General features: G+C 30.8%; 3 protein-coding genes and 1 pseudogene across 4 annotated transcripts; 3 read left to right on the forward strand and 1 right to left on the reverse strand.

The window, feature by feature from the left end:
* Positions 11097 to 21706, forward strand: LOC109344648. Its single transcript, XM_019583404.1, has 9 exons — positions 11097 to 11381; positions 11466 to 11544; positions 12112 to 12197; positions 12755 to 12869; positions 12944 to 13051; positions 15118 to 15203; positions 15761 to 15875; positions 15950 to 16057; positions 21485 to 21706. The coding sequence occupies exons 1-9, from the start codon at positions 11097 to 11099 to the stop codon at positions 21607 to 21609; spliced, it is 1107 nt and encodes a 368-aa protein (XP_019438949.1). The 3' UTR covers positions 21610 to 21706.
* On the forward strand, positions 37203 to 42730 carry LOC109345973 (RNA-binding protein BRN1-like). Of its 2 annotated transcripts, none has more exons than XM_019585294.1 (9): positions 37203 to 37578; positions 37680 to 37762; positions 39868 to 39919; positions 40039 to 40164; positions 40258 to 40340; positions 41430 to 41609; positions 41794 to 42118; positions 42255 to 42398; positions 42476 to 42730. In XM_019585294.1, exons 1-9 carry the CDS (start codon positions 37410 to 37412, stop codon positions 42601 to 42603), a joined length of 1290 nt encoding a protein of 429 aa, XP_019440839.1. In that variant the 5' UTR covers positions 37203 to 37409; the 3' UTR covers positions 42604 to 42730. The 2 variants fall into 2 exon arrangements, with proteins under 2 accessions (XP_019440839.1, XP_019440840.1); XM_019585295.1 differs by having other exon boundaries at positions 40261 to 40340.
* On the forward strand, positions 46717 to 48804 carry LOC109345975 (zerumbone synthase-like). The gene is made up of 3 exons (XM_019585296.1): positions 46717 to 46840; positions 47125 to 47196; positions 47923 to 48804. The coding sequence occupies exons 1-3, from the start codon at positions 46821 to 46823 to the stop codon at positions 48725 to 48727; spliced, it is 897 nt and encodes a 298-aa protein (XP_019440841.1). The 5' UTR covers positions 46717 to 46820; the 3' UTR covers positions 48728 to 48804.
* On the reverse strand, positions 50584 to 59895 carry LOC109345974 (annotated as a pseudogene).

Below are 65752 nucleotides of genomic sequence, written 5' to 3' on the forward strand. Positions count from 1 at the left end.
TAATTAATCATAGTAAATGTGATCATCATATCAGTCATAACCACCAAAGACAATTTAATTTCATTTATATTCTACTATATAAGTAATAAATTTATGGAATATTAATATTTAATTCCATTTATATTCTGTTTTGTTTGAATTTATGAATGAATTACAAAAATATAATATAAATTTGCATAATTATAGCTAATAAATTTGTTGAATGCTAATTGAGTAATAATTACTCATTAATGTCTTTGAATGTATTAATTGAGTAATATTAATTGGTAGTTACACTTTAGAAACTGAAATTATTAAGCATGATTGTCTTTGAATATATTTTGATCTGTTATCTAAAAACTAAATAATTGTCCTCCACAATTATTTTTATTATTTGATTTTTTATCGTGTTTTTTGATTGAATTTCTTTTTAATAAGATGTAATAATGAAAATATTGAAGAAATTTCATTTGATTATGATAATTAATTGATCTGATTTATATTTAGATTAAATTATTTATGATTCGCTAATTTTAAGCAATGCTCATTATGAATACTAATTGAGAAATAATTACTCATTAGTGTCTTTGAATGTATGAATTGAGTAATATTAATTGGTAGTTACACTTTAGAAACTTAAATTATTAGACATGATTGTCTTTGAATGTATTTTTCTCTATTATCTAAAAACTAAATATTTGTCCTCCAAATAACACAATAAAAAATCAAATAACAAAAATAATTGTGGAGGAAACATTGAAAATTTAATGCATATTTATAATTATACTGATAAAAAATAATTAAATAATAATGTCATAAAGAAACATAAAAGTTCAACATTTTCAGTCAGTTATAAAAATGATAATGTACACAATTAATCAATTGTTAATTACATTTTAGAAGTCAATATCTTTATTCCGTCATCTAAAAATCAAATAATTGTTCTCAAAATTAGTTTTGTGATTTGATTTTTCATTGCGTTTTTGGATTAATTTCTATATAATCTTTAATAGGATTTGACAATCAAAATATTAAAGCAATTTGATTTGATTGTGATAATTAATTTGTTTGATTAAATTATTTATAATTCCTTAATTTTAAGCAATGTTTATTATTGATATCAATTTTCCGAATCGTAAATAATAAATTTTCAGAATATTAATATTTAATTCAATTTGTTGTTTGAATTTATGGATCAGTTATAAAAATGAAATATAAATTTGCAGTATTATAAGTAATGAATTTATGAAATATTAATTGAGTAATATCTATTCATTAATGTTTTACATCATTTCCAATAATTTGTTTATATTTGGATTCATTAATCTATAATTTATTCTGATTTATTGAATTGCATAACGTGCATGATTAATTGAGCATATTACACAATTATTTAACATTAGAAACTTAATGCATAATTATAATTATATTTTTAATGTCATAAATAAATATTTATATTTTTAATGTCATAAATAAATATAAAAACTCAAATTTTATGGATCAATTACAAAAATGACATTATACACAATTTATCAATTAAGTTAAGCGATCAAATATAATAAGATGATGATACAACAAATTAACTCTATAATGTATGTGATTTATTTAAAAATAAAATGAATATAATTACCTATGCAATATTAAAATATAATGTTACTATTAAAATAATAATAATATGAATCATAACATATTGTTTGTAGTTATTTTAGAGTGAAATAATAATATTTATTTTTATACTAATCTTATTTTAGAATCAAATAATAATGAAATTATAAATTTATTGATGATTTTATTAATAGGATACTACTAACTATATCATGTTATGTATGTGTAAAAAATAATGTTGGGAAAGTCGAGCAAGATGTTAAACCACAAGAGGTCCCGTATTAAGTTTATCCGATTTAAACAGTTAAACCGTATGGTCTGACCGTATGATTTTATATATAATTAATAATTTTTAACAATATAAATGTACTAGTAACATATATGTTTTTAACCATGCGAATGCACGAGCAACATACATATTTTTAATCATAAATGCACATGTAATATGTATTTTTAATCATGCGTAAAAAAAAAAAAATACCGTCTCGTGCAAATGTACGGGTAACTTACTAGTTTCCAAAAAAAACTCATTCATGTCACATGTTATTACTATGTACCTTCCCACACTATCCTTACTTTTTATATATTTTATATGTTAATAATTTAATATTAATTAGCGATTGGTCTATTCTTAATAATGTGAATGTATAAGTAAATGTGTGTTTTAACTATACGAATGCATGAGTACCATGTGTTTTCTTAGTAATGCGAATGTACAAGTAACATGTGCGTTTTTAGTCATGCGAATGCACGGGTCACATGTGTGTTCTTAACAATACGAATGCACAAGTAACATATGTTTCTTAATCATATAAATGTACATATAATATGTGTTATTAATCTTGCAGCAAAGAAGTATTGCTCCGTGCATCGCTGATGCACGAGTCTTGCTAGTCTATATTTAATAGTCATATTTATGTTTACCGTATTTTCTTCAACATTCACTATATGGCAATAACATATTTATTTTAAAAATTGGGGAGAACTCGTAAGGGATCAAATGAATAATAGACATGTTTTTTTTTATCGGCAATAGACATGTTTTTTTAAAAGCAAATCTCTCCTATTATTATTTTGGAGAGGAATGTGGAAAATATTATTTCTCCTAATCAAATTCAGATTTCCTTTTGTTTTCACCCCATCAACATTATTTTAAATAAAAATTAAAAATTGATTATTTCCTTAATTAGGCAAATTCAAGTGAGATGTTTTTGGGTCACCAAACACCATAGAAAATGCCCTTATTATTTAAAAAAAAACCAACATTTTTTATTGAGCCAAAGATGATTTGTAATACCCTTAAGTGATTAAAAAATAATTATTTGACTCTTAAAATATAGTAGCAGGTGAAAACCATTTTTGGGTAAAAATACTATAATAACTCTAAAAACTTAAGGTTATTGCATTACCTTTAAATAGACAATTAACAATTAATTAATTTTCATAAAATTGTAAAAGATATTTTAAACCCAACTTTTATTTTTATTTAATTTGGGAAACAAAAATTATAAAATATTAGCATGTCATTTTTAAAAAGTGAAATTTCTCTTAATAAAAAGGCTAATAAGGGACTTTTAATTCACATAAACCATTTTCTAATTTAATGTAAGTGTAAAAACGAAAATTGGATTGATTTTGTGTCAGTATAGAGCCATAAGTACCTACTAAGCCATATTTTGATGATCTTTTTGATTTTACTCAAAAATAAAACTGAGAAATCTTTATTTAAGAATGATATCACCATCAATGCTCAATTAAGAGATTTTTTCATTGAATACCCTTAGATTAATACTAAAATCTCCAAATCAACGACTCTCTTTAATTATTTATTTTGATTTTATATAAAAAATATTTATTTTATTTTTATTTATTATTTATTATTTTTAAACAAATATTTTGGATTAGATAAAATTGGGTGTTGATACCATATTACTCTAGAAAATTACATCAAACAAATTATCACTTGTTTGAAACCTTCTCAGCCACCCATCTTAATTATATTCATAAAAAATAAAACAAACTATTCATATTCCCTAACATCAAAAGTTTCAGTTAACAACAATTAAGGTTAATTAGCATCAATTTAACATTCGCAAGTGTACATTGTTAGAAGTAAGAATTGCCTTAATTCATAAGGCTAATTTAACACATTTTAATTATAAATATTAACTTTATGCATTCATATATGAAAATTTGATGAATTATTGCACTAATCCTATGAGTTGAGTTTCCATAACATTTCAGGACTTAAAATGAGTAAAAATAAGCAATGATTGGTGCCAAATGAGAAAAAAATGATCAATGCCCCGATCAGTTGACTTGCGCCCATCATAGTCATGTTGAGCTTAGAAGGTGTGCAAAGCGCTACTTAACCAGGTGAAGAATCAGGTCAAACAAAGAGGTTACGCTCAACATGCTGCCCCTACACCTAGCGCCTGTGTAAATACTCATATTAATAAAAGGGATTGAAAAATCTGAAAAATGATCTTAATTTTACTTCTCATAATATTCTTCGTGATATTAGAATGTTTTTAAATTCTCTTAGTCCTTATGGTAGTATAGGCTGGAAATAAGATGTAAAGGTGAGGGAGTATGATTGATGGAGTTTAGTATGATCATAGATGAGATATTACTTCTCTTTGAGTTGTAATTTTTCTACTTCTTTGCTTAGTTTTATATGAAAATGTAGCTAAGATTCTCCTTTATTGAGATTGTTTATGTTTGTTCATTTGAGGTATACTTTTGGAAATGATTTATATCAATTATAAGGTATTGATTTTTATGAGTTGTATTTATTATGCTTAATGCTTATTTGGTGAATGATGGTTCTTTGTATATGACTTTGGAAGTGAACTCATCTTTTTATTAACTCATCTTTCTAGTGTAATGCTAGACATAGTTTTATGCTTAATTGTCACATGTGTGCCTATGTTAATATTATTGCTAGACATAGATCATATGAACATTAAATAACTCTCAAGCTTATTAACATAGACTACTAGACATAATGATATGTTTAACAATTCACATAGTTTAATCTTATTAATCTAGTTGCTAGACATAGAACTAGTTTAATAAGCTACTAGTATGACCAAAACATTAGTGATTAGTAGAATTAAGGTTGTTTGCACTTAGCTCAACTACACTTGCATGGACGACTAGATATGAAGGTATGTTATGTGTGTCACAATTCATAATCTTGTGTGTAAATTTATTAAACATAGAGTTTTATTGCATAAGTTGTTAAATTGACTAAGACATTAACTTTTAGTGATTTTGAGACTCATTGTTGTGTAAGAATCATTTCTACATTATTTGTGTTATCAATTCCAAAGTATATGGACAGTGAATAGGAGATCAATCCCATATCTAGATTCTAGCACTTTTATATTATAGTGAGTTCTCAATTCATTGATGATAAGCCAAACTTAAACCTTTGAAAATAACTTAGGATAATATTTTATTTGTTGAAAGGCTAGATTTAGCAAATCTTGGTGGATACGATAACCTCATTTCTCTATACTTATTTGTGACACTGATTGATTGTTTCTATACCAATTTGTCGGTTATAAAAATGTGTGAAGATAAAATAGCTAATGGCAATTTTGGGTCTTAATATTGAGTTTGCCACAATTTTTGTAAGTGTGACAAAAAGATCGTGTGTATATCCCTTTTGTTTTTAGTGAGACTTGCATCTACATATTTAGCATAACATCAACTTTTGTTATTTTAAGTTTTTAATTTATGTTTTAAATCTGACATGCACTTGTAGTTTGTTATCTTTGATTATGTGAGGTAGGACTCTAGAGGATAAACTCTTTTTTTATTTGGAGATTGAATGCACCGCAAGGAGAAACAACAGCCACACAAGGAAGCAGCAACATCTTGCTAGACAAACAGAGTAAATAAAAGGAAGTTATAGTCCATACTAGAGGAGCAATATACAAAGGAAGTTATAGACAAAGAGAAACGAAACCCAAATCTCGTATGTGGTTTTGGAGGTATGAAATTTAACCATGTTAATGTTAATAATAATAAATGATGGGAATAAAAATTTAAGGTGTGCTTCTCATGTCCTAAGTGGGATACACTTACTATAGTGTGCTCATTACGAGCTTGTAGACTTCTATAAGACCCCCAAAATGCATCCAATAATAAAGAAAGTATACCCATAAGTTAGAAACATGGCCAATCTTGGCATGTCTAAGGCTTAGTATAGATAAAAAATAACGGTCATAAACTTATTAAAACAAATTTTATCGACAAATTTTCACGGGGATAGGGAAATTGTAACAAAAAGTTCTAACACTTTATGTGTCGCAATTTTACCAACAAAAATGATTTTTTGGAAACTATTTAAAACTTCACACCAAAGCTTGAACAAAGTATTGATTTATAAATTTCTAACTTCCATGGATTTTAAAGTTTCAATCATCTTGTCTCTCTTATCATGTGTATCAATGAACTTAAAGTAGAATTAAGGAATATAATAAGAGTATTATATTATTTATAAAAATAAACATATCAATAAAATCAAATAGAAAAATAAAAATATTTAATTAAAATTACTTTAAAAAGGGGAGGAGACCCACTTACTCCATAAGTAGGTTAAAACAATTACTTCACATATTAGTCATTCATTGTATGAAAATCTTATATTTCAGATTTATTGATTCGCACGAACAATTAGATTTTCATTGAATTGATGGTTAAAATATGAATTATGTTTTTTTTTAAGTTACTACTATAGTAAGTGAGTTCCTATCATTTAAAAATGAACCCTTATCATCATGGACTCTGGGCAATCGCAGCTACCCAAGGTCGGCCCTGGTTAGAAACAATGGGTCTTTATCACAAGTGCCTAACTCATAGTACTTGGTGACGATCTGAGTGGGATCTGAATAGTCTATCGTACTAATATAAGTGAGATCCAAAGAAGATGTCCCTCATAAATCTAAAATATATATAATGACCATATATAAGGCATGGGTGTACAAAATGCAAGAGTAATATATTATGTGTTGGAAATATGCAAGCTTTATTTTTTTTAATAAAAGCAAGTGAATATATACAAATGAACAAATACAATTAAGTTAACTAAAAAATCAAATAAGATGAAAGGGTATTATGATACATGCACTAGCAATCAATTTGTAAAAATCGGTTCGTACTAGCTAGTTAAACTGGTATTTCAGTCAATTAGTCTTAATGTCGGTACAATACAATATTTATATTGATCATATGATCAAAATCAGTCATACCGGCTAGTTTTAAATTAAATTGTATCGATTATACCGATCAATTTTTATTTAAAAATAATTTTTTAATGAAAATAAAAAATTTATTGGTTTTTTATTGATTTTTCAAAATTAATGTAATATATTATTTATGTATATCTAATTTCGCTGATATACGGTTTAGTTAGTGAACCACCACTTGAATCGATATATCACTATACCAGTATATTGATCAGTTTAATAAACAGTACAATATTAATAACACTACTAGCAATTCTAGACCTGATTCTCTTTAAAATATCTCAATAGAGTTGTCTGTTCTTCACGTAAGTGATGTTCAAACAAAATTGGGTGCCACAAATACAATAGACATTCTTAGAACTTTATTTTTTTTTGTATAACTAATGATATTCCCTCACCTATGAGTAAAGAACTAATTTTTTTTAGGATGTGTGCATGTATCTCTCAACAAATGTAACTCCCAGAAGTTATAACACTATGAGTGAATTATTAATTCATTTGAGGACCTTATATCATTAGTCTAGCATCCTTTTGATTTATTGTCCGTGTTAATGAAACCCACGGTGGATTAAAGAACCTCGGTAATTCAATGTTGTGGTGAAGAGCTAAAGCTAGCTTTCTGGGTTTGTCCCAACAAATGCAACAACAACTCATTTTTCCACTAGCTTTTTTCTACCTATTTTTGCACCACGTGAAGATATTAACTTTGATTTGTGTCTGAGTTTTGCATGCCTATGCATTTGCATCTAACTATTTTATCACTTAGACTCTCCAGAAATTTATTATATATGTTAGTGTACTCACAAATCAATGAGCCATTAATTGCATAGCAAATTAGAATGTAGATGTTCATCTAATTAACTTTTCCACTCATGTGTATGTACACAAACACATCTAAGACATGATAGTAGGGTGTGTAATATATATTAAAATAAAAATAATAAATATCATCATATATAAAAAGATGAAAATATGAATGTCAAGATCACAAGATTTAAAGATAGCTAATAAAATAAAATACACATTTCATAATTGATTTCTACCTGACTTCACATTTTGAAGTTATTGAATGATCAACTTATTGTCAATTTTGTTAAACACTTCTCGTTCAATATAATAGTCATTCATCAATTCATCTCCTATTCGATTACGCAACCAATTTTTTACAATTTTCATAGCTGAAAATGCCCTTTCTATGATTATAGTGACAACAAGTGAAATCTTTACTAACTTCAAAAGAATATAAACTAATGGGTAAACAATGTGTCTTTCACTTTCAACCAACTTTTGTAAAAGATTATTGATTCCTTTCAAAGAAACAAATTGATGTGAGCCAATGGGGGGTGCCTTACAATTTTGGAGGACAAGCACCAACTCAAAGACAATTATTGGAGGCACACTTAAAGAATAAGAGGCTATTCCAAATCCAAGCCCAAAAATAATATGATGAGGAGATTTAGTTCAAGCCAATTCATCAAGTTACATTCAACAAAGTGAAGATATGTGTAAGTGGGACTCGTGCATTTTGGGCAGCCACCTACACCTATTCTCACATGTGTTTTTCAATTGAATAAAGAATAATTTTTGTGTATAACTCATATGTAAACATAACATTAAAGGTGCAAGGAAAGAGAGTGGTATGATAATTTTCCTTTATTGGAGAATGTCATGTGATATGAATTGTTTTCTTCTTGGAATAGGCGTGTGGAATGGATTGTTTCCTCTTTTGGAGGATGAATATGTCAACTTAAGAAGAAATGATTTATTTCCTTTTGGTGGCTGTGTGACTCAATGAAGAGATGATGATATGATTATTTGTTTCATTTTTTAGAGGATTGCAATGCAATTTAAGAATGAATGATTTGTTTTCTTTTGTGGCTGTGTGATTCAAGGAGAAAAGGTGATATGATTTGTTTCCTTGTTGGGGTTACCATGTGAATTATGATTATAGTTAATAATGTTTTTATTTGTTTCATTTTTAATCTTTTTGATCTCAAAATAATAACATTTTTGAATGAGAAATTCGTGTGGAATTGAGGGTTGATTACAATCAGTCATTAGTTGATCTTTATTGTCATAATTAAGTCATTCAAATGTGATTCATAGTGTTAATTTCATGGAGTCAAGTGGTTAGTCACACAATTATTTGTAGCTGAGTTTGATATGAGAAATACAAGTTCAATTTTGTTGGAAATTATCCACCTTAGTGAGAATTGTTCTCTGAAGTTCTTGGGTGAACCAAGACACTCTTGTTCTTATCAAAAACCTCAAAGTTCTTGTGGCGAACTACACTCTGGTTTATCAAATAATTCATCATTGTTTGTGTCGCCTTTGTTCTTATCAAGATTCCTTTCTTGTGGCGAACTTCATTTGACTTATCAAACTCTTGTTTGTGGCACCATCCTACTTCATATCTTAACCACATTCTTTTATCCAATATACACAAAATATATATACAATTCCGCTGCCTTATGTTAATTATGTGGCATAATACATAACAAGTACATCAACCAAGAAACGATCGTACAGAAAGAAACCACTCCAATGAGGTTGCTATCACAAATTCAACATTATTATACATATCAATTATATAAATCTTAAGTTGATTATCAAGTATCACCAAATCAGTTGAACAAAATCATATAGATAGAACCTTGCAAATTCAATCAGATTTGTTTTATCAAAACTAGAAAACAAATTGGTTGAACTCAAACTAGACACATAAAAAAACAGGTGAATATTTGTCTCACAAAAACGATCATGAAGTTTCTTAAGTTGCATATCCACAATGATATAAAATATTTAACACAATAATGATGGTATATTGTGATAGCATGTACTCTACTTCCACTTCTTGATTTACCATAAAACAAAGTCGTCATAAATATTAAGAATATCAATGTCGTGAATATTATAAAATAAGCTTGCAATAAAGATTCCCAGATAAAGAATGTCAATAAAGATTAAAGATTTTGCCCCTTATATAGAAACTTCACCAAATTTTTTCATTTGTGCATATTTTGCCTATATAAACTTCTTATTGTGGGGTTTAAAAACTGTAAGTAATATATTAAAAAAATTAAAAGTTAATGAAAATTGAAAATGAATGATAAATAATATAATAGTAGTGTAGAAAAATTTTACACTATAAATACATACATATTTTTTTAATAATTAATATATAATTAGGGAATAATATGTTGATAATGTCTTACTATGTATATATTACTTTCTCACACATTATTATTAGTAACTAAAATAAGGAAAAAGTAATGTGAATTTCCATCGGTTATATTATATATTATTAGTATGTGTATAATATATATCTATGTACTACTTGCATAAAAAATTATATACAATTAGCATATTATTTACCTTTTATATTTTTTGTAAGTAAACAATTATATATATATATAAACGGTGGACAATATAATGACAATGTATATAATAATAATATAGTGATAATGTATAATGTAATAACGAAATTTTAGAAAAATGTTATTTTGGTCTTAATATAATAGGCCCACCCAAGTGAAAATGAGAAGGGAAGGAAAATATGGAAAGAAAGTGAGACACCCATTACTTTATTAGGGTTTTTACTTGGAATTCGTCTTGTTTTGTGATCTTCACGTCATCCACGACCACTTCAATTCAATTCAATGGTATTAAGCTCTATTTACCTTTTCTCATTTCTACTTTACTTCAGTTTTCCACATTTTTAAGCGTATATAAATAGATAGGGAACTCAAAATGTACATATATTATTTGCTTTACTTTTCCCACTAACAAATAGAGTCAATCAACAACAACTTTGGTCTAGTGGTATTCGTATGAGTGACACTTGTTTGGATGAGCAGTCATGCACTTCGAAATGAATTAGTTCTTTACTAAAAGGTGAGGGGATGCCCTTGATAGTACAAAAAAATAGAGTCAATCAATGTTTTAAATTGCACTGGCAATGCCACTAGGGATATTCTAAAACTGTGATATTGCGGTTGTAGAGTGCATTTTAAAACATCGGAGTGAATACTGAACTTCTTTTAGTCACTTTAAACTGAAAAGTCATGAAATTTTTCAATTTAGTCCTCAAGAATCTCAAGTATAGATCAAATTAGTCATTTTCATGGCAAAACTCACGACACTACACTCTATTGGTGACTATTTTGAGCTTCATTTGAGATTCTTAAAGACCAAATTGAGATATTTTATTTCTTATGGACTGGGCTAAATTAAGGGTCATGTTTTTGCTTAGAAATGAACTTAAACAACCAAGATTCAGTCATTGAAAATGCAATTGAACTGGGTGGGACAACTTTCGTTGAGGACACTGTCAAAAATTGTGTTGGTACTTCTCAAAAGTCTGTGGAGGATAATTCGGGGGAACCTGGGTTTGATGCTAATATTGACACAGATGAATCTCATTTTGACATGGATGTGGATGTGGATATTGGCGGTAGTGATAAGGATAACAGGGTTGTGGATGACATAAAAAGAAGACCTGATTTCGATGGAAATGGACCTTGTGAACTTGAGGGCATAGTATGCTTTCATTGAGTCTCTAATTTTCACATCTTAATTTGTTGTCAATGTTTTAACTATTAATGAACTTTTCTGTCATGATAGACACAGGCAGAAAATATGCATGCACCTGCTGCTTCTGTGCTAATGGATGATTTGAATTTCAACTTGGTGAATCCAATAGGTATTTTCGTATGCTTCTTAAAATATATCCTAATCACAAGTAAATTATAGCTGAATGCTTAAACACTACACTGATGGCTGTCTAATTCTTGACCGACCTTGAGTCGTCTCTTTAAGATGTTTCCCTATTATAATTTTATGCTAGGCATATTATGCGATGAACAATGGTTGAAATCAACACTAGAATTTCATGAGCATGGAGCATGATAATAGGAAAACACATTACTCTAAATGCTTTTATTGAAAATTTGGACACCAGCTCATTACTTCAACTAATCCCCGTGTTGTTTGAATTGCTAACTTGTTATAAGAATGTAGTGAGCTCCCCATATAAGTTATCTTTTCATTAATATTTATGCATTGTCCATGTAAAGTTTTTTACACAATCGGTGTTCATCCACCATTAATGTTTATTACTTTTACTTAAGAGTTAACGATGATTAACACATAAATGATGGATGGATGCGCTGATAGTATAAAAAGCAATTACGCTGTCCTTGTATAGACTATTTTCTATGAAGTTAATGTTTATGTACCTTTCATGGTACTAACTCGATTGTGGTAACAGATCAATCAAATCCTTCTGGGTGTGAAGCCATTGTTACCTATAAATACACCAAAATATCAGATGATGGTCCAGAACAATGTGTAGAGGTTACTAACTTTCTCTCTCAATTTTTTTTCTTATTTCCCTTTTCTGAGGTTTTCCTCTTATGTGATTGTTTTCTTAAATCAAATTGACCCTAACTATGTATTCATCAGGCTTGTGAAATTAATAAAAATTGCTAGGTAGTGACCATTTCATGTTTCCAAAGGCTCAAATCTTAGGATGCAAAATAATTACACTTCTTAAATTTAAATGGTGGAATAGATTTAGCAAGCAAGGCATTTTTGACATGTGTTTGATAAATCACTTGGTGGAAGGCAACCAGATTCAATTAGTAATCCCATAACTTTCATGCCATTTCACTCTTTATCTGATTTAAAACACTACAAAACTTTACTGTACAATTCATGTTAGAAATAGATGTTTGAACTTTGAACTATGATTACAATTGGTCTTGGTTTAAATTAGTTTCTATATTAAGATGTTATGAAAACAAGTTTGTATAAGCCTTGGCACATTATCTCACATTTTGGTCCTATGATTAATCACAATCTTTATTTTTCTGGCTAGCTGCTTTTAGATTTGGTTCCTCATATGTTTTCAGGTACCGGAAGAGAAAGATGGTTCTTCAGTGCCTGTTAATGAACAAAGGAGAGCTACATTGCGTTCACAGCAACAATCTAAGCATGAAAGACTTTCTCGGAGGCAAAGCCTTGCAGGTTTTTACTTCTCATTGACCTTATGCATTCATTTTCAAGAATTATAGTTGTTAAGTTACTTTTAATCTTCCCAGCTTCTGGTACATCATGTAAAGCTGGATTAAGGAAAAGCACAAGGAAAAGAACAAGGCCTTTGGAATACTGGAAAGGGGAAAGAATGGTGTATGGCCGTGTACATGACAGTAAGTGCAATCATAATGCTATATCGTGGGCACACACACATGGTGAATTTAGAAATTCAGAATTCTGTCCTAATCCTTTGAGGGGGAGGTTTCACTAGAATAACTCATTGGTTACACCATGATTGCTACACATACACGATTATCTGCTTTACTCACATCACTTACATGCCTCTCTGCATGTTTAGAGCCACTATTATACTATGTAATTAAGTTTTAAACACATTAGTTACTAAAATTCTGTTGATTTGAAGTTATCGACAGAGAGTACACTCCATACTAGATCTTACCATCTGCCCATCCTACCTCCTCTACATTTCTGACAGCCCACCTTTGTCTCGATATAGTCTTTCAAAGCGAGCCATCGGTTATCAGGTACAAGATACTATAATTACTGTCTGGATAATTAAACATTCAATCTGTAATTGCAATGACCCAATTGCAAGAGCGGAGCTGTATCAACTGAGTAATATCCTCCGAGCCAAGTGGAACATGCATGAAGGAGTCAATCTTCTAGTTTTTTCCTTGGCACAATTGGACCATCCTGGATTTGAACTAGAGACCTCGTCCGTGAAGTAAATCATCACACCTACAATCCAACGAATTGGGAGACAAACAATAGTTTCCTTTTTGTGAGCGATTCATCCTTTCTAAATGCAACACACAACTATTCATTGTTCTATGCTCTCCAAGTGTGCTTGTTCCCCTTCTTCCTTACCATGGCAAATCTTTGTTAAATACTTTGATTAGAAGAAAAATGAAGTCGGTAAGAGACCTATTAGAGAACACGTGTTAAATTGAAACTTAGTTTCAATTAACACGTGATTTGTTAAGCTCTAACTGTCAAACAATTAAAGGCTTTGTTTCTGTTACTGATTATGTGCAATAACTGTTTTTGGTTAGTTAGAGGAGGTGAGTGGTTGTTCACGTCACCTCCCTTTGCTTCTAGTGTGGTTCCTATATATATAGGGATACTCTTTGTTCATAAATCTCGATAAAAAAATTACATTATAGAATATCAATTATGTTGAAGCATAGCTTCCTTATCTTCTTTCTTTTATCTTTTTACGTGGTATCAATCGCTTCATTGACCACTATCTCCGATCCTTCCTCTCCTCCTCCATCACATGCTTTTGCTCCTCCTATTACGGCTCTTTCCCCCTCTCTATCTCTTCCCATCCCACAAACCAAACACAGTGAGAAGAACTACCTCACCTAGAGTCAATTCATGATTGCCGTCCTCAAATCCAACAAAGCAATCAGGTTCATTCATCCTCCCCCCCAGATTTCTCTCAGAATACGACAGAACTCAACACCACATCAACCCAAGCTTCCTTAGTTGGGAAGAACAAGACCAAACAGTCTTTTCTTGGATCCTCAATTCTATTTCAGAATCTTTACAACCACGTGTCATTGGTTGCACATCTTCTTGTCAAATCTGGGATGAATTACATGTTTTCTGCAATGCTCACACCAAAGTAAGAAGCAGACAACTAAGAGCCCAACTGCGTACTATCTCTCAAGGGTCTCACACTATCTCTTATTACATTTCTAGAATCAAGGTTATCACTGATTCTCTTGCCTCTACAAGCACCCTTATTTTCATAGCTTAACACATAGATTGCATTCTTGATGGCTTTGGATAAGAATTTCAATATGTGATTATAGCTGTTGAAAGCCAGATTGAGCCTCCATCTATCAATGACCTAGAACAGTTCTTACTCACCTTTGAATCAAGACTCCTCAAGAATAAAAACAAGGCCATTACTTCAACTAATCCCCGTGTTGTTTGAATTGCTAACTTGTTATAAGAATGTAGTGAGCTCCCCATATAAGTTGTCTTTTTATTAATATTTATGCATTGTCCCTGTAATTTTTTTTACACAATCACTATTCATCCACCATTAATGTTTATTACTTTTACTTAAGAGTTAACGATGATTAACACATAAATGATGGATGGATGCGCTGATAGTGTAAAAAGCAATTCCGCTGTCCTTGTATAGACTATTTTCTATGAAGTTAATGTTTATGCACCTTTCATGATACTAACTCGATTGTGGTAACAGATAAATCAAATCCTTCTGGGTGTGAAGCCATTGTTACCAATAAATACACCAAAATATCAGATGATGGTCCAGAACTGTGTTTAGAGGTTACTAACTTTCTCTCTCAATCTTTTTTCTTATTTCCCTTTTCTGAGGTTTTCCTCTTATGTGATTGTTTTCTTAAATCAAATTGACCTTAACTATGTATTCATTAGGCTTGTGAAATTAATAAAAATTGCTAGGTAGTGACCATTTCATGTTTCCAAAGGCTCAAATCTTAGGATGCAAAATAATTACACTTCTTAAATTTAAATGGTGGAATAGATTTAGCAAGCAAGGCATTTTTGACATGTGTTTGATAAATCACTTGGTGGAAGGCAACCAGATTCAATTAGTAATCCCATAACTGTCATGTCATTTCACTCGTTATCTGATTTAAAACACTACAAAACTTTACTGTACAATTCATGTTAGAAATAGATGTTTGAACTTTGAACTATGATTACAATTGGTCTTGCTTTATATTGGTTTCTATATTAAGATGTTATGAAAACAAGTTTGTATAAGCCTTGGCACATTATCTCACATTTTGGTCCTATGATTAATCACAATCTTTATTTTTCTGGCTAGCTGCTTTTAGATTTGGTTCCTCATATGTTTTCAGGTATCGGAAGAGAAAGATGGTTCTTCGGTGCCTGTTAATGAACAAAGGAGAGCTAAATTGCTTTCACAGGAACAATCTAAGCATGAAAGACTTTCTCGGAGGCAAAGCCTTGCAGGTTTTTACTTCTCATTGACCTTATGCATTCATTTTCAAGAATTATAGTTGTTAAGCTACTTTTAATCTTCCCAGCTTCTGGTACATCATGTAATGCTGGATTAAGGAAAAGCACAAGGATAAGAACAAGGCCTTTGGAATACTGGAAAGGGGAAAGAATGGTGTATGGTCGTGTACATGACAGTAAGTGCAATCATAATGCTATATCGTGGGCACACACACACATGGTGAATTTAGAAATTCAGAATTCCGTCCTATTCCTTTGAGGGGGAGGTTTCACTAGAATAACTCATTGGTTACACCATGATTGCTACACATACACGATTATCTGCTTTACTCACATCACTTACATGCCTCTGTGCATGTTTAGAGCCACTATTATACTATGTAATTAAGTTTTAAACACAGTAGTTACTAAAATTCTGCTGATTTGAAGTTATCGACAAATAGTACACTCCTTACTAGATCTTACCATCTGCCCATCCTACCTCCTCTACATTTCTGACAGCCCACCTTTGTCTCGATATAGTCTTTCAAAGCGAGCCATAGGTTTTCAGGTACAAGATACTGTAAGTACTGTCTGGATAATTAAACATTCAATCTGTAATTGCAATGACCCAATTGCAAGAGCGGAGCTGTATCAACTGAGTAATATCCTCCGAGCCAAGTGGAACATGCATGAAGGAATCAATCTTCTAGTTTTTTCCTTGGCACAATTGGACCATCCTGGATTTGAACTAGAGACCTCGCCCGTGAACTAAATCATCACACCTACAATCCAACCAATTGGGAGACAAACAATAGTTTCCTCTTTGTGAGCGATTCATCCTTCCTGAATGCAACACACAACTATTCATTGTTCTGTGCCCTCCAAGTGTGTTTGTTCCCCTTCTTCCTTACCATGGCAAATCTTTTTAAATACTTTGTTTAGAAGAAAAATGAAGTCATTAAGTAAAGCAAGAAGCAAGAAGCAGACAGCTAAGAGTCCAACTGCGTACTATTCATTGGTTGCACATCTTCCTGCCAAATCTGGGATGAATTACATGCTTTTTGCAATGCTCACACTAAAGCAAGAAGCAGACAGCTAAGAGTCCAACTGCGTACTATCTCTGATTACATTTCCAAAATCAAGGTTATTACTAATTCTCTTGCCTCTACGGGCACCTCTATTTCCATAGCTGAACACATAGACTGCATTCTTGATGGCCTTGGAGAAGAATTTCAATCTGTGATTACAACTGTTGAAAGCCAGATTGAGCCTCCATCTATCAATGACCTAAAATAGTTCTTACACACCTTCGAATCAAGACTCCTCAAGAATAAAAACAAGGCCATTTCTGATGCCTTGTCTGCCAACATAGCAACAGTTCCATCTTCAACTCAATCCTATGATTCTGTCTCCAATCCAGGGCACTTTCCTCCTCCTTATCCTCAGCCAAGGTCTCCATCTCACACCAGATATGACTCCATGCCTCAATCCTTCACCAATGGACCATGTGGTGGACGTTCTGGCAGACGAAATGGGAAGTTTTCTGGAGGAGGTAGACCTTCAGGGAGGTTTGTTAGTTCCTTCTTTTGCACCTATTGCAACCATCTAGGTCATGACATTGCCTGGTGTTACTATGCTAGTCATGATTTACCAAATCCCTACCCCTATCCCTATCATCCATACCCATCTCAATTCTCACACTCCCCACCTCACCTCACCCCACTTACTTGAGAAACTCAAAACCTGACCCAAATCCACATTCCTCTAAACCACTCAACCCATACACTGGCTACAACTCCCCTTACTCCTCTAACCCTTACTCCTCCTACTTCCCACCTACTAGCTACAATCCTAGAACCCCCTTTCCTCCATATCCCACCAATCTCACCGCTAATCAGTCTCATAACAGAGCCCCACCATATGCCATGAACGTCACCACTGACGACTTCGAATCCAAACACCCTTTCTGGTTTTGAGACTCCGGTGCTACAAATCACATCACTTTTGACCCTTCCCTAGTTCATCATCCAATAGAACAATATGGCCCAGAACACTTGTATGGGTAATGACACTAAAGCTCATATCTCTTACACTGGCACTACTTCCTTTGTCTCTCCTATTAATTCAAAATTTTCCCTTTCTTTACAAAATCTACTTCTTGTTCCTACCATAACAAAAAATCTAATCAGACCTTTTACTTCCTACCTATCCAGTTTGGGTATTAATCACCGCTTATCCTGCCCTCACACTCATCACCAGCAGGGTACAATAGAACGAAAACATAGGCACATTGTTGAAATCAGATTAACCATGTTGGCCCATGCTAGTTTGCCCTTATCCTTTTGGGAATATGCCTTCACCACTGCTGTTTTTCTAATAAACAAATTGCCCTCCATTACTCTTAATTACAAATCACCATTCTTTCTTCTGTTTGGGACCAACCCTAATTATACTGCCCTAAGAATTTTTGGGTGTGCTTGTTTCCCCTTACTTAGACCCTATAACACACACAAACTTGATTACAGATTCACTGAGTGTATTTTTTTGGGCTATTCATCAACTCATAAGGGATATAAGTGTTTGTCTAAGGATGGTAGGTTGTATATTTCGAAGGATGTTACCTTTAATGAAACTGTGTTCCCCTTCAAAACTGTGACCCAAAACACATCATCTATCTCAAACCCACATAAGGACCACACCTTTCAATCCTCCACTTTTCACCATTTACCTCAACCATCTCATACACCTGCTTGCCACTATCATCCCTAGCAACATGACCTCTCAGTCATCACCAAATGGCTTACTCAAAGATTGTCTTCATCTAACCCAGATTCCCTTGTTCTCATTTCACCAACGGTGGAAAGTGTCCTTACAAACTCATCTGAATCTTCTGTTGTTTCTACCTCGTCCTCTTTACCTATCCTGACTGTTCCAACCTCCTCCCATCCTATGACAACTAGGTCAAAAGCTGGAATAAACAAATTTGTTCTCCCCAATCTTGCCAGCTTATTTCTTGTTCATACTGAACCCTCAACCCGCAAAGAAGCCTTACTTGATTCTGTCTGGCACAATGCTATGCAAGAAGAGTATAATGCTCTTCTTAAATTGGGAACTTGGTCCCTGATTCCTCTACCACCAAACAAGAAGGCCATTGGGTGCAAATGAGTTTTCCGAATTAATGAAAATCTTGATGGTTCCATCAACAAATACAAAGCTAGACTTGTGGCCAAGGGCTTTCATCAACAACATGGAATTGACTATAATGAGACCTACTCACCTATAGTCAAACCTCTTACTATTCGAGTAATCCCCACTCTAGCCATTACTTATGGATGGACTATTCAACAACTTGACATAAATAATGCGTTCCAAAAATGTCATGAAGAGGTATACATGACGCAACCCACTGGTTTTCAGAATGGTGACAGTAATATTGTCTGTAAGCTACACAAGGCTATGTATGGCCTCAAACAAGCCCCTAGATAGTGGTTTGAACAGCTAAAAGGCACCCTAATTCAACTAGGATTTCAAAACAGTAAATGTGACAACTCATTGTTCATCTCCATCACAAGTACCCATCAAACATTCATCTTAGTCTATGTTGATGATATTATTGTTACTGGGTCATCTAGTTCAAAGATATCTCAACTAATTGACAAGCTTAGCTCTGCTTTTGCTCTTAAAAAGCTTGGGAACTTGGACTATTTTCTGGGCATTGAGGTCAAACATTTGCCAAATGGATCCTTGTTTCTGTCATGAACAAAGTACGTCAAAGTTCTCCTTCGAAAGGCTAAGATGGACTTTGCTAAACCTAGCATCACACCTATGGCTATACTTGTAAGCTATCCAAAAATGACTCCAAACTCTTTGATAATCCTACTTTGTTTAGGTCTGTTGTTGGAGCACTTTAGTATGCTACAATAACAAGACTTGATCTAGCCTATAGTGTTAATAAAGTCTGTCAATTTATGAGTCAACCCCTTGAACAACATTGGGTTGTTGTAAAAAGGATTCTAAGGTATTTGCAAGGAACAACAGCTATTGGCATTCACCTTAAGGCTGTTGCAGCTCCCACTCTACCTATTCGTCTTGCTGCTTTTTGTGATGTAGATTGGGCTACAGATCTTGATGATAGAAAGTCTATATCAGGGTCTTGCTTATTCATTGGCCCCAATATCATAACTTGGTGGTCAAAGAAACAGCAGATCATCTCTAGATCTAGCACTAAAGCTGAATATAGAAGTCTTGCCTTAGCTTCTCAAGAAATGATTTGGGTGCAGTATTTATTTTCAGAACTGAAGGTTCCTCATCAAGTTCCTCTCATTCTATGTGACAATTTCGGTACAGTTGTAATGGCTCATAATCTTGTTCTTCACAACAGGACCAAGCACATAGAGTTAGACTTCTTCTTTGTAAGGGACAAGATTCAAGCCAAAACTCTTCAAGTGAAGCACATTCCCTCTGATTTTCAGACAACAGATGTACTCACCAAGCCTCTGGCTATGGCTAGATTTCTAGTCTTAAGGAAACAACTCAGAGTAGTTGACTTAGCCTCTCTAATCAAACTACCCTCAGTTTTAGGGGGTATATTAGAGAACACGTGTTAAATTGAAACTTAGTTTCAATTAACACGTGATTTGTTAAGCTCTAACTGTCAAACAGTTAGAGGCTTTGTTTTTGTTACTGATTAAGTGCAGAACTGTTTTTGGTTAGTTAGAGGAGTTGAGTGGTTGTTCACGTCACCTCCCTTTGCTTCTAGTTTGGTTCCTATATATAGGGATTCTCTTTGTTCATAAAACTCAATAAAAAAATTACATTATAGAATTGAAATTCTGTTGAAGCATATCTTCCCTATCTTCTTTCTTTTATCTTTTTACAAGACAATCCTGGCCCAACCCTAGACTCTCTAAAATTCGTTTTCAAACATGCTCACAGTTCAAGTCGAGATAGATAAACAGGCAATCCCCATTGCACTCTAAGATCCTTGTTCCAGACTTGCTATTGTTATATTCTTTAGTTAATCGAATCCCTTGAATTGTTGTTCATATTGAAATGAATCAAAATTGATAAGGAGTTAGTCAATGATGCTTGAACATGTACTTGTTTTGTGTGCCTATTTATTTTCTATCTGTTCTCTGGATTGATTATGAGCCGAAATATGGTTAGAGTCGTTACGTGTCTTGAACTTAATACTAAATGCAATTAATATAATTTTTGTAACCTTTTATAGTCGTAAATTAAAAGGAAATATGTTTTTAGTTTTTGCTATAGGTCTTGCAGCCTCTATTTCTTAATCCTACCTATAGGTAGTAGTAGACTTTAGCCCAACCTCAACGAAAGCACCAATTTAAGGATTTAAGCTTACGAGAAGAGCTCAACCCAAAATATTGGTCTATTAGGTGGAAGAGTCTTATAGCTTAAGTACAACATCGAACTTTTTCACTCAACATGGGACTCTTAACCTGTAACATTACTGAGTAAATAGATGAAAAATTTGCAGCTATAGGGACAAACTTGTTTTTTATTTAGTTTTATCAAGTTAGCTTTGGTTGTGAATATTACTATTCTACATTGTTTTTGACACGGGCACTTGTTCAAAACAAAGAAATTTATCTGTGCAGGTTTGGCCACGGTGATTGGGATAAAGTGTATATCTCCAGGAAGTGATGGAAAACCTACTATGAAGGTGAAATCTTATGTATCAGATGAATACAAAGAACTTCTTGAGTTGGCTTCTCTACACTGAAAAGTAAAATATACCCATGTGAATCCACAACCTTTTCTCTATATTTTGATATGTATTTTATAATGATATATGTATGTCAGAGCAAGAGTTTAACCTTAACTAATTAACTAACACTCTTGAACAAGTTAGGTTATGTCAATGAGTATGTTGAAGTTTCAATTGGTGCCACCTAATCCAATCTAAACCAAATTTGCACACTTTTCATATTGGCTTAATTAAATTTCACAGCTTATTAAATAACAGAAGAAAAATTATGCACGAGTTTTATATATTGTCATCGTATTATCCATTATTTATGTTTAATAAATTAATAATCATTGACTCTTTAAAAAAAGTAATACAAGTTAATAATAGATGATGTATTTACTAACTGTATGTAAATATTTAATTCATAGATATTATCGTCATTAAATAAAGTTGTTTTGTTTTAAGTCCTTGTAAGTTTCTTATGCTCAAGGTCTGAATAACTCCAAAATATTTGTTAGATATCACTCATTCAAGTGTACTCCTTATCTAGTCACTTAGTTAACAATGCTACCTCTATAAACATGCTTAGATATACGGCAACATTAATATTCTTTTAAAAACATAGTTGAATACAAATTATTTAAAAAAAAAGTTAAGCATATTTACGGAGGGAGCATGTTGTTATGTAATTGTGGCAAACATGTCACCATGAGAATATAATAATGAAAACCATACCCGTGAGTATTCGTTCGAACTCAATCCTATTTTAATGGAGAAAACTGACGTGATTGAATTTGGATTCTACCTGATTTCAACTTTTTGGGTTTGGATTTGGTATAGTTGATACTCTACCCCTAATTCATTCCAAACTCGGAAGTTGCTGCCTAATTTGTCCTGAAATTTCTTATATATATGGTTTTGATTTGTGAATATAATTTGCTTCCAACATCTTATGTTACTTGAAGATGCTTAACGTCATTAGAAACATTCTTCAAAGTTGAACTAAAGCTATAAAACATTCTTCAAAGTTTAACGTTATTAGACAATTAACGGCAAAGTAAAATTTTGGAAGATTAAAATCATTTCATTTGAAAATCAAACACTCTTCTATTTGCACTGAACTGATCAAGTACGTGCCACTGAATTGATGAAGTTGTTGAACTTCCAAAGGTGGAAAAATGTTCAAAACATTTTGATCTAATTGATGTATGTAAGATTATAAAATTAGACATTCATATATATATATATATAACTTATATATATTTGACATATATATATACAGGTTTCGGGAAAGTTCCCGTTGGGTTCGGGTTACCCAGAACACGGCAGTTATGTAGATTGTAGTGTTGTTTTTAACCCCACTTAATTCAGGTTTAGGTTCTGAATTTTTTAGAGAAAAATGTATGTATTGATAATGTAAGAGTTTTATATACTACTAGAATCATTTACCATTCATAATTGGAGAGTTAATCATTTACCATTCATTTATTAATTTTTTAATTGACTCTTCAATACACAATAATAATAATAATAATAATAATAATAATAATAATAATAATAATAATAATAATAATAATAATAATAATAATAATAATAATAATAATAATAATAATAATAATAATAATAATAATAATAATAATAATAATAATAATAATAATAATTTTAAAAGGGCCCTACTCGATCTTGAATTGACCCAGTCCATTTTTGAGGCCGTTGTATGCATTCATGTTGAATGCAAATGCCAATGGATAACAAGTTTCTCTTTAGCTTCAAAGTTGAAAGGCACCCTTTTCTTCATTAATATATATAGAGAGTGATTGAACTGAGAGCCATTTTCAAATAATAAATTATGAGAAAAGTAAATATAGTTCATACAACTTTAAGTCAATGTTATGTATATGAGTGGTTTGTATTAAAGTTGTTATTATTGGACTGAGATTACATGTCCATAATTTTTATGTCATATGTTCCCGACTAATCAAACTTCACATAATATTATTAAAATATTAATTTTTATTTTTATAATTTTTCTTTTTAAATGAGTGAAGCTTTATGATTGACTTAGTATACAAAGTGAGACATGAATGAGGATATGTGATTCCTATATGTTATTATGGGCCCAAGGAGATGAGAAATATCCAATGTGATGCTTCCTCGTTCCCTTCGTCATATCCAAAAAGTAAACGCACTTTACATAACAATTTGATACCCCAAATCGAAAATAAAAGTTGACAACTTTTTTTATTGACCTGAAAGTGAAATTAAATAAAGTGAAAAGAAACTATCAACTATTAATCTTAGTGAGAATGATTCTGATTTTCCACTTGGAGTGAGTATATTACCCATGAAGAAGACTATATGTGATAATCGATGGGTAAAGAATATTCTTCATTTATTTGTTCTAATATTGAACTATTGACATTTCTAAAATAAATTAATTATATATACATAAGTGCAGATTCAAAGAGGGAAATAATATCTTAATAAGTGGAATTATCTTTATATAAGAATATTATCATAGTGTATCTTTAATAATATTGAAAAAACTACTAAAAATGAAAAGAAAATTAGTAACATTCAGAAGAAATGTGACTCCAACTGAAGGAAATGATTTATGTAGTCCGTTGCAAAAATTTAAAATCATATACACTTGTATGAATATTCCTAAAATCCTCAAGAAAAAATATTAATCAAGACCACGATTAATGAAACATGAGACATGTGACTAATAGATGTTGGTTCAAGTGGTACATGTTTGATTCTCCTTAAGCAATGTCTTAGGTTCGAGTTTTGTGGATGGAAAAAATACCGTTTAGAGAGTTAGCCTCACATACCTGTGGATGTTCCCGACTCGAACATAATTGTATTCAGTGCGATAATACCTATAGGAAACCAAAAGATGAGACTTGTGACAATTTTAAATGGTTAGAAGAACTTACTATTAAATTATAGTCCAATATATTTTTCTATCAATTTTACTCCTATGATGAGAGAGTATGAGACAAAATTAAATTTAATATTTAACAAAAAAAATTAAATTTAGTAGATTATACAACTTTATCCTCGATATTTTATTTTAACGTCACAAGCAATATGAGAGAAAACTAAAATAATGTGCGAACATGTAAGATGATTTACCTTCAAAAGAAAAAAAACTAAACAATTCATGTAATATTTTTAAAAAAATTCAAATCATTTTTTAATTCTAAAAAACAAATCAAGATGATCATTATATGTTTAATTTAAATAAAAAGAGATTTACTCTCTCTAAAATTATGGGTGAGCATTGGTCGGGTTGGAATGGGTCAAGGCTGGTCCTTACATTGACTTAAATATTGGTCGGTCATTTTTTTGAACCCGGACCCGGCCCTATACTCGAAGCTAACCTAACCCTAAATATCAATCGAATTAGTCTTTAAACCTGAACCCGACCTTAGACTCTATTAAATATAATACATACTCATCTTATATAAAGTCTTCTCAATGTTATTTATTATTATTAATAGGTTATTTGACATATAGATATAGATATATTATTAATCATATATATATGATGACAAATTAAAGAATCAACGATATTTTTGACAAAAAAATGTCATTACTCTGTATACATTTGAATAGAGACACATATAAACATATCATTGATTGACCATGGGACGAGTCGGGTCGTGTTTGGTCCCGAACCACCCTAAATATTGATCAGGTCTAACTTTTGAACCCGAATTCGATCCTAGACCCGATAAGAATCGACCCTATTCAAACTTGGTCATGATCGGGCCATACCTAATGAGCGGGTAGGGTCGGGTCTTGCTCACACCCCTATTAAATATTATATCTTTCAGCCCATGGTTGGAATTTGAACATATATCAAAACATTGACCTCTCGACTGGGGATGTCAATGAAAACCGAACCTGTGGGTACCCGACCAAACCGAAACCAAATTTAACGGGGAGACCCGTTGTGATTAGGTTTGGATTCAGGTAAAATATGATCCCAATTTTTGGGTTCGGGTTTGGTACAGTTAATGCACACCATGAATGAACCCATTAGACAAAACATTTACGTTATCAACTAGAGCCATCATTTTCTCCTCATCTTCACTTAACTCCAAATGAAGGAAAAGATGAATTCATCCAAAATAAGGGAGATCATATTACTGCTGACTTTCAAATAATTGTTATTTCCTTGGTACATAATCTTATGTGACATATATGATAATGGAGAATCAACTACATTTTGTCCTACTTAAAATTCTCTAAACATAAACATTGCAAGGCTCTTGTATATCTAGCATATTCATATTGTATGATTTTGAGTATTAGTATTGGAATAAAAAGTTGATTGTGCTATTGAGAAAATTAAAAAAAGTTCACTTTCTTTCATCCTTGTTATCCCCTTGGTTAAAAAACTACACGTTGTTTCTCTATTCTAAAGTCTTGCATTCGACAAAATCATCTAAACCATCTCATTCCCGATTTCCTTCCCATTTTAAATCAATTTCTCCTGGTAGCATTTGACTCAGCTCTTTTCATTATATATCGTTTCTTGAGCATGTTAATAATATATTCGAATGCAATACAGAGTGCACATTTCCATACTTTGTTGTCATTTCCCAAGAATACAAGCATTGCTTATACTGTCATTACATTATTCACCATTCATATTTAGTCAACATTCACTATTTAAAAAATAAATACAAATAAATAATTAAAAATATATTGATTGTATATAAATTTTTACAGTAACATTATATATCTATTATACTCAACATATAAGGGATGCCTTGATTTGGTGCAGAAAGTGGTGGTTGTAAATTGTGGGTGCATTTATTTTAGGATAAAATTATGAGTGCAATACTATCTACTTAGTATAAAGATGTGTAAATGATCATTATTATTTGTTTATATTATTGATATTCAAAAGTAGTCAATCATGACTATATGAATGATATATGATATAATGACAATATAAAAATTCTTAAATGATCAATTAATATATATTTTTTCCTCAAACATTATATCTTCTTTAGAAATAAATTTAAATTATGAAAGAAAAAAATATATGCACTGACAATATAAAAATGTAATACATTGTGAGTCCATAATCTATCATTCATTTTCAGTTATCATTGACTCTTCAAAAAAATTAATATCAATAAATGATGGATAATGTACTGACAATACATAAATCTTTATACTGATAATACATAGATATTAAACTCTTAAAAAAATGTTCTAACAATATAAAATAAACATACATCTCTTTCAATGTATAAAATTGACTTAAGCACACATGCAAATTTTTAAAGTTTTTTTTTGTATCGCTCATATTATAGATAATGAACTAATCCTTCTTGAAAGTATACGACTATATTTCTTAATAAGTGTTGCTCAAAGAAATACAACTTTTTATGACGGAGAGAATTCTTAGATTTACTGATTTTAGAAAAATATACAGTTATTCTTCTATTTATTATGGCATAAATAAGTTTATTCATCATAGACACACAAATCAAAATAGATTACTTTAAAATATTGTTTTCAAGAGTGTTATTAATATCGTACTGGTCATCAAACCAGTTAGGGTATTGGTATTATGGTATAATGGTTCAATCAGTGGTTTACTAATTAAACCACATACCGACAAAATTAGATATACGTATATCAGATATTAACAGTAATGTTGAAAAATCACTAAAAAATAATATTTGTTTTATTTTCATTAAAAATTAAATTTTAAATAAAAACCGGTCGTTATGACCGATTTTATCCAATTTTGACCAGCATGATTGCATGTGTAACACCGTAAATTTTTTGTTTATGTTTTATTAATTATTTATTTTATCAACGATTAATTTTATAAATTAATTGGTATGATTTAGGCTAAACCATAGTTGAGTGTTAATATTGTTTTGTGATTTTCTATTTTGTGGTAAATTTTCATAATTTTATGTGACGAAATGTTTTTGAGTTGCTGTCGGGCCCAAATTAGCCTGAATTCGGTCCAATAACATGTTTTTGAGTTCCATAACTCGGAATCGAATTCTGATTGCTCTATTGGCTTCGAAATATTATTTCGAGTCAAGATAGACATCAAGTTCGTTCAGAACATATTTCTAAATATTTTTCACTCCAAAATCCGTGTTTCGAAGTTCTAACTATAAACCGAAATTGAGAGATTTTTAATATCCGACCGGGTATTAGCCAAAAATATTTGGGCATGGTTTAATCGAGAATGTATCATCAAAAAGATCACATCACTTTCATATAAGAGGCTTGTTTGTTGAACAAACAAAAGTACAAATCATCTTACACAAAATCTCTTAAATCACTCATCTACCTCTTACATAATCAACTTTTTGGAAGAAATCATTGGTCTTTACCCACTCCAAAATCTGATTTCTCTCTTTAAGGAGCCAAACCCTAGCTTAGAAAAAACCCTTGGCATTTCAAACTCTTTCTTCTCTTTGCATTCTCTAAGAACTCTCAAGGTAGTTCTTTATGGTTTTTCATTTTGATTTCTTCATCTCTTAACATCTAACCATTAGATGTTTATGAAATTTTAGTATGATGTTTATATATATGTTATGAACATTTTCAATCATTGAAATGTTCTAATAATCTTCCCATCTCTTTTTATGTTCAAAACTTCAAATAGATATTTTCTTGAACTTAGAAACTATTTTGAAACCATGAACTCTTTGTGTTCATGGGGTTGTTTTTAATGTTTAGAAAGTTTATATGCTTGTTGGTATTTGAACATGGTTAAAGGTGATGGTTGTACATCAAAGGAGCCTTTAAGGAGATTTCCTAACCATGCAAAGTTTGGACTTTTCCACTTGTTTTTGGCTTGAAAACCCATAGCCTTGCACAAGTTTAGATTAGTATATTTTTAATGTTGAAGTTTGATTTTGTTTCAAAGGGGATGATTTGTTATCAAATGAAAATTTAAAGTGTTTAATAATAAGTTGAAGGATCAAAACTTTCCTTAGCATTAGGTCTAAATCATGGCCTATATGTGTTTAGGAAAAATTTAGTTTCTAACTTTGAAATCCAAAATGTTTATGGATGAGTTTTGTGAAAAAATGTTGTTTTAAAATATTATGAGTTAAAATTTGGTTAGTAAATGATATTCTTTGACTTCCAAGTTCAAGTAATGATTTAGAATAAAAGATGACTTATAAAAGTCTTGATTTTATAAACTTAAAGTGTTATGAAGTAAAAGATGATTGATTTGTTATAAGATGAACATTGATAAGGTAAGCTTACTTTAATGTGGTAAGTGTAACTGAAGAAATGATGATTTAAATGTTGTTTAAGTATGAGATCAACATTATCAAGAATGTGTTGAAATGACCATAGGAACCTATTATGCAAAATATGAAATCTACTTAAGATGACTTACTTTAAAGTGGTAAGATCAACATGAGAGATATGGATTTGAAAGTGTGGCCTTAGATTATGAAACTTGCCTTAAAATGATGAAGTATGACTTAAAAAGATTCCATGAAAATATAAATCTATGAGGTGATAAAAGTGTAAACTTTATTAAAAACTTATCTTGAAAAACGTTGGAAATCGGGAACAGCACTTTCGATGATAAAGGATGGTTCAAAAACATAAATCTTGGACCGGATGGATGAAAATCGTTGAGTTCATAAATGGATTAAAGTGTTAAACAATGTTTTTACTTTAGGGTTATCATGTAAAATTTGATTCGTAAATCACTAAATTGTTTTTATGTGTTTAATTTGGAAGCTTTCGAAGTTGGACGATCAACCCACTCTCTCGTAAAGGAAATCAAGCACGCAACAACCTAAGGTGGGGGAGAATACATCGTGACATAGTGATGTCTGAATATGACACCCGGATCTCCTAAACTATCTCAAAAGTTTGGAGTTATATTTGTGTCTTAAGAAAACCCGTACTTAATCAAATATTTGCGTGCATAGATTTTGTACGGATACTTTCTTAAGTTGTATGCTTAGGATAGCTTAAAATATCAAGTATTGTGCTAGTTATCCATGAAGGAACACCACTCAAGAAACTAAAATGCATAGGGATCAAAAACATCAGAGAGTTTCGACCCAGTAGAGCAAAAGGGCGAGGAAAATGGTCCTCGGAACTGGACCACCTCGCCCGGGTGAGCTAGCCTCGCCTAGGCGAGGGAGAGGCATGAGATGAGGCCCAATTTGGTGTCTGGGCGAGTCAGACTCGCTTGGGCGAGCGTTTCTCGCCTGAACGAGGGCGAGACAGCCTATTTTGAGTGTTTTTGGCGCCCGGGCGCCCGTACCTCGCTTGGGCAAGAACCTGACAGGTATATTGACCAATTTTTGATGGATTTGTCGCTTAAGCAACAGTCCCTCGCTTGGGCGAGAATCGGGAAGAGAATTGAGTCTGTTTTGGTGAGTTCGTCGCTTGAGCGACATTTTCTCGCTTGAGTGAGAGATATACAATATTTTTTACTGTTTCTGATTGTTTGTTTGCTTAGGAAATTGCCTTAGCTTGGGTGTGAAGTGTATATACACTTGGGAAAGACTATGACTTAGATGATTGAGTCTGGTGCCCAAAATTGACAAACTTATATGAGTACCTTTGTTCTTGCGCCTATTTAGGGCAAGGTTTCCGACTATGATGTCGTGATTAGGGCAATGCCCAAAAAGGATTACATGATACCATGCAGCAAGGTCGTCTGGCCGTAAGAGACTTGGTCATGTGGTCATCTAGGATATTCAGCGATGGTTCGTAGTGGTAAGGATGTTAGTCCTCTATTACGTGATGACGGAAGATCGGGTCCAACATGAAGCATTCCTTTGGGAGATGTCTTAGGTTGAGCTGGTCATATAAAATAATGATTAAAAGATTAAATTGGCTAACTTCGGTTAGTGTGCATACTCATTATGGATAATGAAGTAGTGGAGAGAAAATTTACGGGAGACAAACGAGCCCCGAGATGTTGAGAGGGACGGTGATGGCGGTGATTCGTTAGCAAAGTATTGAGGGTAAGTCTAAGTGAGATGAGTCCCTTGTATTCTTGGATGAGGTATTCTGTTGGATCGGATAGTTCTCACAGCGCAAACTAGGCGATCTCTGACAACCTCTCTTTGTAATCAGGATTGATGAGAGGGATGCCTAGAAAGTATTTGATATGACATTCGTCCTGAAATGGACAGTTCTTTGGAACATATCGATCATATATCCGTGCGAGGAATAGTTTGGTGCGTTCAAATCGGCTTTTTATGAGACCTAACTCTCGGTTATTTCCGAATAGTTTATTGGGAGGATATTGGTGTAAGGATGGATGAAATAAACATAGCATTCATACATTGAGCTCGTGGATATTAATCCTCATGGTTTGAGTTATAATGTCATTCATCACTTGCATTTATGTATGTGATATGTATTGTGTATGTTATGCATGTCTGTCTGGATGTAATATTCTGTGTAATTTCACGCCGTCAATGAGTAATATTCATTAGATGTCTTACTCCCTCTTCTTTCTACTTGTCTTCTATTCGCGTTTGTTCATATGGATCGTTCGGTCGAAATTTTGAGTTACCGCTTTTCGATGTCCCAAGAGGGGGCGTGGAGGATTGAGGGAAATCGTTATACCTACACAGGCCCTTGTGCTTTTTGATTAGTGTACCTGTGTAGGGTATTTATTTTGCGAGTAGTTTTATTTGGGCGACGATTAGGATTTCGCCTTATACTTCGTACCAACATTTTATGATATTCTAATGAAGTATGATTCGAAGTTATATTGAGTTATTTTTTATTACCATTAGGTAATGATTTTTTATTTTCCGCATTGTATGTTATTTAAAATGATGTTCCAAAAATGAAATGAATATAAGAAAATACACAGGCCCTTGTGCTTTTTGATTAGTGTACCTGTGTAGGGTATTTATTTTGTGAGTAGTTTTATTTGGGCGACGATTAGGATTTTAACTTGTACTTCGTACCAACATTTTATGATATTCTAATGAAGTATGATTCGAAGTTATATTAAGTTATTTTTATTACCATTAGGTAATGATTTTTGTATGGCTTTATTATTCAAACAAAAAAAATCTTATATGGCTTTATTATTCAAACAAAAAAAATTTACCCATTTTTGAGCAAGATTTTCGGAGTAATTTTTGGGGCGTTACAGCATGACCAGTATAGTTATTGTACTATATTAGTATTGAGACTGGTTCACTAGTTGAACCGCTCGGCGCAAACCACTTTTTATAACAATGCTTTCCAAAGTGCTAATTAAAACTAATCTCTTCTGAATGTTAATTAATTGGTTTACGATACTTAAGTTGATACCATGTACTCGAGTAGAGAGAGGAAGATGTCAACATTCACTAATTGAAGCATATTTTATATCCTACAATGTGTACACTTTATGTATTGTAAGATGTGATTGATCATAAAAATACTTAATAAATAAACTTTTAACTTAAATAATTTTTTGAGTAAATGACATTGATATCCCTTCAGTTTTAGCGAAATTACACAAACCACCTAACACTTTTTTACACCTACACAAACTCCCTAATTTTTATACTTTGATTACATTGACCACCCCTAAACTATAAGTAAGTGTAATCTTTGAAACAAAAAAATGTGATAAATGCAATTAAGTTAACCAAAACATGATATATTGTGGAAACAAATCCAAATAATATATGAGTCAATATCTCTTTATTATTAGAAGTGCGTTCAATTGATTCAATATCCATGAACCTAGAAAATAAAGTTGAAAGTCCAGTTTTGATTGTTGTGTTATAACATAAAACATAATTGGTGAAGGAGAATTAATCTTTTTTTATTTATTGAGCATGTTGTTCATTTTGATGACTTTTACACTTATTTCTCATGTAGGGATGGTCAGTGAACAAAACTATAAAAATTAGGGGGTTTGTGTATGTGTAGAAAAGTGAGAGATGGTTTATGTAATTTCACTAAAACTCAGGAAATGTCAATATAATTTACTCTAATTTTTTCAACCAATCACAATTTATGATAGTTAGAGCCACATTATATGAGATAAGATGCTCCCTTCACCAACTAGCTATTTGCGCTATCTTGGCAAGACAGTCTGGCACATTTATCTATGTACATCATTTTTCTCGCTTGCTACATTATTTCTTCTTTACCTTAAATTAATATATTGTTAATTAGATTATTTAATGGATTTAATATGTATATATCGACAATATAATTGTTTTTTATAGTGTGATTGAATTATCCATCATTTATATATTAATCATTATTGACTCTCAAACAAAAATAGTGCAAATCAATAATAAATGATGTGTTAATAATATAAAATTTTTTACACTAATCATGCGTACATTTTAAACTCTTATTAATTATTCATAATAAAATAATATGTAATAAATGCTTAACCGTGTTATTTTATTTTATTACAATAATTACAAATGAGATGTTGGTATAGTGATATAAGATATTACTGGATCTTTAGATATTATATAATATCAAAAGTTAAATGTCCGACTCATGAAAATGATATTTGTTGGAAGGGACAATAACATACCTAAAAAGGTTTAGTAAATTATTATAATAAATGCAATAAAATATTTTTATAGCGAAAATGATATTTTATCCTATGAGTAAAGAATCAATCTATTTCTGAATACGTAATTATCACTCTAAACAAGTATTATTTTAAAAAATCGAATATTTGACATTTGTCCTAATACGACACTAAGAATCCATTATAGTCTTAAATCATTAGTTCAACATCTTGTTAATATTGTTTGCAAATTATTTAATATTTTATTATATATGTATTGCAATATATTTTTATTTACATATTTTACAATTAACCATATTATTTTTGTTTAAGAGTTAATTGTAATTAATATGTAAATAAAAAATAATGCACACATGATTCATAAAATTGTTACCTTACGATGTATATATATTAATCTTATTATTTAAGGGTGTATATTAATGAACTATCAATATAAGATTTATACATAACTATTACATTATTCATCATTCATTTATGTTATTTTTTTTAAAAAGTTGATGGAGATTAAAATACATATTACATGACAAACTAATAGTGTTTTTTCTCATTATTTAAATGTCCCTTATTAGTTCATCCACACTGACTTTCTATTGTCATTAAATCAAATCAGGTTAGATTAGAATTTTATGTTGAAACTTTCATATGTGTGCTAATATTTTCAAGTTTTTTTTAATATAACACACTATTCGTCATCTATATGTTACTTTTAATTTAAGACTTAATAATAGTAAGACCACAAATTGGAAAATTAATATAGATAATATAAATGTTTTTTACACAACAATGCAGACCTTGTAATATTATATTTCATATGTTTGAACATTTATTATTCATTGAGATCAATGTGGATTTGATTTTTCCTAGTCACGTTTATTTTCCCTTCAATTTGAAATTTACTTGTTATGTAAACATTACTTTTAAAAAACGTGGACGTTATTTTTTTTCTTGCAAGACTTTCAAGGCATAGCCCATGTGTGTTTTGAGTAGGAAGGTACATTTTTTCAATATAAAATTGAGGACTGAAATAGTTTAATTTTTGGTATTACCAAGATTATTCTTTTCCCATAAATGTCATACTAAGAAATTAAATACTTAATTTTTTTGTCTTTTTGGATATCTAACAGAATCTTACATTACTACATCAACACCTTATTGATTGAAATAGTTTATGAAACTCAGTGTTATTAATATCTACCGATCATCAAATCGGTTAGGATACTGATATAATGATATAACGGATCACCGACGATTCATTAATTAAACTGCATACTGATAAAATTAGATGTACATATATAACATATTAACATTAATGTTGATGTATAGCTCAGTTGGTAGAGCATTGGGCTTTTAACCTAATGGTCACGGGTTCAAGTCCTACTATACCCAAACAAACTTACCTTACACAATACCTATTCATTAATAAGGATGCTTAATAACGTTCAAAGATCACCCTTTAAGTGAGAAGGGGGTGAGGTTAAGGAGTAGTATAAGAGTGGCTTAGTCATCATTAGGTCTCTCCTTATTTTATTCATTCTATAGGGCGGGGTTGCATAATTTTTTTTATTTTCATTAAAAAATTAAGTTTAAATAAAAATCGGTTAGTATGACCAGTACGGTTCAATTGAAAATCGGTTGGTGTGACTGATATAATTATTATACCATATCTGTATTGAGACCGGTTTAACAGTTGAACCTGCTGACACGAACCAATTTTTACAACACTGATCAAACCAATGATGAATGATGCATGGGACCTCTGCACATTATGTTTCACACAGTCCTTTGGAGAAATCAAAGGTTTGAGAAAATTACATCAGATAAGGGAGCAATTTGTAATGATCAAGTTGAATTGACGTCTTCCCTTTCCAAAATTGTTAAACTGTTGACGGAGCTAGAAGAGGAATGGTTTTAATTAACAGAAAAAAAAAAGTTATACGGTGTATGAGTTTTATATACTCTTATGATATTATTCATCATTAATGTTTAATCGTTATTGATTTTTTTTTAAAACAGTACAAATAAATTATGGATAATATATAATTTGTGTATAAATCTTTAAACCAACATTACATAAATATTGTAGCTATAACTTGAAGTCTCGTAATCAACATTTGGATTTTAACCGAAAAATCTACTCTCCCCCAAATTGTTTATGTTTAACGTCTTGTGATTTGAAAAAAATAATTATTATTATTATATTTCATAATGTAATATTTTCTTGTTACAATGTAAAGAAGTTAGCACGTCTAGTGGTGTATGGCCTTACTAGATTACTAAATGATTAAAATATCAAGAGTTTGATTCCCGAGAGCAACACTTGTTGAAAGAGATAAATATATACCTAAAATAAATTAATTCCTTATACAAAAGGTGAGAGAATATCATTGGTAGTACAAAAAATGCTACTTATACAAGCTTCCAAGTATGACAAAGGAATAAGAAGTAATAAGGTTTTGTTTATTTTAACAAAACTCAATTTGCATTTTCAAATATTCTTATCCTCTTCACTTCAAAAACTATCAGTCCTAGTCTACTATTCATCACCCTATTTATTATTATAATAAATTATTACCACTCACCAATTTAGGTTGAAACTAGAGAAATGTTTGGAATAATTATTAATTTTATTTTAAACTTGTATGTTATTACAAATGTTTCCTTGTAATCTATTAGTAATTTGAGGGTGAGATTAGATACAAAGTTGACCGTCTTCTGATTTTGAGGTTATATATTCAAATCTCAAAAAACTCCTTATTTTTTGTATGTGAATATTATACCTCACTGCTTTTAACAAGAGTTATATATTATATATACAACTTAATAGTTTTACCTAATTTAACAAATTGATACATAAATATTTGTTTTTAAAAATAAATCAGTAAATAAGTTTAATTAATCTCAAAATGTACAATTTAAAGTCAGTTTGTTTATATCATAGAGATTTGATAAAGTTTTACTTTGATATGCAATTGTCAATCACAACCTTTGCTATATGTATAATGGTTCTATCTTTGCTATCCCACTTTTTTGTACCATTTAATATACTAGGAGATATGATTAACTAGAAAAATATTTAATAATTATAATTTTAACTTAAATAATTTTTTCAACCAATCGGAGGTAATGATATATTGAGTGATACAAAAAGTGGGACAACAGATATGTTTCCATGTATAATATCAAACACATATGCATGCTTTTGACATATGTCAGTGTTTTAAATTGTGGTTATGTTCACAATTATTGCGGTTATTGTGTCTGTTTGCGATATGGATTGCAGACATTGTGGTGTAAATTATTTTATGAGTAAAAAATATTTTTAAAATTGATACAGTTTGATGCAGTCCAAATATGACCCAATGCTATTGCGTTGATGCCCGATGTAGCTGCATTATTCTGGTTCAGTATTACACCGCAATTAGAATGTAATGACTGTAACCATAATTTTGCGGCCGCATCACATGATGAGATCCACAATTTAAAATACTAACAAATCTTATTGTCCTACTTAGAAAATAAAGAGAGAAATCCAATAGGAAACTAAGAATGTAAAAAAAGTTTGAAAAGCATGCAACTTTCATATAAGTCACAACTTATATGAAAAGTTTGTAGTAACACATTGATATTACACTCTCTGGTAACAAGATTTGGCTCTGACTTCCTAAATCTAAAAGGACAAATAAATAAGGACATATATTGTTCTTATCTCAAATAAATTAGAATATTATTTTTTTGTTTTTAAAATTATTTTTTTATTTATATGATAATATCGAATTGGTTTTAGATCATGAATTAAACACTATTTAACACAAATGATATCTGTCCAATAAATAGAGTTCATATATTTATTAATTTTCATCCGAAGATATTAAAACCGATTGTTTTTTCTCTTCTACAAAGTCTAATCATTTCTCCTTTTCTCTTCAAGTAGAGTCGTTGGGAGAGTGAAGAATTAATGAAGTGTATATGATATGAGCAGCACTAGTGGCATAACAGTAAAAAAGCAGAAAAACCAGCCGTTAGTTAAAGTATTTTAATAATTAAAATCCAAATTATTATTCATTGAATTTAAGTTGAAGATCCAACTTGTCCAGAAAATTCCCCAATTTACCCGCAACGACCCCAACCATACCCAAATCTCACACAACAAAAAAAGGAGCAAACTTTTCCATACCCAGAAAAGAAACACTGACACATAAAAGAAGAAGAAGAAGAAAGAAAGAAAGAGAAAGTGAAAAAACAGTGTAAGTAATTGAAGCACATTATTATTAATCAGTTACTAATAATGTCGGAAATGAAAGAAGAGAATAAATCTAACGAGGAAAGTGTGAAACTGTTCGTGGGTCAAGTACCAAAACACATGACCGAAGATGAATTAGTTACAATGTTCAAAGAGTTTGTGTTAGTTGAACAAGTCAACATTATCAAGGACAAAGCCACACGCGCCTCCAGAGGTGTTTATCCCACTCTCTCTCTCTCTCTCTATAACTGCTTTTACTTGATTTCTAAGATTCGTGTTATTAAGTGTCTCATTGTAGCTTTGATTTGTTCGTAGGTTGTTGTTTCTTGATTTGTCCGTCGAGGGAAGAAGCGGATAAGGCAGTTGATGCATATCATAATAAGAAAACTCTACCAGGGGTTCGTTAAATCTTCATGCTACATCCTAGTTTTTATTTTGTAATTTTATTTTTAATAATAATGTTGATACTCGAGAGCATAGTTACACCGTACCTGTTCTGGTAGGCTGTACATACACTCGGTTCTGGTATGTTGTACTAGTTCTAGTATGATGTTAAGGTTTTGATAGTTTTGGTATGCCGTACTGGTTCTGGTATGTTGTCTGCGGATTATACCGGTTTGTCATTTTTTACATTATTATCATAGGATTTACTTTATTACAAACTGATGGGACTTAAGCGTGGGAGAGTCACTTAAGTACTACATTGAATTTGTTATTCTACTCAATTTGTGCCTCCTAATATTGCCGCCCCCTTTAAGAGCCAACGTCCGCAGCGGCTTTCACTCTATTTGGTATTGATCCGATGATAGCCTTTTATCTTTTAGCGGCTTCACTCACCTACCAGTATTCAGTAACGTACCTTAATCCAACTTATAGGTAGCCCTTTCCATGAGGTAACTCTCAATGAAAGCACCAATGATGGGACTTAAGCATATGAGGAGAGCTCAACCCAAAAGACTAGTCTATTAGGTGAGAGAGCCTCATGGCTTAAGTACCACATTGAGCGCTATTCTACTCAGTGTGAGACTCCTAACACGAACCTTCGTCATTTTTTACATTATTATCATATTTACTTTATGACGAACCTTTTTTACATTATTATTAGTATAAGACTAATTTGCAACTAGCCTGGTATGTGATATGTCGTATTCGTTACGTGGTAAGTATGGAAACGAGAGAACAGTGACTCTGTTTGATTGAATGGTAATGCAGTGGAATCGGGGAAAAATGTTTGGACAGATATAATGGAACATTCACATATCCTATTTTGGTGCAGAGTAGGTCTACTTTGTGTAAATGGGAGTGCAAGTGTTACAATAGAGTTGAGAGGGAAAAATGGTTGTTGCTATAATCATCTACACCTTGTAATGACTGTCATAAATGAGCAAGAAAATGTGTCTAAGTTTAGCAATACATGGGATAATGTTACAGTTGAATCAACTTACTTAAAGCACTATGGTGTGTTTTTCCCATGTAAGTACCATCATATAACATTATCAATACACTTGCTTGAGAGAGTGTGTTTGCCCCTACTCTCATAGTTTTCCACATTGTGATGTTTCTTGAGTTTTATTGTAAGTAATTAAGTATCGACATTGGTCATTGGAAACCATGTCTAGTTTGTATCGAGTCCCTCTAGGAAGGAATAAAGGGGTGAAGTACTGACCATGTGGCAAAAAGATTGGATTCCCCTCAAAATTGTGTGACTTAACTATGAGCAATGTCCAAATTTGTACATTTTGCCTAAGTATTGGTTCGACTTGATCCTAGCCAGACGTAGCCAAGCATGACTAGATCCTGTGTCAAAATATCGAATAGAAATCAGGTTAAGCAAAACTCATCCCAACTCTCGTGTTGTGAGCACCCATCACAAAGCCTTATGGTTTCTGTACCTTAGATCCTTGGGAATTAAAAGTAACATTTGTGACAAACACTTTTCACGTATTATGCTTAAGTTTGGGTTATAAAACATGTTAGAGCTATTAGTTACAATTATATTTCAAGGATCTTCTTCAATAGCTAGCATCCGGGTTTGAGTTAGGCTCAATTATTTCAATATGGTATTAGAGCCTATTCTCGATGTTGGGTCACCCATAAATGTCCCGTTTGGCAAACTGCATGCTCTAGATGTCCAATCTTGGAAGTGATAGGGGTTGTTAAGTGTTAATGCCTTTCACAGTTCAGTATATGAATAAAGAATCATATTAGAATGAATTGGACAACCTTCTCCCTATGATCTAGCTTTGTGGAGTTAGGCTATGTTATTCTAATAGTAAGAATAGGATTTGACAAATTTTATGCCCTATTTATTCCCTTACGATGAGATTGAATACGGAAGAATCTTGCGTAGAAAAACTAACTGTTCAATATTTTGCAATTCAAAGTCAATAATGTAATTATTTAAGAAAAAAGAAAGTTTAAAATTGTGTAAACATGCTTCAATATGATATTACTATTCTCATTCTAATTGGGAAGCATCCTTTTTTTTTGTTGCCGAATTCAGGCCTCTAGTCCATTGCAAGTGAAGTATGCAGATGGCGAGTTGGAAAGACTAGGTATGATATATTTTCATTATTTAGTTGAAAGCATTCTCACGTGCTGGAATTCCTTTGTTATATTGAGGACGCATCTCTTGAACTTCAGAAGTAATTCTTTTTTGGGTCCTTGAACTCAGAACACAAACTCTTCATTGGCATGCTTCCAAAGAATGTTTCTGAAGTTGAAGTCACTGCACTTTTCTCCAATTATGGAACTATAAAGGATTTACAGATTTTAAGAGGTTCTCAGCAAACAAGTAAAGGTGTTGATTTTACGGCCTAATCTATCATTTATTATTTTTGGTCTTGGTGTTGCTCAGCCACAAATCTTTTTTAATCGTTCTCCTATTTTGTAGTAGGTTGTGCATTTTTGAAGTATGAAACCAAAGAACAGGCACTGGCTGCTTTGGAGGCAATTAATGGAAAACATAAAATGGAGGTTAGTGTCTATTAAAACCATCACCTGAATTTTTTACTTTTTTAGTTTGTTAGTAGTGGTGTTGGCTCTGTAATAAAATTAAGTGTTTAAAGAAATTCACCTGTTACTGTATTTTATGAATGGAAGGAAAGGGAAAATCATATTCGAGATACGTGCTGGAACTATATTGTAGCTGATTGATACTATTTGGCAATTCAGTGGTACTATTTATAGCTTTGCTGATGCTGATCTGTACAAAGACTTTGCTGAAACCATGATTGGCTTGGATAGATGATTAATCATTTGTACACAGACAATTTTTTAATTCGATAACATGTTGATTCCTTGTATGTGATAGAATCGACAAATGCATGATTTTAAACTCGATTACAAATTTAGTTGTAAATGGTCTTTGCAGTATTTTGGACCTTCAAGCGGCATTCAGCCACAGAAGTCCTGTTGGTGAGGGATGTGAGCATTTAATCATGATTGTCAGATTTCATTATAGATCCTCAAATACTTGTTATTTCAATTTTAGTCCTTGTATTAGTTTGTAAATCAAAGACTGGCCTTGTTCATTACATTGGCTTGCATAAGATAATGTTCCTGGCCCAGGCTTGACCCATTAACAGGCTTGAACTGAATCTAGGTTTGGAAATGGAAACTCAATTCTGGCTTGTGAGGCTTACTATGTTTTTGCAATAGATGAGCCGAAGCTGAATAAATCTCAAAGTTAGGATTGTTAGGCATGCACAAAAACAGTTTTGTTCATTATACATAATATATGTGAAAATGAAAGCTTGTAAACTTGAATAATGGTTCCTTTGTGAAGTTCCATTAGCATCTCATTTACTCACAACCGATCGGATTAGGATTTACAAAATATATTACATATCATTTTTGGCAATGGCGGACTAATCTTCAAGTGAGATGACTAATCATATACCAAACGTCATCTTGTACCGTGTTTGCATTAGTCAAAGTCATACAATTTTGTTTGATATGTTCTCAACACATACTTGATGAGAATTACCAGTGAGTGATATTGCTAACTCGACAAGTAAATCAATTCAGGCAACTGCTATTTGATATTTGCTTTGTGTTCTATAGGGTTCAAGTGTTCCATTGGTTGTCAAATGGGCTGATACTGAAAAGGAAAGACAAGCTCGGAGAGCTCAGAAAGCACAGTCCGAAGCTTCTAATTTGCCACATGCCGATTCTCAGCATCCTTCATTATTTGGGGCCATGCCAATGGGTTATGTTCCTCCATATAATGGATATGGTTACCAGGTTAGTTATATTGTAATATGCTATGACAACATATGGCATCATTTTTTTCTCAATTCATGCAACTCTTCAATTATAATCATGTCGTCTAGTCAGAAATCGCGGCATTCATGTATTAATGTTTGCTTACCATGCATAACATCTTGATGGAGTTATATGTGCGATGAGAATCATGCTCTCTTAATAGGCTCCTGGAGGTTATGGGATCATGCCATACCGCTTTCCACCAGTGCAGAATCAACCTGGTTTTCATAACATGATACCTCACACGAATCAACGGCCTGATCTCGGCCCCAATATGAACCCGAGAAATTATCCTTTGCATCCTGCAAGTTATGTTGGCTCTTACCCTGCTGTGCCAGGTGTACAACATCCAATGGCATATCCTGGAGGAATGAGTAGTCCAAGACCTATGAATAGTTCTCCTGGTTTCATTTCACCCGCAGGTGGAAATAGCAACTCTTTTACATCTTCAGGCACAGGCAAACATTCCGGTGGTGGTCAGGTTGAAGGTTGTCATCTATAATCTTATTTCCGCTCGATGTCGATAAGATAATTGTGTATTCATTTTAAGACCATTGTTCTCCCTTATAACAAAAAGGCTACTTTGCGATAAAATTCTGCTGATAATTTCATTTTCTGACTTAGGACCACCTGGTGCAAATTTATTTATTTATCACATACCTCAAGAATTCGGAGATGAAGAGCTTGCAACAGCTTTTCAACCATTTGGTAGAGTTGTGAGTGCTAAAGTTTTTGTCGATAAAGCGACCGGAGTTAGCAAATGTTTCGGTAAGCCTAAGGAAAACATATTAATGAATTTGATGGATTTTGGATGAAACTTGGGTCTGATTAATTAACATTTGCAGGGTTTGTTAGTTATGATTCTCCAGAAGCTGCTGAATCTGCCATTAGTGTGATGAATGGATACCAATTAGGAGGTAAGAAATTAAAGGTTCAGCTTAAGAGAAACACCAATCAGAGTAAGCCATACTGATGAAACAGAACAATGGAATTTTGTATAATTTACATTTATTTTATGACCCTTATGTTTGTACAATTTGTAATTTCTGTAACATAAAAGTTCATTTAGACAATGATTATTAATTTGTTGATTTTTCCCTCAGAACTATTATTTGTTTGAATAAATATTAATTTCGGTTCCTCATGTTTTTTGACCTTACCAGTTTAGTCTATCAAAAATTAAAAAATTCAAATAGTCCCAAAAAATTTCAAATATAGGTCAAATTAATTATTTTTAGAGTCATTATTCCCTATCAGATTTTATAAAGATGTTAAAAAAGATTAATTTGACTCACATTTAAAATATTTTAGATCATATTGAGTTTTTAATTTTTTCAGGACGAAATTGTTAAAATCGAAAAACATAAGGGATTGAAATGAATATTAACTCTTTATTGATTTATAGGTAAAGAGGGATCACACCAACCACCATCTCTAGTTGAGCCTGTTAGCCAGTTGGCTGCAGCATGAACTTCATATTATCATATTCACGGATTCAAATAAAAAGTAAATATGTAGTTATAAAATAACAAAATAAGTGGGGTGATAGATTAATTAATTTTAATTATGTTATAACAAAATTTAAACATGACGGGTCAGGTAAAAAAATGGACAGAATGTGTACTTTGAATATTTAGAACAAAAACCGAAAGGTTTCTTCTAAATATCATACACTCTCGTAGTTTGATTCCCTCTATCTTCTTTTCTCCAAATTGTGCAAGTGTTGTGTAATGGCGCAAATATTGAATGATAAACTAGTGTATTATGACAAGGTTGCAACAGAGATGAAGAGATTGAAAAACTTTTCAAAATAATGTATTATGATAACCCAATATCATAAAATATTATGTTTAGCAAGTATATTTCGTTGGAATGCATTATTTTCAAAATATTGTATTCTGAAAACATGTTGTCCGAAATGATTACATATTTTAGTGTATGACTCGTTGTTATATGTTCTATACAACTTCCATGGATACACAAAGGAGAAATATTATTATCATTTTCACCATGATGGTTTTTCCAAGGTTTGAGTCTTACCGATGATGCTCACTAGAGATGACATAACGGACTGCTTGGTTCGTTTTGTCTGTGTCCGTAAATGTCCGCAAAAATTTAAGCAGACACGAACATGCCCACATTATTTTAATGGACAAAATGTTTTGTCTATTTTAAAACGGGCAAATGGACATATTATTCAATAATTAAAAAAATAAGAAAATCATATAATAAATAAAAATAAATTAAATAAAGTACTTGAAGATAAAATATTAATACAAACTTTGATATTTCATATAAAGTTGAACAAATCATATTAAATTATAATTTATTTAAAAATTTCTTAACTTTTTCTTTAAATTATACCCGCAGGCCACCTACATTGCCCAAAGGAAATATTCGCAGATTTGACAGGCAAAGCGGACAAAACAAAACAAGCAAAACTTATATGCTGTGCCCACAAAAAATCCAGGCTATCTGAGCATGCCGGCATACTTAAATAATTTCGTGATTATGGTTATGCATTATTAATATGGGATGAAGTTTTTCCTAATCAGATTGATCTTGCTCATTGAGTTCGTGAAGTTGATTATACATAAGGTTATGTTATCAAGATCACAAGGTCACATGGGTTACTCATAAAAATGGAATTGTATGCTGAGCCAATTAGTTATAGTGATCGACTGATGGGTGGAAACTTATTTTTAAATGTGGTAAACACAATCATGACAACAATATATATGCCAAAATGAAGGTATTGTTAGTGGCTTTGACGGTACTTTGGTGAAAATAAATATTCATTCCTTAAATTTATGAATTAAGTAATTAAAACATAAATAAATCACTAATTTAATTTGTAGCATGATTTTCATATTAATTGTTTTAAGTTTTGAAGGAATCATAATTATTAAAGTTATATTAAATCGTTTATTTTAATTTAATATCACAATATATATATATATATATATAAATTGATCAACACTATCTTCTAAATACTTTTAAAGGATAAAATCCACTTACTCCAGGAGTAAGTTAAAACAACTTACTTTATATCTTAGTTATTCATTCTATGAAAATTTAATAGTTCAGATTTAATAATTAATTTAAATCATATGAACTATTAGATTTTTATAAAATGAATAACTAAGATGTGCTCAAAAAGTAAGGGGATCCTCTATTATTTTTTAATTTAAAGTACATGCATTGCTCCCTTTAAAAACTAATTGTTAAAGAAGATAAACAATCATTTCATATTTTTACAAATTTGTCCTAAAATGAAATAAATAAGTGATTATTTGACTTGAATATATAAAAATTAATTAGTTGATTTGGTAGTTATAGTAATTAGTTAGTAGTTTTTTAAATACATGAAAATAAAAACCAGTCAACCTATTACATAATTTTGAGTGTTTTTTTCTCTTCTCATAATCTTCCTTCTTTCAGAAAGAAAAAAATTGACAATTATTTTTGCTCTCAGTAATTATGAGATGAGAGGCATGCGATGTGTTTTTAATCTCAATTATTGAGTATTTTGATTTCAAATTTTAACTTATAATAAAATAGTGAAAATTATTTTAGTATATTAAATAAAAATAGGAACTAGAATAATGAGAAATTAAAATCAAATAATTATTCTTTAAATGTAATATTATATACTACTGATTTAAATTTAGATTACAATTGTCTTAAACTAAATAATGATTCTATATAATAAAAAACAATCAGTGATCGTGTTAATAAGTCATAATAAGTTGTTTAAAAAATATTGTTTGTTCATCAATATGTCAATTATATTACATTTTGAAAATAAAAAATTATAATTGATAAATATAAAAAAAATGACAACCCATGCATTGCACGTTATAAGAAGTAGTACCATAAAAGTTAAGATTTAGATTTTTCCACTGTGTAATATTTAATCAGGAGAAATTAAGATATTTTTAGTAAAAAAATTGAGATGATTTCTGTTTCAAAAACAATTTTGTACTCTTTAATCTAAGAGAAAAAGATATATATATATATTTTGAAAGTGTAAGAATTTTTATATTATTAATGTATTATTTATCACTTATTTTTAATCATCATTTATTTTTTTTAAATAAAAGTTATACAAATAAATGATAGATAATATACTGATTGTTTATGAATTTTTTACGACACACTCTTCTAAACATAGTAATAAGAGGTGATTGATGGATACATAAAGTTTTCAAGTGGTGACTAGTCCATTTTCAGTTTATCAATTATTATTGAGATAGAGTTTAATATATATAGTATAAAATTAGTATATTATTTATTTGTATTATTATTTTTATTCAAATGTTAATAATAAGTAAATAATAATAATAAGTAATAAATTATACTCATAATTCGGACATCACTAGTGCATATCTTTTCTATGTTAAAGTATCAACGTGGAAGATATATGATTACTTTTTTCTCCTGAAAAGGAAACGAATTAAATGTATATAAGTGAATAATTAGAACTTTGAAAATAATATTAAAATAATCATAATTAACAAAATTTCCATTTAGAGTGCCACTTTTTTTAATTCTCTATATCGAAATAAAAAACATTCAAAGGATACTAATGGATTTTTAAGTTGAAAATACATTAAAATTATAAAAACAGAAAAATAGTCTATGCATATATTTATCTTCATATATAATTGAATCAACTATGAATGAAATTATATTGAACTCAAGTTTAACTTATTTTTTTATAAACTCAACTTTTAGCTTAAATTTAATTCACTTGTTGATGAACAAAGTTTAATAAATTAAATAATAAGTAGAGTTTCAAACAAATACAATTTAAGGATTAAGTTATTCTATAAACATGAATCATGAGAAGAATGACATTCTTTATTAACGGAGAGACATTTGCATGTTTATCTATTTATTTTTAATAACAAAAGTATAATTTATTATAATTAAAAGGATAAATGTGTTTTCTTTTTATTTTATGTTTTTGAAGTAACTGCCTCTGTATTAATGATTATATTAATGATTGATATGCATAGGTAAAATATATTATTTAGCCATATTTACGAAATTACCCTTTCATCCTTTTGTATATTGACAGAGTGACAGTAATAATACAACAACCCCAAGCTAAGGTGAAACTACAATACCCTCCAGTGTGTGTTTCTGAGTGTATCTGCATCTGACTCATATTTTGACAGAAAAGTCATGTTAAGATTTGGTTTGAGGTTTATTTCAAACTTCATTAACTCTTTTTCTGTTTCATGTTTAAAGATAATGAAGTATAGGATGTTCTGTTTTTATTATTCACTATTGAGTCTCTTTAGTATGCTTTTGTTACTGAAAATATTTTTAGATTAAGAAAATGGCTACAAAATTTTCTTGGTTGGAAGAGAAGGACTATCTAGTGTTTTAGAAATTTCATGTTGGTTTTTCTTTCAGCTCTTTTGATTAGTTCTGAGTTATGAATACTATTTCAGCTTAATGTGTCTTTGGTAATTGTTAAAAACAGAGGAAATGTTTCATATTCAAAGGGTTTGTTTGCTGAGAGCTTCCACAGATTGTTGTCTACTCATACTGAAAGGTATGTGGAAAAGTTATTCTTCATATTCTCTAATCTCAGGTTTACATTTCCTTTTCTATTTATCAATTGGATTGCATGTTGTTATTGTTCTGATCAGACAGAGAACAATCACCGGGGAATGAATGTTTATGATAGAGCATCATGGCATCGTTCGATCCATGAGTGACTATGCATGCTTGATAAGTTTATAATCTGTAGTCCTTTCACTGTTATTTATCACAGATTTATAATTTGTAGTTTAACATCTCTTGGATATTAAATAGGAATTTCAATTTGAAGCCATTTCATGTGTACATAAGAATTAATTTAATATATGCATAGTAGTCTTAACTAGCATACAAATGCATTTTGCTAACTTTTTTTTACTGCTACTTGAGCTCTTTTTTCTTTCATTTGAGTTTGTATATTCCTTAGATGCATTGGTGCTTTTGTGAAAGTAGAGGATTACAATTATAAACAATGATTAATCACATAGTCACATGTAAGACTTTCAGGTCCGTTTGCGAGTTGGACTTTGGATGTCAGGGAATGAAAAATGAAGTATCGGGATCCATGAAATACACATGTGGGATGACCCTGAAGCCTTTCCTTTCCTTTCATTTCACTCCAAAACCTAACTCGCAAACAGACCCTCAAGATTTTCGGCATACAACAAATGTTCTCAAGACAAGATAGACCATCCTTGTTGTTTATGTCATTAATTCACATTTGATGTTTGTGGTCTAGGAAGCTAGAAGACAAAGTAGCATTGATCACTGGTGCAGCTACTGGAATTGGAAAGGCTGTAGCAACAAAATTTATCAACAATGGGGCCAAAGTTATCATTGCTGATATTCAACAACAACTTGGCCAAGACACTGCAAAAGAGCTAGGACCTAATGCAACCTTCATAACTTGTGATGTAACTATAGAATCAGACATATCAGATGCTGTCGATTTCGCCATTTCGGAATACAAACAGCTTGATATAATGTACAACAATGCAGGGATACCATGCAGAACTCCTCCAAGCATTGTTGACCTTGATCTAGCAGTGTTTGACAAAGTCATGGACATAAATGTTCGCGGGGTTGTCGCGGGTATGAAACACGCTGCTCGTGTCATGATTCCGCGTGGAATCGGGTCCATTCTCTGCACAGCAAGTGTAACTGGAGTGATGGGTGGGATGGCTCAGCATACATACTCAATATCCAAGTCTGCTGTTATAGGCATTGTGAAATGTATGGCTTCAGAGTTAAGCAAGCATGGAATTAGAGTTAATTCTATATCACCTTTTGCTATTCCTACTGCTTTTGTCATGAATGAAATGAGTCAGATATATTCACACCTTGATGCTCAGAAAATTGTAGAGATTGTTCATAATAGTGGTGTGCTGAAAGGAGCAAATTGTGAACCAAATGATGTTGCTAATGCAGCACTTTATCTTGCATCTGATGAAGCCAAATATGTTAGTGGACAAAATTTGGTTGTGGATGGAGGTATTACATCTTTTAAGAATTTGGAGTTTCCTGCACCAGATCAAGTGTTGTAGAAGTTTGTGTCATGCATTGTTAGGAAAAGGTTTAGACAATGATGAAAAACATCTTCCAATGTTGTAGAAGTTTGTGTCAATGTGTAGGCAAAATGAGACAGCTTTCAGTTCAATTCTCAAGTTTAAAAAATAGAAAAAACTTCAAATAGTCTAAAAAATATGAAATGTGACTAAATTAATCATTTTAACATTTTTATAACTTTTATGAAGACTATTTTGGTTGACATTTATGATATTGAGTACTAATTTGAATTATTTTTTTGTGTGGATGAAAATGATACACATGAAATTTAAATTTATAAGGAATAATTTGTATATTCCCTCCTAAAAATTTTGTACAACATTTACCACTTCCATCATAACTCTATTAACTTAACAATAATTGAAACGGGGACTTGATTCATCCCTTTCAGAAAGGGAAATAGAAAATCCAAACCATAGAGTCAACAATTATAAGATACCACAAAAATAGTTCATAAAATGAAGAAACAATATATGATTATAGTAGTAGTAGTGAAATGATTCACACCAAGTGGGGCAATCAAATTCAACTAGTGAGAATGACCCATCAAAGCTTTCTTTATTAGAAATAGACTCTAATTCACATGCCATGTTCAACAAAATGTCACCAACATCTCTTTGCTTCTTTAGAAAAAATAAACTCACAAACAATATTAATCTATTCATTGATTCCATTCAATGATTCAAAGATACCACCATTATCAATACCGATGGTTGCAATACTTTATATCACATATTAAAAGTATTATTAATAAGGTAGTGGTGATCAAATCATATTCATACAATGACTAAATGGATGGTTCACAAATTAAATATTAATATAGTAGTGAAATTATATATATATATATATATTATACTTAGAAAAATAATAAAGAAAATAATAAATATTTTTATTTACACCACTTGACAACAAAATATGTTTCTGTTGTTGAACCATATTTTAGAGGTATAAATAAAATTGGTGTCATATTTAAATATCCATAATAATATTTTGATAAAAATTAAGGTATTTTTATTTTATTTTAAAGGCAAAACGAAAGCTAGCTGATATAATCGGTATACTACTCTTATAAATTAGTTCATTATCGTTGCATTAATATGATTATATAATCGATATAATTATTATATTATATTAATATATAATCTGATTCAACATTTTTCAATCGAATAGATGAATATGTTTTTTTTTAGAACTATGGAAATGAATATAAGAAATATGACATGTGTAAGTAAATATATATATTATTTTATTCTTATGATAACAACTGCACAAGCAACATCAGCTTTTTTGAAATTTGTAAAGTGTGAATGAATTTGGTTTTCAAACTTGGGTTTTAATAAAGGTGACTTTATAGAAATTAAAATAAATATTTTTAAACCTTTTTGTTGGTAAAATAAATTTTGTTTGTATAAGTTCAATTGCGATCAAAAGAATAGTTTATCTTTAATACTTATGACTCAGTTCTGATAAAAAACTCCATGATTGAGCAATTTTTGTTAAAATGTACAAAATATACCAAACTCAACTTTAACACTTAAATAATATGATTTGGAAACACTGCATCAACATGAACCAGGAACCAGCCACAGTGCAATGATTTTAAGTTTGCAATGACTATGCTCATTTCAACTTTAAATGTTATTATTATCCTTAAGTATCCAGTTTATACATCAAGAAAATTGACATTATAAAACTAATTTATCTCAAATCATTGGGTGATCAAACAAGGTTCCTTAAATTTTCAAGGTACTTTCAATTCTGGCTTATTAACACATGCAACAAGCTCAAAGAATAGTATGAAAGATATTATCTACACATTCATTATTACTTAATAGGATAGAATGGCCATGTCTGGTAGTATTATTAATTGTTCTACCACAATCATGAGTATTTTTCACAAGTACTAGGAAGAATTATTTCTTAAAACCAGACATAAAGGTTTGTGTTTTCAACATTCATACAAACTCATGAATTATACGAACGGAATGCGAAGCATATCAGAACCAGAAATGAACCAAACGACAAAAGCCTGCATTACCACGAAAAGAGAACAGAAATAGATGCACCAATCTTGCAAGTAGTGTATGGTGTAAGAAAGGGTGAGGAACTCAGAGATAAGACAATGACTAAAGGCTTGTAGGATCAACTGATTTTCTCCAATTGAGATTTGTTAATACCATCCTTTGGACATATGATTATCTTTTGCACCATGGATGACTGAAAATCCCTGCACAGTTTAATGATACAATACAAAGTTAGCATAAAAAACAAAAGCCAAGTAATTTACCAAAGCAAAGGCACTTAATTTTTAAGGAACTGTTAATTAACTAAAAGTAGTGCACTAATAAGTAAGCGAAAAATTCCATTAAGAGTTGGTTTTTTGGTTAAAAAGTTGACATTATTTGATTTAGGAAAATACCATATTCACATTGCTGAAATGTTGGTGGTAAATTTTCAAAGGCATGTGTGTAAACAGAAAATAAAATAAAAACAGCAGTGCTTTTGTCTTTCTTCTTATGTACACAGGGAAAACAATTTTTAAAATGCAAGTGCAGTGTTACAAGTATGAAAACTGTTATTTATGATATGTAGAAAACATGCATAGAGAAGTAATACCAAAGTTAAACCTACATAATCTTGTTTCCATATGATACTATAGTTGATTTCACTACTTAACTGCCATGGGTAATCCCCTAACAGGGTCATAAAACCATCATCATCTATGTTGGTCAGATGCCATCCACTGCTTCCATTAACTAAGCTTCCTCCGAAATCAAACATCGAGTCGAGTTTGGAGATAAGTTCATCATAGCCAGCAAAATGTTTGAGGTCAATTGCTCTTCCGAGCGCAGTTCCTTGCTTAAGCACCTGAAATAGGTAGTTGCTTTGGCTCAGATTTCTGAACACCTAAAGTTTGTTTCAACTTCAAGCAGATGTTTCTATAATTTTATCACAATGCATCACAGGTTCAATTCCTCACCTATCTATATACCAAGATGCTTTGACAGTCACGTCAGAAGGACCTAACATACCTAAACAGGACCATTTATATCGAACTGACCCTTTCCGGGGAATGATCCCCTCCCATGTGGGTTTTTCCAAATGGCAGAGTCATGTGACAATGCACTGGGCTGCACACATACTTGTACTGCGCATGGTGCTAACGTCTCATTGTCTATCCTCTTTTACATGGTTCTATCATCCGAAAACTACCATGAGAGTTATCGACATACTTCCCAAAGCACCGAAAAGCAGAACAAAATAAGAAGAAAAACACTGAAAAAGAATCCTACAAACATTTTTGTTAGAAGCACAAATTACACAACAATGAGAAATGTTCTACAAGGTTCAATAAAATCAAATCAATCCATGGTTAAATCATAAATGCTTTTTACCTTAGTGCAACTCCTCCTATCAACCAAGTGACACTTCTTGCGTTTTTTCTCTGAGGTAAGAACTGCAACACTGTCATATGGTTTTGTAGTTGGAATAGTTGCATAAATGCTTGTCTGAGACATTGGAGGAATAGAAATGAGACTAGAAATCTGGCTGAAAACAGCAAATTGTGGTGACGGGAGCTCCATTTGGGTATTAGTTAAGTTAACCCCGAAAAGCTTAAGAAGGCCAGGTCGGCCAAACGAAACATAATTTTCTTCTTTAGATTCAGAAGGCCATCCCTTGGATACAGAACCAGTTGAGTTCATATTTGAACTTGAAGTTGAGATGTCTTCATGTGGAAATGACGCTGATATGCCGAGAGGTTGGCGAGGAGGGTCTTGCATGACAAAGGGAAGCTTATTCTCCAATCCTAACCATGCATCTTTGGAAGGTGGTGGTTTTTGTGAAGGCTGTGGAGAACCTATATTGATGTAATCTTTACCTTGTAAGACCCTTTCCCCTCTCTGAGATGCAGGCTTGGCAGAATTCCGAACTATGTCTGATACCAACAAGATACTTCAACTAGTCACATGGTCATATATTATCATAAACATGAAAAGTTATTATAACATCGCATCTTGTAGCTTTCTTGAATCAAGAGAATTCCATAGGTATCTCAAATGTGAGAATTGAATATATAAGAACTAACCATCCTTAGAAAAGCTACTTAATCCAGGACATAGCAGATTCGGTACGCGTGCCTTCTTTGGTAGGGGGAGAATGGGAATGGGTTTCTTCATGGCAGACTTTAAGGGCTCAATCCACCATGGACAAACCCTTTCAGGGATCATATACTTATTTGGTATAGCATCCCATTGCACCTAACAAGAGATGAAAATTAAAATGAATCAGAGTAGAATAAAACAGAAAAGTATTATAGTTTATAACTTGAAGGAACTAAATTTAGAGAATCAGAAAGGATGTGATACCTCAAGACATCTCCATGTCGAACCAGGCCATCTGATGCTATCGATATCTCCAATACTTATTATCGAACCTACATATCTGGTTACACAAAAAAGGTCAAGACCTGGTTACAAAGATTTTCCTTGTAGACACTATAATTACCATAAAAAGCATTTGTACTTCTATTTTCCAAGGTATAAGGGGCATTTCAGAATAAACCATTCATGACTCTCAGCCAAACTTTTGGCATCTTCACCTTCTTATGGAATCTTCAACTTCAATTTGCATTTGTACTCTCATTCCATTTGAATAGTCCACTACAGATGACTTCATGTAGTGCTGCACAGGAACAATAAATTCAAAGGGATTCATCCTGCAAAAGAATGAAAGATGTGGGTAACAGTTCTTTCTACAAACTCGCGAAAAACATATGCTCGGAGTGTGTATGTATATCTGCAATGCGAGAAAAGTAGGCATATCCATTTGAATTTTCAATCAAATGAATCTTGAACATCTCACCAAGGGTGGTAGTAGACAGTAAACATGGATCCTGTGGCAACAGCATGAGAAGCAGTAGTCAATATTCCAAGTTGCATGCTATGACTCGATAAAAGAGAAATAGACGCAGATTCTTTATTATGCCGTCTCTTTGCTCGACGAATTCCAATATGAAGTTCTCCATTTTCCCCACTGCAGTAACACAAGTACTGTCTTGGTTAGTGACACCTTCATTATCATTGTCATGTAATGGTTCACTAAACAATCTCACTCATTTAGAATCTTACAATGCTTATTAGTTCATAACATTTGTTAAGTAACTAACCACCCAAACCCCAAGCCAGTGACATTCTTTATCATTGCTTTAAAATCATTAATCTTCATTGTAGAAGTTAAAGGAGAGGGGCAGGATAGCAATTTAAATATACTTCCGCATATTAACTAATATAAAAAACCTTTATCCCACACTAGATGAGGTCGGTTAATGTTATTTCATGAAACTCGTGTCTAAAAATCTTTGTGCCAATTATTTTTTGATCAATGGGTCTTGAACAAGTTCCAAGACAGTCTAAAATGTTTTTATTTCCAAACCAAAAAAATATAGTATACAAAATGAGTGGCATCATTCATATGGAATTCACGAGAGCAACCATTGTCCCATAATTTGTACTATTTCATATGTCATCAATTATGATTAGTCGAAATAAATATATTTAAATTAAAGTTTTAACTATTAAGTATTTTTCTAACTAATCACAACTGATACTACATGAAGTAACACAAATTGTAGCATAGAAGATGTACTCCCGGAATTCACTCCCCAAGAATAGTAGATACAGGGAACTGATAATAACAAATTTAGAGGTATCCAAATGAATTAAAAAACATGGTGAAGAGACAGATATAGAGAGAACCTAAGAAAAATGCATGCATCTCCAGCAAGAAGCTTTTTTGAATTGACAAATGTGCTCCAACCGCTAGTAAGCAAGTGACGTTTTGGCTCACCTGCATTTCATTTTATACAACTTTTAAGCCACAATTAGAAAACATAAGGCACTTTAAGCTTTAACAGTGATGATTACATTGTAGAATAGCTTACTCAAATTTAAATAATGATCACAATCCAAACTCTTCTCTTGATCATATCATTAACAATATTGTATGCAATTTGCCCAAGCATAACATGTCCAAACAGAGCATAACCAGAAGCAATGATGCCTTGCTAGCCAAGACAGATGATGTTGCAGCCAGGCCTAAGCAGGGATTGTCCATGATCAGGGACAATAACCACACTGCCAAGAAAGTTGATGCACCATTCCTGGCTTCCACCTTGCTCCTGACCGAGCCAGATCAGATGCATCAGCACCAGGCCAGGGCGCATCAGGTGCACCAGCACCAGGCCAGGGCATATTAGGTGTGCAAACATCAGACCCAGGCACATCAGCACCGATCTGCCTTAGGCACACATCAGGTCACTCAAGCCTCACATAAAGGCAAGGCCACTTAGGGCACTCATCAAATCAAAGTTCAGGCTAGGCATGACATTCTAGGCAGAATTAAGGGCTTAGGATTAATGGGCTTTTCATTACTTGCAGCCCAAGCTATCATTGTTTTAGTGTTTTTCATCATATTTAACATATGTAAAATGTGTTAATTAGTTAATTGATTAGTTAGGCAAGTTTGTTAACAAGTTGTTGTGAGTTCTCTTGCCTTTAAGTTTAGCATTTCATTTTTGTATTATCATCAAGTTCAATTCTAATAAAAGTAAAAGCATTCTATTTATTCTTCATTTCTTTTGTTCTCAAGAACTTCTCAATCAAGAAGAAGTTCTGATTTTCATTCCTTCATTCATCTTTTCTTTGACTTACCACGATATTTATGCGTAAAATGCCACTCAAATCCATGCAAGTCCTTTGCAACCAGTTCTTGTGTTGGTGTTTGGAGAGTCATGTCCTATCAAAGACATGATAGCAAATGATAAAAGATTGATGAAATTTAAATAGAAAAAATGCTGACCAAGACTAACCAAATCAGTAACTCATGTTAATTCTTTCTTTAATGCAAGCCACATGTTAACAGCATAAATATGTTTCTGGATGAAATTGGTCTCAGTGTTAAGGAGTTTAGTTTTCCTTAACTAAGGTCTCACATATCCAAGTTTTGCACATGATAAAAATAATTGTTGAGAGAATTTTGTCTTTTAAACTAGTCTTCCCAACTTTGACTTAAATTACTTGAACTCCAAAGTGATTTCCAATATTCAATATCTCAAGTCATTTTATTGGTCTAAGTCAACCATAAATTTTTCGAAATTTCGAGTCAAATAATAATTGGGATATCCCCACTTCAAAACCAAACAAAAAATCAATCTAATTGCATTTTATTACACTTAACACTCAAAATTTTTTTGATGATTCAAGCAATTTTTTAGGGGATAAAAAGTCACACCAATCACAACAAGTAATACATAAGGCGGCAACAAGATATTAGATGTACTCCCTTTTCTAAATCAACGTTTTCTAAATTAGAAAGGTTGTTCCAACTGGACAAGGATTCGAACTAGAAGTGGAGGGAAGTGTATTTGTTATCCTAAATGTGTATCACTTGCTATGATTGGTTACAAAAAAAATATATTTAATTTAAAAATTTGATAATTAAATATTTTTTGGACCAATCACAAGAGATGACACATGAAATGACACATTTTTTATGATGTGTTCTCCATTCTATAACATCATTTTCTAGATTAGATAGGTTGTTCCAACTGGTAGAGTTGAAGACAAGGATTCAAACCAGAGGAGGGAGGCATTCATTAGCATGCAGTTTTGGAATAGACAATCCACCATGTGGACTTGTATCCGATGCAGTTAGTATCTTAATAAAGGAGCAGGAACTAGTTCTTTGAGGAATCTGATAAGTTTCTTCTTCATCTTCTGAGATAATTTCATTTTGCTGCAAAAATTGAAAGCAATAACTGCTTCAATGATTTCATCATTATGTATGTGTTAGAGTGCCCACACACTCAAAAAGAAAAAAAGTAAAATGGTAAAATATTGAATGAGAAATTAACCAACCTTGAGTTCTGGAACTAAAGTAATTTGAGCAAAAACCTCATCTGAGTTAGCTTCAGCCTATAAAACCAAATAAGAACATTGCTTTCAATATGTAATAAACATCTTAAGTAAATAAAGACATTAATCTATGTAGAAATATGACACCACCTTTAACTGGACACACATAACCCTGCAGAGGATCTTAGAAGGTAAATCATATGCAGGAATATCCATGTGACCATCTTGCTGATGTTGAGTAAATGCAACAACCTAATCCAGATTTCAAACCAATATTTATGTTCAAAACCATATCAACCAAATGAACAAACAAGTATACTATACCACAATTTTGGTTAGCACAAGCAACTGTTCAATATAGCATACTTTTGAGAAACAATACAAACAACACTTTTGAAGTTAAGTATAGCTTGTATATTCAAATAAAACCATTGTTTTAAAAATTAGACATGATCCCCTAGTTGAACCATCAACCACTATGTCTCTAGTTGATACATTTCTTGTTATCAAAACCATGCAAAAAATACTAACGAGATATTGATCTAGTTGTATCAAGTCTCAAAAAATATTATGTATCATATTAGATCAAAAGTCAAAAGTTAGATTCATCATAATTTAAGGGCAAAACTAAATATTAAACTAGGCCTGTAATATAAGTATCCTAACATAACCATCCTAGTGTAAATTTATCTCTTTTTCTTTTTTTAGTACATATTGTAAATCTATTTCTGATCATAATGGACTTCTTTCAAATTCAACTTTTCAAACTATAATCTTAGCACACAATTAATTTGAGAGTGAAACTCACTTTACATATTTAAAACCATAATCTTAGCAAATGTATGCATAAATAAAAATCTACATTCATGTCCTTAATTATAGTTTAACAAAAAAAAAAGGTATTTTTTAGAAAAAAGTTACTCATATAAGAACGACCAGAATAATAAGTTTATGACCATAACTCATATAAGAACGACCAGAATAATAAATTTATGTCATAGAATAATAACTCGAAAATGAAATATTAAGCTTAAAAATTATTAATGATAACTTGATCACTTAAAGAGTAATGTACATTTGTCATTTAATAATAACCATATCATATTTTTTAAGAAAACAAATGTTATACATAATGTTTTAGTTATTTAATATTTTATCAAATTTACAATTAAATGTATTATATTTAAGTGAACTCAAAGGAAAAAATATAGTAACAGGATATATAACTTTCCTCTTTTAATAAAAAGTAAATGTACATTTAATATATGACACCTTTAATTTCCTGCCTTCCCGGTTCTAGACAGCATTCTTAATTAATGAGTGTTTCAATTTTCCCTGTGCGGCCACATAAAAAGAACTTCCCAAGCATAAAAGACAGATATCCTGTTCTCAAATATTCATGTTCTCATGTTTTAAACCAATCAAATTCCACCAATTAAGATAAAAAAAATATGTTTTGTTTTTATGTTTTTTCTTTTTAAGTATGTGGCAATTTTCAATTAGTTAGGGACACAATGAAATACAAAAAGTAGAACATTTGATCCTCATCCAAAAATACAACCCATAAACATAGCTCAAAATAACTAAGCAGACACTGACCAAGGGAGTGGTACTAAGATAATTATCCAAATTCTTCATTAATAATTTATATATATATATATATTTATATTTATACATATATGTTTCTACTCTCAGGATTTGACTTATGTGACAACATTGTTATTGTAAAAAATGATAACAATTATTATAGATCATTAGATCTTATTTGAATGGTGGATTAAAGAAGTGATCATAAATCAATAACTAGCTTTTAATTTTATTATTCTCATACTTTTTATTTTGTTTTTAAAATATGTAGTGACCATAAATAGTGGTTGATACAAATTAATGTATCCAAAATAGAAATTTCATTTCTCAATTATGTAATTGGAAGACAAATGTTATTTAAAGACATTTCTAAATATTTAATTCTTATTTCAGTTATGTTGTGGAAAAGATGAGTTACTTTTTAATCCTAGACTCTATGGACTCACGCTAATGGATTGTGAGAGGAGAAATAAATGTATCATATTATAATTTATTTAATTCAAAACATAAAAAATTTAAATTTTTAATATTTTTTCATGCCACTTGTTGAAATCTGAACCCAATTTAAAAGGGAGGAAAGAAAAAAATAAAGTGTATTTTATAACTTTAAAATTATATTTTAAGACCTAACTCGTAATACTTTAGGATGCCATAAGAGAAAAAATATGAAATTAAGAAGGTGGAGATGAATGAAACCTGCTCCAAGTGACCTTGAGGGAAGTAGAAAATCTTCTCTCCAACGCGAGGAACATAAACACATGGCCCAGCACATAAACGCCACAGTTCTGCTTTCAACTCATTTTTAACACCTATAACAAGTAAGAACACACTATTTTTATTAAAAACACATAATGTTATAGCACAAGGACAAGACACACGATCAGAACAATATCGATTGCAACGAACCTGCCAGTTCTAATATGAACAAATTGAACATCAATTATTCATTAATCAGTTAATAGAACTTCAAAGATACAGTGCATTAATCCACATCAGTGATTTAAAATGCATTGCAATTGCACTCCAATATTGAGGTTTTGATACTCAACCCACTAATAATATGAACAAATTGAACATCTATTATTGATTATTACTGTATCACACATGATGTTTTAAGTTGTGGTTGTATTTATCGTTATTGCAGTAATTACGGTGTGAATTATTTTGTGAGTAAAAAATATTTTTGATATTAGTGAGGTGTAATGCAGCTCGATGCGGTTGTGTTTCAACCTAATAGGGTCCGATACAGTTGCATTAGGCCCGTTGCAGTTGCATCATTGTGATTCGGTATCACATTGTAATATGGTGTGATGCGATTACGACGATCAATAGAAGTACAATATTGTGGCTGCAGCACATGATACAATTTGTAATTTAAAACACTCACACATGTTAAGAAAATTTGTAAAATGATATATGAATTTCTTTTTTTTATAAGCATGCAGTTGACTAGAAACTTATACCTTGGTTATGGTGATTAGCGGAGGAAGAACCACCGCAAGCACCACCATAGTTAGAGTCTCCATTCCCTTCACCGATCACACAATCCATCTTCTCCTGCATCTTCCTCCTCACTGAATAGAAATAAAAGCAAAGCAAACAAATATATATAATTATATATAGAGGGAAAAAAGACAGAAGAAGGTTAAAAAACGGGGAAAAAGAACAAAAGACAAACGAAAATTAAGAAGAGGGTGTCCTAAGGAGAAAACAAAAACGCTTCACACCATATATCACTCAAGGCTTTCTTTTTTCACACTATTCTGACCACCTTTGTTACGGTTAGTTTCTCTCTCTCTCTCTCTCTCTCTACAACTCTCACACCATCTTCCATTAACGTAAGGCATGAACATGCGCGTTTTCCTGTACGGGTAGTTGCAGAGTAAGGAGAGTGAGCACAGATGCAAAAGAAAAAGCGAATAACAGAATAAGGTTTCTCTCTCGTCAGGGTTTTATGTATCACTAAACTAGTAGTAGTACACTTGCAAAGTTTGAAGGAACAATTAGATGCATAATTTTATTATAATTAAAATGATAAATATATTAAGAAAAGTTGTATTTTATTTTTTTATGTTTTGAAGTACTTAACACTCAATTAATAACTGGAATCCTTAACTAGTTTGAAGGCTTTCCTTTTTATTTTATCTTGACCCACTAATAGTTTGTCAGTTTATTGGGTTAAGAGACCATGATTTACTATCTCAAATAGTATCTCAGATCATACTATATATAAATAATATTAAAGTAAAAATAGGAAAATAATATATATTTAATTTTTTTAATTAACTTGATATAGTTTGATTAAGCAGTATATGGTTTTGGAGACAAATCATTGTCCTGTACTAGTAGACAACTTCTACTGCATAAAGATGATAAAGCCACGTAACCAATTCTTTAACGGTGAATATTTTTATTTATTTTTCAACTAAATAATTTAAAATTTTATAAAAGCTTATTCACCTCATATTCAAGTAAAATGACATAATGATTAGACTGAGACTAATTATGTAGAAAATACATTTTCTCTCTCATAAATTATATCATTTTATGTATCATTTGTTATGGTAAAAAAATATTAATTATTTTTTTAATTTAAATAATTTTTCAACCAATCATAATAAATAGTACATAAAGTATCATACTTTTGGTACAATAAATATGCTCCCAATTATGTATGAGTTAAATGTATATTATTATAGTAAATTTATAAAAAATATTATTATTTGGAATTCATGAATCAATTATAGAAATAATATAGTGATTGACAATGTTACAAAATATAATATTTAAGGTTCCAATAGTTAATTTGTTGTTTTGAAAAATATGAAAGTCTTTTATGTATGGATTAGTTTAATTGCATGTTGGATATAACAGAAATATTATATGATTGTGGAATTCAATTTACCAATTGAATGTCCTCTAAGATATTCATTACTACGGTTTCCCAACTTCTTTTTCATTTATAGCTTGATTACATGGTTCCCTATTTAATCTATATATTGTGTATCAAATTTATCATATGACATATTTATCATAAAAGAAAGTCTGTCTTGTAAGAATCGATAAACCACATATTAAAATCACAAACATGAAATATGATTTGTACCACCACCACATATTTTTTTGCTCAATTTTCTCTCTCATGATTGTGGCGATTTGCTGATTTGTACATATATCACCAACGCATTTTTATCGCTTGTATGCTTAATTCATTCACTTCTTCGCCCATTTGTTTCTTTTTTATTGTATACATTCATTTTTTTCTCAACTTCAATTCCATATTATATGAAATTATTATCCAAATAAATAAACGCTCCAATAAAAAAAAGTCACCTACTTAATCTTCATAATTATAATCATTCTAATTATGTCTTTTCTTGTTGCCGAATTTTATTGATAGTGACTTATTTTCTTATTTATGATTATTTTGATATTGTTAAATTATATTAGTAATGACTTCTTTTCTCATCAATGATCATTCTGATAGTGATTATATTTGTAATTTCTCTTCTCACGAACGATGATTCCAAAATTGCATTTCTCCAATGATTTATTATATTAGTGATCATTTCTTTTCTTATTGATAATCATTCAAATTGTCATTATCCCTGCAAACTTTGTAATTTACAAATATTTCCAACTATATTTATAAAGTCCATATGATCATTTAATTATTTTTATTAGGGCGTGTTAATTTCATTTTATTTGAATTTATATATAATTTATGTTTATCTTATTAATCATTATCTGAATTATTATTATCCTATCGTTATAATTTTTTTTGTTTATATAATAAATTAATTAGACTAATTTATATTTGAGTTTAATTAATATTTATTATCATAAACTTATACATTATTTCTCAATTACGGTCTTCATAATGTCATGACGAGTGAAATCACTTATGTTAAAGAGTGAAAGTCCAAAACTTGTTAAAAGATATCATTAAAATAATAATGTATAGATAATAAAATGGTTAACGTAATTATCTTCAGATTTTAATTGCTTCTATTTACATATCCAACCCTGCATAAATTTTACTTCATTAACATTTGCCCAGCCCTCAATAATCTTTGCAAATAAAACTCATTTTCCTCGTATCTGTCAACCTACTTTCTTATTATCTATAATGTGTAGTGTATATGTTGTAAATATCAAATATAATATAATGGGTTAAGTATTATAATTTACGATTGAGTTTATCTGATGGAGTAATTGTTTAATCATATTGGGCGTAATCATTGAAATAATTTCTTGTGTCTATCAACTTGGAATTTTATTGATAATTGAATATTAAATCATAAGATTTCACATTCATTCATTGTTGCCATCTCGTTGGGGCTGATTTTAATAATGTTCTGTTGGACTAGATCGCGACCGGGGAGCCTCCAACTATCGGGGAGTTCCATTATTACATGAGTTATGGGTATAAGAAGAGTGAAGAGTCATAAGTGAGATACCACGTCTTAAACCAAAACCTTAAGACATTAATTTCATATGTCTTTCCTTCTTATAAACTCTTCCACTCATTTCCCGCATATCCAATGTGAGACTTCATACTTGAATAAAACCAACATCTTCATAAATAAATTTTACTATATTTGACATTTATAATATATATACTACATATTATAAATAATAGGAAAGTGAGTTAAGAAATAAGACAACTAAAAATAATGATTTAATAATCTTACTTCATTAACATTTGCAAGACTCACAAGTATAGAGAGTGAGTTGACATTAATGAATTAGTTTTACATGAAAAAATTGATTTGATTAGAAAGTTGTTTCAAGAGAATGCTAACAAGCAATACATGTGGTTATTAACTTTTCCAAAGAGATTATAAGGTCAGTGGCCTGTGTTTGTTAGGCCTGTCTCACAGAACATGTACATAAGAATAATAGCAGTGCTGATTTTAATAAATTATGAGGGTAATATTACCCTAAATTTTTTTATACAAATAATATATTATTTACTATTTATTTCTATTTGTATTTAAAATTCAATAATAATTGTAATATGAGTGATAAATAATATACTAAAAATATAAATAAATCTTATAAATAATAGTTTAATATAAATAAGATTTTTGACACAATCAATATATCATTTACTATTTATTTATATTTTGTTTATTTAAAATTCAATGATAGTCAAAATATAAATGACGAATGATACACAGACAATATAAATAAATTTTATATTATTAATGTATATATATTAAATCATTTTTAATAATATTTTAGAAACTTATTGAATCAGAAATCTGAAGGGTCTTGGATTAAAGTAGAGTATAGAGGACGGTGAGTTTAGGCATGCTGGTACTTTGCATGCAGAGCATAGCGTCAGTGATTACAGAAACGCTAGTATGATGCTGCTTCCTCAGGCATAAAGAGAGTCATTTTTCTCTTTGGATAAAAAAAGAATGATATTGTATTGACAATAAAGTTGAGATTTTTTGGGTGATGTTTTATTTAATTTTAAAAATTAAACATGAAAGGTTAATTTTTTTTGAAAAAGTAAAAAATAGAGATAAAATCCATTGATTATTAGAGAAGTTGTAAAATAAATTTGAATTGTATAAATAATATACCACTCTAAAAAGAAATAGAAGAAAAGAAAAAGAAAGTGTATATCTCTTTATTGTATTTAAATTTAGGTGTCCTTTATAGATTATTTTTAAGTCCAAATAATAACGGATAAAGGGAAATGCCTATGGTCATCATACAACTATAAATGGCTTGTAGATATAATATATGTTTTTTCTTATACTACTAACAAACAATATCTTACATTATAAATAAAGAATTAATTTATGTTGGAGTTCAGAATTATCCTTTCAAACAAGTATTCGTTTACTGAAATCAAATACTATGATATATCAAAGTGTTTTTTTGATAAATATAATTTTATAGAAATTGAATGTGATTTTAGTTTTTTTCTTATAATAAAACAATGATTTATATGTATACAATGATAATGTAAATGTTTGTTATATTGCCAACAAATCATTCATATATTAATTATCATTGACTTTTAAACAAAAATAATAATAATAAAAATTAATGGTAAATGATCTAACCGTGTATAAAAATTTATATTGAGGATAGGTGGATTTTAAACTCATAAAACAAATGTTTTTAACATTAAAGTGATAAGCTGAAGTCAACCACGTCAATTAGGGCTGGAAACGAGTCGAACCAGAGTTTAGTTCGGTTCAGTTCGATAAGGATTGGCTCAGTTCGAAATTCGTCTCGAGTTCGATACGAGTTATTTTTTTAGCTCGAATTCGGCTCGATTAAAGTTCGCGAACTGTTCGGTTCATTTCGAATGGTTCTTTTGGACAACTCAAATAATTAATTAAAATTTGAAGAATACTTGAAAATGTTATATATATAAATTTAATTATATATATATATATAATAACAATAAATATAAAAAATAATGTACAAATCATAATAAATATAAAAATTAGTTTATATATATATATAAATAAATAAATAATTATATATATATATATAAATCTATCGAGCTAGCTCATGAACCTAATGAGTCGAACTATATCTAACTCAAGTTCAGCTCATTTACTCAACAAGCTCAATTTTCGGCTCAAGTTTAGCTCATTTGGTTCATAAGCCAAGTTTATCGAACTAAATAATGAATCGGGTTTTGAACGAATATCGAGTTGGTTCAGTCCATTGTCAATCCTAACGTCAATTAATGAAAAATGTCATCCACATGTATTTAAAAATATGAATCATGGCAGATGTCACATTTTTTTCTTCGTATTTTATCCATTAAAAAATCATGTGAATGAAAATATGTGATTCTCTCCTACCATTACATTAAACTTGATATGAGCAAAATAATATAAAAAAACCCTACATGAACTAATTGCAAAATATATCCTATTTATTAAGATTAAAAACTTTTTGAAGCGTATTTTCAAAATATAAGATTTTTATACGCGTATGGACAAACCAACAACAAACTCTGACGTGAGAGCTTTTAACCATCTCATAAATGAAACGTCTTTGTATCATGAAGCAAAATTTTGGTTCGTTATAAAATATACTAATAATTTACGATGTTGTTTAAATGCACAAAAGATAATAATGATTTTTTAATCAAATTATATATGCAAATTTACAAATGATCAATTTATTCTAAATAAAGTATAATTAATTAAGAATAAAGTGCATCAATACCCCTTGTAGTATAACTTCATTGCACTTATTTCCCAATTTTTTAATAAAAATATATATATTTATCTCCCTTGTATGATGGTAAGTGTAATAATATATAGATCAAGAACAAATTGTGTATGTACAAAAAATTGAAGAGTATTTACATTTTTCATCAAAACTAAGGGGTATGAATATAATTTACTCTAAATAAAATCTCATGGTAATTGCATATTATTATCACTACAAGAAAAGTTCCTATTAGCCACACTTAATCAGCCATATTAAATAACTTGTATCAAAATTAATGTATAATAT

This window comes from Lupinus angustifolius, chromosome LG04 (assembly GCF_001865875.1).
Source record: "Lupinus angustifolius cultivar Tanjil chromosome LG04, LupAngTanjil_v1.0, whole genome shotgun sequence".
Classification (NCBI taxonomy): domain Eukaryota; kingdom Viridiplantae; phylum Streptophyta; class Magnoliopsida; order Fabales; family Fabaceae; genus Lupinus; species Lupinus angustifolius.

Coding starts and splice junctions, on each gene's coding strand:
- LOC109344648 (XM_019583404.1), top strand. CDS start 11,097: ATGAACTTAAACAACCAAGATTCAGTCATTGAAAATGCAATTGAACTG. Junction 11,382..11,465: donor CTTGTGAACTTGAGGGCATA/GTATGCTTTCAT, acceptor CTGTCATGATAG/ACACAGGCAGAAAATATGCA. Junction 11,545..12,111: donor CAACTTGGTGAATCCAATAG/GTATTTTCGTAT, acceptor TTGTGGTAACAG/ATCAATCAAATCCTTCTGGG.
- LOC109345973 (XM_019585294.1), top strand. CDS start 37,410: ATGTCGGAAATGAAAGAAGAGAATAAATCTAACGAGGAAAGTGTGAAA. Junction 40,341..41,429: donor ATGGAAAACATAAAATGGAG/GTTAGTGTCTAT, acceptor TGTGTTCTATAG/GGTTCAAGTGTTCCATTGGT. Junction 41,610..41,793: donor ATAATGGATATGGTTACCAG/GTTAGTTATATT, acceptor CTCTCTTAATAG/GCTCCTGGAGGTTATGGGAT.
- LOC109345975 (XM_019585296.1), top strand. CDS start 46,821: ATGTTAAGATTTGGTTTGAG. Junction 46,841..47,124: donor ATGTTAAGATTTGGTTTGAG/GTTTATTTCAAA, acceptor TGTTAAAAACAG/AGGAAATGTTTCATATTCAA. Junction 47,197..47,922: donor TTGTCTACTCATACTGAAAG/GTATGTGGAAAA, acceptor TTTGTGGTCTAG/GAAGCTAGAAGACAAAGTAG.